Here is a 72,089-nt window from a genome sequence, read left to right as displayed (position 1 = left end):
GCGTCAACTTAGTGAGTGGCACAGCGATCTTGGAGAAATCCATGATGAATCTCCGATAATAGCCTGCCAGACCTAGAAAACTCCTGATCTCCGTGGGTGACCTCGGCACCTCCTAAATCATCACTGCCTCAATTTTGGCCGGGTCGACCAATATCCCTTTCTGGTTAATGAGATGTCCCAGGAACTGGACCTCTCGTAACCAGAAATCACACTTGGAGAACTTGGCATAAAGCCTCTTCGATCTCAAAAACCCTAGGATCTCCCTCAGATGCTCCTCATGCTGCTCTCTAGATCTCGAATACACCAAAATCTCGTCGATGAATACGATCACCGAGCGATCCAACATCGGTCTGCACACCCTATTTATGAGGTCCATGAACACCGCTGGTGCGTTGGTGAGCCCGAAAGGCATCACCGCGAACTCGTAATGCCCGTAACGAGTCCTAAATGTTGTCTTATGAATATCCTCATCTCGCACCCTCACTTGATGATATCCAGACCTCAAGTCGATCTTGGAAAACCAAGATGCTCCCTGCAACTGATCGAATAAATCGTCAATCGTTAGCAACGGGTAACGGTTCTTGACCGTCAATTTATTCAACTCCCGATAGTCAATGCACATCCGGTGTCAACCATCCTTTTTCTTGACAAAAAGGATAGAAGCTCCCCATGGTGAACTACTCGGCCGAATAAATCCCTTTCCCAACAGCTCCTGCAGCTGCGAGGATAACTCCTGCATCTCTGGAGGCGCAAGACGATAGGGCGCCTTGGCGATAGGTGCGGCCCTCGGAACCAAATCAATACTGAACTCCACCAGCCTCATAGGAGGTACGCCCGATAACTCCTCCGGAAATACATCCGGGAACTCACGCACTATCGGAACCTCTCCCACAGACCTCGGTCTCTGCGACTCAACCCTCGCGCCCATAACATATGCTATGAATCCCATACATCCCTGCTGAAGGCTCTGCCTCGCCCTGGCGGCTGAGCAAAATGCTGAACCGGAATGTGTACCCTCGCCGTACATCGTAAGAACTCCCCCACTAGGGTCTCGCATGGTCACCAGCTGTTGCTTGAAGTCGATGATCGCTCCAAATCTGCTCAACCAGTCCATGCCCACGATGACACATACATCCCCCATCGCAATAGGGACCAAATCTATCGGAAACTCAACCCCGAAAATCTCGAGTACACAACCACAAATCACCTCGGTGGCATACACCACTCTCTCATCCGCTATGGAAACTCTCAGAGGTCGACTCATCACCTCTCTACTAATACTGATGTGTCGGCTAAAGGCCAACGATACAAAAGATCGACTCGCACCCGAGTCAAATAACACTAGAGCAGGTACAAAACTCACAAGGAAGGTACCTACGCATAACATAATATAAGCACAATCATCACATAATATAAAAGAATACATGAAAGAGTACATACCGGCCACGACATCGGACGCTGTGCGGACCTCCTCCGCAGTCAACTGGAAGGCTCTCCCACGTGCCTTCGGTGCCTCAACCTTCGCAGGCTGAACATTCGCAGCTCTCACCGCAGCAGGGGCTGATCCCGGAAATACTCCCTGTGCTGACCCTCGCAACTGTGGACACTCTGCCTTCCGGTGTCCAGTCTGGTTGCAATGAAAATAGAATGAAAAACCCTTGGGGCAATCCTTGGCCATGTGCTCTTCCTTGCCACACTTGTTGCAAGACCCTGCTCTGCATATCCCATCGTGACTCTTGCCACAAGTGCGGGTCTTCTGGTTCCCAAATCTCGAATCAGCGGGTTTGGCCCGCTTGGCTGATCGTACACACGGCTCTGCTCTGTTTGTCTCAAGACTCTTTTTACTCTTTTCAAAAAATATTGTTTTTATTATTAAAAATTTCCTCAAATCCCCAGTTTGAGTTTAGATACGCCCGAAGATATATCCGAATCCCTCAAACCAAGGCTCTGATACCAACTTGTAATGCCGTAAAAATTTGAACAATTTTTCACTTTTGTAACCCATAAATATCATTTGAACTCATAAATAAAACATTGTATCAATATTGTATTAGTACAAAACCCAGGATCAAAGTATATATAGAAACTCCGATGTGCGTGCGTACGAATCATGCCGGCACCTTCCCACGATCATTACTGGTACCTAAAACACAAAACACATAACTCTGTAAGCATAAATGCTTAGTGAGTTCCCCAAAATACCACTCTAACACATAATAGCCACTCGAGGTTGTAACTCTGTTGACCCCCAGGTCTATGTGTCTCAGTGGGGCCCTCCAGCCCCAACTCTCTATGGGCCCTCTGGCCCTAACTCTGTGGACCCGAAAGTCCTAACTATGTGGACCCGAAGGTCCTAACTCTGTAACTCTGAATCATACAAAGCACATATCATAATAAATCATAGCACATAAATAACATGCAGTTACACTAGCATATAACTCTAAAATACTCTATCACATAACTCTGTTACCACACTAGGTAAAATATAGTGAGAAGACTCACCTCGGGTATCTCGGTAATCTCTGACTCGGTAACTCTGGTCTAACCTCCGCCTAATCAAAATAAATACCCTAATTATTATAACTCTCAAAGGCTAGACTATGTCCTCTTAAAACACTCTCAGAAGGGTAAAAGACCATTTCACCCCTCTCATATCTCAAAGGCCCCACAATGGACCATACCCTAAAAGTCAACTCAAAAGTCAACCTTCCGGGTTACGCTGCACGTACCAGATGTGTACGCTGGGCGTACCCGGCTGCCTCTCAGGATCGGGGGATACTACCCAGTACGCGGTGCGTACTGGGATTACGCCCGACGTACTCCCAACTTCAGCACCTTACTCTTTTAGGTCTTAAACGGTTAAGACCCACGTCCAACTTTTAGATCTGACCATTTCTAAGTCTCTTAAACCATAAAGTCGATGACTTTAAGCCTTTGCATGGCTGAATAAGTCACTAGCACCCAAAACATTTCATTCTCTAACCCTAGAAAGCATAGAACTCAAGCATGACCTCCTATCAACGACCAAGATGGGAACTTTATGGATCTAGACCTCAAATACCACTGAAAAGGGACAGATCTCGGACCATGGAGCACCTTACACTCATAAAGTCTCCACCTTTAGGGTTTTTAACCCTATAAATGGCACATGCAACATCAAACCAAAATAAAGAGGACAGTTTTGAACTTTATACCTCTAAATGCAGCTCCTTTCTCTATAGATCTCAGATCCAAACTTGCACTTCAAGCTTTTAGTCTCCACAAGCTCCTTTCTTCCTTCTTCACTAACACACCAAGGCACTATTAGCTCCAAGAACACACACACTCACTAAGGACGATGTAAGGCTCTCTCTTAGGGTTTTACTCACTGATATGGAGGCTGAGAAATGAGCCTTAGCATCCTTTAAATAGTGCACAACACAAAATTAGGGTTTTGTACCTGGCCCGGGTACGCCCGGTGTAATTCTTGGTACGCGCATCGTACCTTGGCGATAACGCGTTATTATTAAGCGCTTGAGTATGTGCAACGTACCCCTATGGTACGCCTAGCGTACTCACTTGCTAAACAAAAGTTAATCCAAGGGCTAAAAATGGCCAACCACAAAGAGCAAGGATGAAAGAAGAATACCTGAATCTCAGGGGTGTTACAAGAACCCAGATCTATGGATGGAATGCACTGGGTTCAAGCAGAATCGAGTATATAGTGATTGCATGCATGAGACTTGGCGAGTCAATCTTCGGACTCGACGAGTCGGGTCACGATTCCGCGAGTTTTCCCCTTTTATGTATTATGCCGAGTGCAACCAGTGAGTTTTGGGTGGACTCAGTGAGTCGGAGATCGGAATCATCCATGGAGGGACTCGGCGAGTCAATGCCCTGACTCGGTGAGTCCAAGGCAATCTTCATATCTCAATAACAAACTCGACGAGTTGTTCATACAACTCGGCGAGTCCTAGTAGGAGTGTTCACATGATGAAGGAGAACTCGACGAGTTGTTCATACAACTCGGCAAGTCGGATGTAGATTGACTAAGTGTTTGAATCAAAGAGGAACACGTCGAGTCTATGCCAAACTCGACAAGTAGTAGCGAACATAATTGAGAAATGAGAGTAGGGACTCGACGAGTTGGTGGCCCAACTGTAACACCGTAAAAGTTCAAAACAATTTTTCGCATTTTATAAAAACATAATTCATTTAATATTCATAAAAACAACCATGTTTGAAATTCAATCCATGTTATACAAAAATCCCAAGATCTCATAACATAAATATCCCGTGTGTGTGTGTACTGATCAAGTCGGCGCCTTCCCTCGGTCGTGACTAGTACCTGAAACAAATAACACCAAACACTGTAAGCACAAAGCTTAGTGAGTTCCCCAAAATACCACATATAACACATATTAGCCACTCGAGGCTCTAACTCTGTGGGTCCGTGCACCCAAACTCTGTGAACCCTCAGGTTCTAACTCTGTAAACATGCACAACATAAATCACATAGAATAATGCAGTGCAACACATAACACATATATAGCATACAAGCACTGTATCACATAAATCTAGTTACCTACTCAAGGTAAAGTATAGTGAGAAGACTCACCTCGCGTATCTCGATAACTTGTAAATCCCTGAAATCACTCGTGCTCGATCCCCCGAGCTATAATTCTCCTATAATACAATATTTCTCTAATTAACACTTTTACTACTAAGGTTGACTAACCCTATCAAATCAACAATGGTCAACTCTGGTCAACGGTCAGCTTTGACCGGACTCGGCGAGTGCACCAAAGCGACTTGGCGAGTCTATACGCGTTCACTGACACCCTCGGATCCTCTCTTGACACGTCGAGTGTTTTCCTAACTCGACAGGTTCCACCTGGCATGAGTCGTGGGGCCACCACGACTCAACTCGCCGAGTCTTAAGAACAACTCGGCGAATTCCGGCTTGACTCAGTCCACCCGTCAACCCTCTCTGACTCTCCCTGACTCATTGAGTCAACCCCTTAACTCAGCAAGACCACTCGCTGAGTGGTTATGGACAATCTTCATGCTACTCGCGGAGTCTGTTCTTCAGACTCGACGAGTCTATGCCATGCATCAACTCAAACTTACTCCTGAGGTCAGATCCGTTCCAATAACTCATAGATCCAGTCCTCCCAAGCTCATTCATCATGTAAAGTTACTATCTTGGTGCCCATGCAAAGGTTCAAAGGCCTTATTTGAAGATATGGTCTCTAGAATGCTATTCTAAGATCATGGCCTCCATTAACACTCATAAAGCTTGAGGAAAAAGGGTCTCTGGACCTCTTTGGGTCCAGATCTAAAGCATCTATACGAGAAGAGGCCATTTACTCCATGGATCATTCCAAAAAGGCCACAAAGAAACCCTATCTCTAAGATTTACACCAAGGACTGAGAAAGGAACGAATGATTACCTCAAATGAAGTCTCTGAGCTCAGAAATCACTGGATTAGCACCTTCTTTGGTCTCCTCTTGCCTTAGTCCTTTTCTATAAGCAAAACATCAACAAATAATCAAGGATCTTCCTCTTCTCTCTCACAAAACGCTCAAAGACTCTTTAGGGTTCTCTTTAGGGTTGGTGGCTGCAAATGACGGCCATAAGCCCCTTTAAATAAGTCTCATACCCTGGAAATTAGGGTTTCATTAAACAGCGTGGACTCGCCGAGTCCGAACGCAAACCCGCGCCCATAACCGCGATCATACTCGGCGAGTTTGGGCTCCAACTCGCCGAGTCTCCTCACAAATCACCAACAAATACAAAATAACTAATACCTGGTAATCCGGGCTGTTACAATTCTCCCCCACTAGAACTAAACTTCGCCCTCGAAGTCTCGCTCTGCAAATAACTCCGGATGCTGCTCACGCATCTCACACTCCGGTTCCCAAGTCATCTCGGACCCCTTCTGATATTGCCACTGAACCAAAACCAAGGGTACCTCCTTGCTCCTCGAAACCTTGACCTTCTGGTCCACAATTTATGACTGGTCTCTCTGCGTAGTTCAGGCTCGCATCCACCTGAATGTCCTCTAATGGCACTACCGCCGACTCGTCAGCTATACACTTCCGTAATTGCGACACGTGGAAAATGTCGTGAATCTGCCCCAACTCTGATGGCAATTCCAAACGATAGGCTACCCTACCTACCCTCGCGACCACCCGAAATGGACCAATATATCGGGGCCCCAACTTGCCCCTCTTCCTGAATCGAATCACTCCTTTCCAAGGAGACACCTTCAGGAGCACAAAGTCGTCGACCTGAAACTCAAGCTCGGACCAGCGTCTGTCTGCATAACTCTTCTGACGACTCTGAGTGATCAACAACCTCTGTCTGACCTGTTGGATCTACTCTGTCGTCTGAAGTACGATCTCAGTACTGCCCATAACACGCTGTCCGACTTCTCCCCAGCAAATGGGGGTCCAACACCTCCTCCCATACAACAACTCAAAGGGTGGCATACCAATGCTCGAATGATGGCTGTTGTTGTAAGAAAACTCTGCCAAGGGAAAATACGTATCCCAACTCCCCCCAAAATCCAACACACATGTCCGGAGCATGTCCTCGAGCGTCTGAATCGTTCGCTCACTCTGTCCGTCTGTCTGGGGGTGATATGTGGTACTAAAATGCAGCCTAGTACCCAGCTCCTCATGAAACTTCTTCCAGAATCTAGAAGTGAAACGCACATCACGGTCTGAAAAAATCGAAATCGGCACTCCATACCGTGATACCACTTCCCTCACGTACACCTCTGCTAATTTCTCTATGGAAGAACTTTCACTAATAGCAAGGAAGTGGGCGCTCTTCGTCAATTTGTCCACAATCACCCAAATTGCATCGAATCCCCTAGAAGTCCTTGGCAATTTGGTGATAAAATCCATGGTGATCTGTTCCCACTTCCATTTGGAAATCTCCAACGGCTGCAACTTACCATGCAGTCTCTGGTGCTCGGCCTTAACCCTACGGCAGGTCAAGCACCTCTCAACATACCACGCAACATCCCTCTTCATACAGGGCCACCAATAATCTTTCCTCAGGTCCAAATACATCTTAGTGGCCCCAGGATCGATCGAGAATTTCGACCGATGAGCCTCTTCCATCAAAATGGTACGCGTCCCTCCCACAAACGGTACCCAAATCCACCCCTGAAATGTCATAAGCCCCCGACCATCGGTAACGAACTCCGATACTAACCCTACAACTCACTCTTTCTTCTGGTTCTCCGATCTCGCTGCCTCAGCCTGTGCTCCATGAATGGTGTCCAACACCAGAGCTATTATGGTCAAATGCAAACATACACCTCGCAACGGGGCGCTCTCCACCCTGCGACTCAGGGCGTCGGCTACTACATTAGCCTTGCCCGGATGGTACAGGATCTCACAATCATAATCCTTAACCACATCCAACCACCTCCTCTGCCGCATATTTAGGTTGGGCTGATCCATCAAATATTTCAGGCTCTTATGGTCCGTGTATATCGTACACCGAACCCCATACAAATAGTGACGCCAAATCTTGAGGGCGAACACCACTGCCCCCAACTCTAGGTCATGGGTGGGATACCTCGTCTCATGTGGCTTCAGCTGCCTCGATGCGTATGCTATCACATGCCCTCTCTGCATCAACACTGCTCCCAACCCCAAGATCGACACATCACAATATACCACAAAATCCTCCATCCCGTCTGGGAGGGCTAACACCAGGGCTTCACATAACCTTTTGTTGGATTAGTGTCTAAGTCCATAACTATTTTGGTATGTACTTGACCCGATGGTGCATGGTCCTTTTGGGTTGCCTTCACCAAAGCAACTTGATAGGATGAATTATGGAGAGTAAGGATTAAATATGATTTATTAATATATTATGGGAATAATATATTAAAGGAGAAATCATATTGTTTAATTAATATTAGTCAATAATTAATTGGTAATTAGTTTTGTGACTAAAAGAGATTAATTAAACTTGAGGGACTGGAATTGTAATTATAAGATAATTATAATTTGGGCCATGGATTGCCTTATATTAAGGGATGGATGAATTCTAATGGGAAACCCATAAGGAAATCGTCCATGGGCTTGATAAAAGGAGTCTATGGGTTGCTGAGGGCTTAAGCATCCAAATTAGGGTTTCCTTGTTAGATAACCCTAATAGCCCAACTATATAAAGACCCCTTAAGGCTCAAAAATGTGGCTAATGATCTTGCTAGGGTTTCTACACGTTTTTGGTAGCCTCCAACCTCTCTCCTCTTCATCCTCTTGCTTATGGTGTTTGTAAGCCATTAGAGGAGTGACACTTGTGACTCTAAGCCTTTCAAAGTCAATACAAGGAGATTTGGGATTGTTATTGCTACATAACAATCAAGGTATGATCTTAAACCTAATTACATATTAATATGATTACTTGTATGCTAGAATTAGGGTTTATAGTCTTGGATTCAAAGCATGTACAATAGAGAAACCTAGATCCAAGCATTAGGGTTTGTATGAGCACATAGGATGTCTTATGACCAAAACCCATTAGTGGTATCAGAGCCTAGACTGGTTTCTATTGTATTGATGCATTATATGTTTGAAAAATTCTATTTTTTGGCTTATGGAGGCTGGACTCGCCGAGTCCATGGCTGAACTCGCCGAGTCCATGCAGACTCGACGAGTCCATGCCTGACTCGACGAGTCAACTCGTCAGATAATGCTTATCTCGGTATTTCTTGCTGTTTTTGCATATGGATAGTTACCTTATCATGTTAGATCAATATAAATCCGATTTTATGATATATATGACTATATTCTTGATCTAATTAAAGATAATTATCAATTAACAAGATAACTGTTTCCTTATAAGATAATTGATTAATTATTTTGAGTAAATTGATAAATTGTTTTGCAAGAAATCATTAAATAAATCAAATATGGATAAGTATGTGATTAAATGTTAATTTAAAATTATTTGTTATTTGATCCTTGTTGTTATGAAAGGTTTCATATTTTCCCCTTTAGGTTTTATAGTTTAAATTTGAACCCAAAAGTTTTGGAGTTTTGAAATTTAAATAGTTAAAACCCTAATGTTTTGAAAAAGGTTTCAAAACTTGCCCTCAAGTTTTGGAATTTAAAAGTTGATTAAAAGTTTAATTAAGAATGTTAAATTCTAAAACCCTAATAATGTTTTGAAAAGTTCAAATCACACCCTTATGGTTTTATTAATTAATTAAGGAGTATAATTAAAAGAGATTTAATAAATCCATAAAAATTTAGGTTAACTTTTTAATTGAATTAAAAGTGTAATTGTTAAAGTTAACCATATAGTATTTTAAAAGTATAAAATACACCCTATACTATATATAATATTAAAAGTCTAACGTTATATATATGTATGAGTAAAAGTCAGTCTTACCGTTAGTAGGCCTCATTCACGAAGCTGGTCTATAAGGGGTGTTTAAGGAAATTGTCTATAAAATGGCGATTGAATGGGTATCCACTCTTACCCACCGCACTCTTGACTAGTGGAGGGTCGTTAGCCGAACGGGTAGGATAGGACGAAACCTTCCATTATAAGTATAATGAAATACCAAGTAACTAAATGTTTTTTCAAATTCCCAATCTTAGTTACTTAGGCAAAGTGAATTGATGCAATTCCATGAAATTACACTTTGTGCCCTTGCGAAGACGTTAGTGGAGCGTGTGTGGTTTACCGGCACACTAAATGGTTCTAAGCAAAGGTAGCAAAGGGTGACTCAATGTTTGTCATAGTTCGGTGGAGCGTGTGTGGTTTACCGGCACATCAAATAGGTGATTGTAACATGTGAGGGCACCATGTAGTTTGCATGGTTATTCACACCCGCTTTGTGATCCTCGGCATCCCAGTCACAAACAAGAGGGGCATATCGAGATTTAAACATTCCATTGAAATGTTCAATGAATCTCAAAGGATCTAGGAGTTTTCATAGATTTAAAACTTAAATTTCTTTTTCGTTTTTCATGGTGGAAATTAGTGAATCGTCATTCACTTACCTTCAAATATTCTGCAATTAGGGTTACGGCATCCCTCTCCCGAGTTGTAGAATATTGTGTTGGGTCCTAGCCTTGGAATTTCATTTGGGTGATTTACCAAGGACTCAATCAATCAACTAACTTGAATTCGTTTTTCTCCCGATGTCAAAGTTCGACAACTATGGTCTTCTCAAATCCCGTGGAACAAGCATTCCACATGAAGATGATATTCCACGATTCGATCGAGGAACAAGAAATCATGCTTCACTTCCTCCTCCTCCTCCAATTATTCTCCCTAACCTACAAGATTGTAAAATTGAAAGGTTCAATATCACTCAAGCCCTTTTTGGCAAGTAAACAAAAAGAGGGCAAGTCGGTGTGTGCACACGTCTTAGGGATGAAGTCACACATTGATAGGTTAAGAATGATGGGATCCGTTGTCGGTGAAGCGATGGCTGTTGATTGGGTTCTTCAGTCACTTCCTAACTCATATAGTGAGTTCGTAAGAGAGTACTATATGATGAACTACGACGTGACCCTTATAGATCTCACCTATATGCTTATTGCTGCTGAATCAGCAATGGTTTGGCGCAATAGAAAAGCAAAGTTGATTGGTGAATCTTCCTTCAAGACCTCTATGGATATAGACAATGGCAATGAAAGACATGCAATGATCGAAAAGTTTGATCATAAGAGAAAGGCGATGTCTGAGGTAGTTCCATGTGTTGTTCCAAAGGAGTCAATTTGCTTTTATTGCCAAGAGAAGGGGCATTGGAGACAAAGTTGCCCTATTTACCTAAGAGATCTAAGAGATGGGAGAGTCAAAAGTATGACTACGCTTTAGGTAAGAATCCACTATCTAACTCCATTAAGTTCCTATTCATTGATTCTTAATACATGATGTGATAAGATTGCATTTGAATGTTTTGAAGGATCGGTGAAAAGAAAGGAAGCTTGATGAGAGAGCAAGATGAATCTAATCACAAGAGATGGATCTTGATCGCATGGACTTGAAGATTGGATTTTGAGCTTAGATAGTTATGATAGAGTTGTTAGAAATTTTCTTTTACATAGTTTTCAATGGATTTTGCATTGTAAGGACAAATGTTTTTCCGCTGCTTTTATAAATAAAATAAATTTTGACTCACTTATTTATTTGTTTCCTTGCAATGAAATCGTTATGAAAATTGATGTTTGAATATTTCTACAACGAATGGATATGATTCTTAGTTATGTCATTTATGGAAATGTCAAGAATTTACCAAATAGGGAGAGTTTCTCATCGCCCAAGTTTCAATTGGACAGAAACTTGGAATCATGCAACGTGGATGCACGATGAATGAGAAATTTCGTATTTGGAAATTAGACAAATTCGTTGACAAAGTGTCAAGTGAAGAATTAGGAGATCGAGTACACAAAGTTGTGTGTTGATCAAGTTCACCATAAGAGTAACAAATATATTCGTCATGATTTACTAAAGGCTTAGTAAATATGATTACACTTACAAGATTAAGTGTAATTTTGAGTTGATTAAAGGGTTTAGATCAATAGCAAAACGAATAAGAAGAATCAAGTAGGCAGAAAGATAAGAGTTTATCCATTCTAAGAAGAAGGGAGAGTAGCTTTTATGCTTTATGATAGGTCTTAATGATTAAGAACCATATCTCAATTGATCCTCTAAGTGAATCTTAGTACAATTGTATGTCTAAGAAGAGAGATCAAGGATTGAAGAAATGGTTAAATCAAGAAGTCTATCATACTTCGTTCCAATAACAAGTCTTAAAGTTAAGATTGTGACAATGAGTGAAAAGTATTAAAGGTTTATAACATTCATCAAATGTGGAATGTTGTGATGTCTTGAATAAGACAAAGACCAACTTGGACCAATTTATGAAGTGTTTTGATAAAAGCTACACTAACTCTTGAATATTTGTTTGTCAAGAAATGTTTTGATAAGAGAATCGTATATGTCAAGGAGTCAGTGGGAGTCTTAATAGTCTTGAAAAGTTTCAAGAACAAATCAAATAAACCTTATCGATCATCACTAGCACACGAGTTGAGGTTTACAACCTATCGTGAAGAGATTATTTTGTTTATGTGCCAATCCAATCGAGTTAATTATGCATGTGAGTCCTATGAGTTCTCATTTGAATGCATAAAAGGCAAGGACCTTGATCAATGGAAAGTACATTGATAGGAAAAGGTGAGCTGCTTAACTACTTGGAAAACGTGGTGGGCAGCTGTGCTACCATAAGGCAAGAAATCAAGATTAAGAAAGTTCGATCCATATGAGTTTGAATTTGTCGTAAACTTTGGTTTTAACAAATTCACATGGATAGGAACACATACACCGTTTAAATCTAAGTGTCATAAGATTTCCTCCTTCATGAAAATGATTGTGAGAAAATGCTTTCACTAGGAAAGATTTTAAAAGATAGTGATTGTAAAATTGCATTCTCGAATACGATCATGGTTACGGCATCCCTTTCCATAATTTGAATTGTGAGGTTTGGCAATTAATATTAATTGTTAAGACACACATATGAACTATCTAAGGCAAAGGTGTATAAGCTCAAGAAGCCTTGATAAAAGATTATCAAAGCACTAAGTATTAGAAACATGAACTTAAGAAATTCAATAAGTATTGTTTTTCTGAAAGTTAAGATGTTTATGAATACATGTCGAAGCTAGTGGGAGCATAAGTGTTATGTTTTATAATAATCATCATGATAGTGGGAGCATAAATGTTATGATTGTATGATTATTAAGGCACGTATTGCATAGTTGGCAATATTAATTATAGAAAACAAGAGTCATACTTTGCAAAGTTGTAAGAGTTGAATGGTTGTTTTGCTATAATTAAGGGAGAGAATATTATGCTTCATTTCAAATCTAAAGGATTAGGTTGAGAAATGTTAATAAACTTAGTCAAGGGTACATAGTGTGTTCTTAAAGTTTCGATTATGATTACGGCATTCCTCTTCACAATTCGAATTTTGAGAACATAGCAAATAAAACATTATGTGTCGTGTCCCATACGCTTCGGGTATAGGATGGATTGCAAATGCTTTAATGTTTGACCATTCTAAAATTTTCCAAATGTCTAGTGCATTTAGAGGGAAAAGGGACTAGAATCGGTTTTGACTAAAATAATTAAACAACTATCAAAGGACAATCCAAAGTTCGACGAGGATTGATCGCTTGTGAGTAGTTGGAAGTATAGTATTGGAAATTATGGAAATGTTTCCATATTGGATGGACAATATCGACATCATTACGAATAGATAAGATTCTATTAAGAAATTAGTTGTCATATGGAAAATATGGAAGCGTGTCCATATTGGGAAGTAAATATTGAAAATCTATGACTAGATTAGAAACCTTTATGTAAAAGGATGTTCAAAGGAATGTACTTTGAGTGAGAGACATCATATCTAAGGAATTGTCTTGTAACAATCTACGTTAGAGGACTTTGTAATATCATTGGCAATAGTCTTTGAGACTTTGGTGCAGTGACATTACGAAAGGATCGTTGCATAAAGTGTTAGAATCTAGCATATTCTATAAGTAGCGAGAATTTGATATTCTTACACTGAAGAAAATGGATTTGGAGTTGTAAAATGAGAATGATTGGAAATGTGTTCAATTTGTATATTTCACAAAAGTAAGAACCATAGGTAAACATTGTGTGCATGCTAGGAGCATGGGACAAGTGGTGGAATTCAAGTAAGAAGTTGATTACCCGAAACGACAAATAATGAGTAATCGATATGGTGATAAATAAAACGTGTTTTGTTTATACTCAAAGGTTTGAGGCCATATGGGATTAGTATTATTCTTGTGTTTCACCTTGCATGTTTTGACTTACAGAATAATTGAGTTTATTAAGAATAATCGAATTATTCAAATGGGCCACAGTCGTTCATATGTGGGAAGTAGATATGAATGAATACTGTCATGAATTGGTGTGTGGATTGTCTAGAAAAGTATTAGACATAAGCAAATGTTTGTTGCAACGTTCATGAGTGCTTATGAATATGATTTGAGCATTGGATTAAACCCACGCTCACTTGGATCACTATCTCGAGTGATTAGTGAGACGATAACATCTTATATTCTTGAAACCGAGATGTGTGAGTTGTATCTTGCGAATCGGTTGCACATTGATAATATGTAAACGCATCAGTAACTTGGTGTTATAAAACATATTGTTGTGTGCGATTTGGTTAGTGAGTGCAAGCAAGCATTGTATCAAAGTTTATCCGTTCCTTTTATTCAAAGAATAAAAGCGATATCTTTGGTCCCCTCGATGGTTTAGTGATGACATACGTAAATGCTCGGCCGGGCTAGGGCTAATTTGATTTGTTCAGTTAGTCTGTCGTCATAAATCGGAAATCGAGATATAGTACAAAGAGAATGATTTGAAATCATATCTCATACGATGTCTAGAATGGAGGAATATATGATCCCCTATCTAAGGACACGTGTATCTGATAGGATCAGAGTTGACAGCGGCTTTGGAAAGCTACGATTGCAGATCGGGATCTGAAGTCATACGCAGAATAGTTGTTAGACTTATCCAAGTGGGAGACTGTTGGATTAGTGTCTAAGTCCATAACTATTTTGGTATGTACTTGACCCGATGGTGCATGGTCCTTTTGGGTTGCCTTCACCAAAGCAACTTGATAGGATGAATTATGGAGAGTAAGGATTAAATATGATTTATTAATATATTATGGGAATAATATATTAAAGGAGAAATCATATTGTTTAATTAATATTAGTCAATAATTAATTGGTAATTAGTTTTGTGACTAAAAGAGATTAATTAAACTTGAGGGACTGGAATTGTAATTATAAGATAATTATAATTTGGGCCATGGATTGCCTTATATTAAGGGATGGACGAATTCTAATGGGAAACCCATAAGGAAATCGTCCATGGGCTTGATAAAAGGAGTCTATGGGTTGCTGAGGGCTTAAGCATCCAAATTAGGGTTTCCTTGTTAGATAACCCTAATAGCCCAACTATATAAAGACCCCTTAAGGCTCAAAAACGTGGCTAATGATCTTGCTAGGGTTTCTACACGTTTTTGGTAGCCTCCAACCTCTCTCCTCTTCATCCTCTTGCTTATGGTGTTTGTAAGCCACTAGAGGAGTGACACTTGTGACTCTAAGCCTTTCAAAGTCAATACAAGGAGATTTGGGATTGTTATTGCTACATAACAATCAAGGTATGATCTTAAACCTAATTACATATTAATATGATTACTTGTATGCTAGAATTAGGGTTTATAGTCTTGGATTCAAAGCATGTACAATAGAGAAACCTAGATACAAGCATTAGGGTTTGTATGAGCACATAGGATGTCTTATGACCAAAACCCATCACCTTTGGTGAAGCGTCTCAAAGGAGGCCTGCTGCTCGGGGCCCCATGAAAAAGCGACACCCTTCCGGGTCAATCTGGTGAGTGGCACTGCGATCTTAGAGAAATCCTTGATAAATCTCCGATAATAACCGACCAACCCTAGAAAACTCCTGATCTCGGAGGGTGACCTCGGCACTTCCCAACTCATCACCGCCTCAACTTTGGCCGGGTCGACCAATATCCCTTTCTGGTTAACGAGATGACCCAGGAACTGGACCTCTCGCAACCAGAAATCGCACTTGGATAATTTGGCATAAAGCCTCTCCGATCTCAACACTCCGAGGATCTCCCTCAGATGCTCATCATGTTGCTCTCTAGATCTCGAATATACCAAGATGTCATCGATGAATACAATCACTGCCCGATCCAGCATCGGCCTGCACACTCGGTTCATGAGGTCCATGAACACCGCTGGGACATTGGTGAGCCCGAAAGGCATCACCACAAACTCGTAATGCCCATAACGCGTCCTGGATGCTGTCTTCTGGATGTCCTCATCTCGCACCCTCACCTGATGATATCCGGACCTCAAATCGATCTTGGAAAACCAAGATGCTCCCTGTAACTGATCGAACAAATCATCGATCCTCGACAACGGTTAACGGTTCTTGACTGTCAGCTTCTTCAACTCCCAGTAATCAATGCACATCTTGTGTGAACCATCCTTCTTCTTGACGAAAAGGATAGGCGCTCCCCACGGTGAGCTGCTTGGCCGAATAAACCCCTTTCCCAACAGCTCCTGAAGTTGTGAGGATAACTCTTGCATCTCTGGAGGTGCAAGACGATAAGGCACCTTGGCGGTAGGCGCGGCCCCCGTAACCAAATCGATACTGAACTTCACTTGCCTCACGGGAGGCACACTCGACAACTCCTCTGGAAATACATCCGGAAAATCACGCACTATCGGAACCTCCTCAACTGACCTCGGCCTCTCTGAATCAACCCTCGTATCCATCACATACGCCACAAAGCCCTTACAACCCTGTTGTAGACACTGCCTCGCCCTAGCGGCCGAACAAAATGCTGATCCAGAACGTGTACCCTCGCCATACACTATAAGAACTCCCCCACTAGGGTCTCGTATGGTCATCATTTTTCGCTCGCAGTCGATAACCGCGCCGAATCTGCTCAACCAGTCCATGCCCACAATGATACAGACATCACCCATCGCAATAGGAACCAAATCAATCGGGAACTCAACACCGAAAATCTCGAATACGCACCCGCGGATCACCTCCGTGGCATATATCACCCTCTCCTCAGCTATGGAAACTCTCAGAGGCCGACTCAGCGCCTCGCGACTAACACTGATATGCTGACTAAAAGCCAAAGATACAAAAGACCGACTCACACCCGAGTCAAATAACACCAAGGCAGGTACAAAATTCACAAGAAAAGTAGCTGCGCATAACATAATATAAGCATAATATCTCAACATCAAAATAAATACACGAAAGAAGACATACCAGCCACGACATCGGGCGCTGCGCGGACCTCCTCCGCGATCAACTGAAAGGCTCTCCCTTGTGCCCTCGGCGCCTCGCCCTTCACTGGCCGACTCTCGGTAGCTCTGATGGCGGCAGGGGAAGATCCCTGAGGTGCTCCCTGAGCTGATCCCCGCAACTGCGGACACTCCACCTTCCGGTGTCTGGTCTGGTTGCAGTGAAAACACACTGCAAACCCCTTGGGGCAGTCCTTGGCTATATGCCCATCCTTGCCACATTTGTAGCAAGATCCAGCTCTACATACTCCATCATGACCCTTGTCGCACTTTCCACAAGTGCGATCCTTATGGCTCCTAGATTTGGGATCAGCGGGCTTGGCCCGCTTGGCTGCCGGTTGGGACTGTGTCGGTCGCCGATCCCTCCCCTAAGACTTCGCCTCCTCCCTGGCCTGAGTCTCTAGCTCAATCTCCCTCTTCCGGGCATTTGCCTAAAGCTCGGCAAATGTTCGGTACGAGGAGTTTGCCACAAACTCCCGAATGTCTCACCTCAAGATACTCAAATATCGGATCATGCGTGCCTGCTCAGTGGACACGTGCTCAGGGCAGAACATCGCCCTCTCGTGGAACATCCTGGTAATCACCGTAACAGACTCAGTACCCTGCTTGAGGGTCAGAAACTCCTGGGCCAAATGTTCCCTCTCCACCTGGGGAACGTCCTCATATCGGAACATGGCAGTGAACCACTCCCAGGTCACTGCCGCAAGCTCAACAAGCGAAAAGTGCGCTGTCACAAACTTCCACCAGTCCTTCGCTCCCAAGCGAAGCTGGTTCAGCGCGAACCGAACTCTCAGATGCTTAGGAGATGAGCAAGTGAAGAAACACCCCTTCATGTCTGAAATCCACCTCATAGCCTCCATTGGGTCCTGGGTCCCGTCAAACTCTGGCGGTTTTGTGTTGCTGAACTCTCGGAACAGCAACGAATCACCACCCTGCGGCCTCACAGCAGCAACAGCTGCAGTGGCCGCCACAACAGCAGCCTCAGAAAGAGCAGCATAACGCTCGTCGAAATTCTCAATCAGCGTGGTCTTAATAGACCCGAACATCTCTGGTATCTCTACCCTCATGGACGCAGCCACCTCCTCGTGGATGATCCGGCGGATCTCCTCATCACTAGCCCCACTGCTCTCTGGCATAAGACATGTCCTTACCATGATCTACCTCTGAAATACAACATACGATAAATTAGAATCCATTCGAGCATACTCACACTCGACAACTCTTACCTCCTTGATCCTTGGCATTCCGAAGGTTCTTACTTGAACTGTACACTGCCCCGGTGCTTTCAGTAATACGGGCCCAATACTACTGTCTGCACCGTTTCAGTATACACCCCAAATCCTCCTCTTCGGATCCCAAGTTCCAAGTACTTTATCACTCTCTAACAGATCTCTCATAAGCTCCTCGCTGCTACCTATTCACTCTCAAGCATCTCATAGCAGCTCACCTCTCCCTAGGCTAATACATCACAAATCAGGGCACTCTAGTCCTAATAGGAATACCTAACCTGCTCTAGCAAGAGAATACATCATATCAATCTCATAAACATATAATATAAGGGTATTTTGGGAAATCACCGTTCGGGCGCTGACTGATCGTACACACGTTTCTACTCCGAGTTTCTCTAAAAATCTTCTACTTCTTTTAGAAAATTTGGTTCTCTTTTGAAAATATTTTCCAAATCCTCAGTTTGAGTTCAAATACTCTCGAAGGTGTACCCGAATCCCTCCAACCAAGGCACTGATACCAACTTGTAACACCGTAAAAATTCAAAACAATTTTTCGCATTTTATAAAAACATAATTCATTTAATATTCGTAAAAACACCCATGTTTGAAATTCAATCCATGTTGTACAAAAATCCCAAGATCTCATAACATAAAAATCTCGTGTGTGTACTGATCAAGCCGGCGCCTTCCCTCGGTCGTCACTAGTACCTGAAATAAATAACACCAAACACTGTAAGCACAAAGCTTAGTGAGTTCCCCAAAATACCACATATAACACATATTAGCCACTCGAGGCTATAACTTTGTGGGTTCGTGCACCCAAACTCTGTGAACCCTCAGGTTCTAACTCTATAAACATGAACAACATAAATCACATAGAATAATGCAGTGCAACACATAACACATATATAGCATACAAGCACTGTATCACATAACTCTAGTTACCTACTCAAGGTAAAGTATAGTAAAAAGACTCACCTCGCGTATCTCGATAACTTGTAAATCCCTTAAATCACTCGTGCTCGATCCCCCGAGCTATAATCCTCCTATAATACAATATTTCTCTAATTAACACTTTTACTACTAAGGTTGACTAACCCTATCAAATCAACACTGGTCAACTCTGGTCAACGGTCAGCTTTAACCGGACTCGGCGAGTGCACCGAAGCAACTCGACGAGTCTATTGTAACGACGTAAATTTTAAAACTAATTTTTCATTTTTGTAAACATCAAAAACATCAATTAATATTTCCAATTCAAACGTAAACAATATTGTCATAACAGAATAACATCCCAAAGATCATAAAATAGTTTTCCCCCGATAATGTGTACGATCACGCCGGCGCCTTCCCACGGTCCTCGCTCGTACCTGAAACACATAATACAACAACTGTAAGCATAAATGCTTAGTGAGTTCCATAAAATACAACTTACGCACATACGCCTTTCCAGGCCCTGACCCTCCGGTCCATGTGTCTCAGGGGACTTCCGTCCCGACTAGGTAAACCTTCCGGTCCTACCCACGTCAACCTTACGGTCCACATCACAACTCCTTCCGGCCCATAACATATTCGCCTTCCGGCCCATAACATATTCGCCTTCCGGCCCATAACATAATGCCTTCCGGCCCATATCAAGCATATCATACATGGCACATATAACAATTAACTTATCACACATAATGCATATATCTCATATCATATTCGACCTTCCGGTCACACAGTCAAACCCTTCCGGGTACAGTATAGTGAGAAAACTCACCTCGTGGAAAGTCTAAGATCTCGCGTCCTCGATATCACCGAATCCCAACGACGACTCTACCTCACCCAAACATAAAGATATCGTTTAATACACAAAGACTTCCACCACTAAAACTTTACCCCTTATCATCATTCCTCAGAGGGTAAAAGACCATTTTACCCTTCCTTGACCTAAAGTCCTCATGTTGACCAAAACCCTAAAAGTCAACAAAAGTCAACCCTGAGAGTACGCGGGGAGTACTGCTAGATGTACGCGGGGCGTACATCGACAATCCCCTGGATCGGGGTCTCCACCCAGTACGCTGCGCGTACTGGAAGTTACGCCCAACGTAACCATCAGAATCAACCACTCTTCATTTCTGGTCTTAATCAGTTAAGCCATTACTCCAACTTCTAGATCCGACTCTTTTAGTGTGTCTAAACCCATAAAGTCGAGACCTTTAAGCGTTGGCATGGCTGTAAAGGCTCCAACATCACATAACAACATTCTATTCCAACTCAAGGACCTAGATCTCATGCATGGTGCAATACCCACGTCCAAGATGCCATTTTTATGAGTTTACAACTCCAATAGATCAGAAATATGAAGTATCTAAGCTTATGGAGGCCATTTGCACAAAAAGTCTCCACCTTTGGGACTTAAACCCTAGAAAATGATACATTAAGCATGCAACATGAACCAAGTGACAAGATCCAAACTTTTTACCTGATAATGAAGCTTTAACCCTTGCAAAGCTTAGATCTACACTTGAGCACCACTTCTAGCCTCTCCAATAAGCTCTTCTTCTCCTTTGCAACCTTGGAATGGCACCACCAAGCTTAGAATACACACACAAAGGCTTAAGAACGAAGGTACACACTATTTAGGGTTTCACTCTGAGGGATGGTGGCTGAGAAGTCCAACCACACATTCCTTTTATAGCCCTCCAAAGAGATTAGGGTTTTTAGATCTAGGCAAGTTACGCCATGCGTAACCTTGGGTACGCCCAGCGTACCTGAGGGGGAACGCATCCAAATGAGACGCGCGAGTACGCGCAGCGTACACCTTGTACGCCCAGCGTACTCGCCTACCATGAAAGCCCTAAATTAACAACTTAACCAAGATGCAAGGCCAAAAGAAGAATACCTGGATTTCGGGTTGTTACAATTCTCCCCCACTAGAATCAGACTTCGCCCCCGAAGTCTCATACTGAAAACAACTCTGGATACTGATCCCGCATCTCAGACTCGGACTCCCATGTCAGCTCGGACCCCTTCCGATGTTGCCGTTGCACTTGTACCAGGGGTACTTCCTTGTTCCTCAGAACCTTAACTTTCCGATCCCTGATCGCTAATGGTCTCTCCACATAGTTCAGGCCTGCATCCACCTGAATATCATCTAATGGCACCACTGCCGACTCGTCGGCAATACATTTCCTCAACTGCGAGACATGAAAGGTATCATGGATCTGCCCCAACTCAGTAGGTAGATCCAACCGGTAGGCTACCCGGCCTACCCTAGCAATTACCCTGAAGGGTCCAATATACCGGGGTCCCAACTTGCCCCTCTTCCTGAATCGTATCACTCCATTCCAAGGAAAGACCTTTAGGAGCACAAGGTCACCAACCTGAAACTCGAGCTTGGACCGCCGCCTGTCCGCATAACTCTTCTGGCGACTCGGCGCGGTCAACAACCTCTGTCTGACCTGCTGAATCTTCTCGGTCGTCTGGAGTACAATCTCCGTGCTACCCATCACCCGCTGCCCCACCTCTCCCCAGCAGATGGGGGTACGACACCTCCGCCCATACAACAGCTCAAAGGGTGGCATACCAATGCTCGAATGATGGTTGTTGTTGTACGAAAACTCTGCTAAAGGTAGATATGTGTCCCAGCTCCCTCCAAAATCCAAAACACATTCTCGGAGCATATCCTCAAGCGTCTGAATCGTCCGCTCGCTCTGTCCGTCTGTATGCGGTACTGAAATGCAGTCTCGTACCCAACTCCTCATGAAACTTCTTCCAAAACCTGGAAGTAAAACGCACATCCCGATCTGAAACAATCGACATCGGAACCCCATGCCGCGATACCACCTCCCTCACGTATAATTCCGCCAACTTCTCCGCAGAAGAGCTCTCGCTGATGGCTAGAAAATGAGCGCTCTTCGTGAATCTATCCACGATCACCCAAATCGCATCGACTCCCCTCGCAGTCCACGACAATTTGGTGATAAAATCCATGGTAATCTGTACCCACTTCCATTCGGGAATCTCTAGAGGCTGCAATTTACCATGCGGATGCTGGTGCTTGGCCTTAACCTGTCGACAAGTCAGGCATCTCTCAACAAACCATGCAACATCCCTTTTCATACAGGGCCACCAATACTCCTTCCTTAAGTCCAAATACATTTTCGTAGCCCCGGGATGAATCGAGAATCTCGATCGATGCGCTTCCTCCATCAAAATAGTACGCGTACCGCCCACAAACGGTACCCAAATCCGACCCTGAAAAGTCATAAGCCCTCGACCATCCATAACGAATCCTGAGACCTGACCTACAACCCGCTCCCTCTTCTGGTTTTCTGGCTTCGCAGCCTCAGCCTGAACTCCTCGAATGGTATCCAAAATCGGGGTCATCACCGTCAATCTCATACAAACATCTCGGATCGGGGCACTTTCCGCCCTACGACTCAACGCATCGGCCACCACATTAGCCTTGCCCGGGTGGTACAAGATCTCACAATCGTAATCCTTCACCATGTCCAACCATCTCCTCTGCCGCATATTCAGACTTGGCTGATCCATCAAGTACTTCAGACTCTTGTGGTCTGTGTAGATGGTACGCCGAACCCCATAAAGATAATGTCGCCAGATCTTGAGGGCAAACACCACAACCCCTAATTCCAGGTCGTGGGTGGGATATCTCGACTCATGAGGCTTCAACTGCCTCGAAGCATACGCTATCACATGCCCCCTCTGCATAAGCACCGCCCCTAAACCCGATATAGATGCATCACAGTACACCACAAAATCCTCCATCCCTTCCGGGAGTGCAAGCACCGGGGCCTCGCACAATTTCTGACGAAGGGTCTCGAATGAGGACTGCTGCTCCGGTCCCCACGAAAATGCAACACCCTTCCGGGTCATCCTAGTAAGTGGCACGGCAATCTTGGAGAAATCCTTGATAAACCTTCGATAATAGCCTGCCAATCCTAGAAAACTCCTGATCTCAGTGGGCGATCTCGACACCTCCCATCACAGCACCGCCTCAATCTTGGCCGGTTCGACCAATATCCCTTTCTGGTTAACAAGGTGCCCAAGGAACTGGACCTCTCGTAACCAGAAATCACACTTGGAGAATTTGGCATACAACCTCTCCGATCTCAATACCCCAAGAATTTCCCTCAAATGCTCCTCATGTTGCTCCCTAGACCTCGAATATACCAAAATATCATCAATGAATACGATCACCGACCGATCCAGCATCGGCCTGCACACCCGGTTCATAAGATCCATGAATGCGGCCAGGGCATTGGTGAGCCCAAAAGGCATCACCACAAACTCATAATGTCCATAACGAGTTCTGAATGCAGTCTTCTGAATATCTTCATCCCGAACTCTCATCTGATGATAACCCGACCTCAAGTCTATCTTGGAGAACCAAGATGCCCCCTGCAACTGATCGAACATATCGTCGATCCTAGGTAACGGATACTGGTTCTTAACCGTCAACTTGTTCAACTCCCGGTAATCGATACACATCCGATGTGAACCATCCTTTTTCTTGACGAACAAAATCGGCGCTCCCAAGGTGAGCTACTCGGTCGAATAAACCCCTTCCCCAACAGCTCCTGAAGCTGCGAGGATAACTCCTGCATTTCCGGTGGAGCGAGACGATAAGGCGCCTTGGCAATGGGCGCCGCTCCCGGAACCAAATCGATACGGAACTCCACTTGCCTTTCCGGAGGCACACCTGGTAACTCTTCGAGGAACACATCCGAAAACTCGCATACTACAGGAACGTCGTCAACCGAATTGGGCCTCCCCGCGGCCACTCGAGTATCCATCACGTAGGCTATGAATCCATTGCAGCCCCGCTGCAAACTCTGCCTCGCCCTGGCAGCCGAACAAAACGCTGACCCACACCGGGTCCCTTCGCCATACACCGTAAGCACTCCCCCACTAGGGTCTCGAATAGTCACCAGCTGTCTCTCGCAGTCAATGACTGCCCCAAACTTACTCAACCAATCCATGCCCACGATAACGCAGACATCCCCCATCGCAATAGGAACCAAGTCTATAGGGAATTTGACCCCAAAAATCTCGAGCACACATCCTCGAATCACGTCAGTGGCGTATACCGCTTTCTCATCCGCTATAGAAACTCGCAGGGGTCGACTCATCACCTCCCGATCAATACCGACGTGCTGGCTAAAAGCCAACGATACAAAAGACCGACTCGCACCCGAGTCAAATAATACCAATGCAGGTACAGAATTCACAAGAAAAGTACCTACGCATATAATAATATAAGCACAATATCTTAGCATAAAAGTAAATACACGAAAGAATACATACCAACTACGACATCAGGCATCGCGCGGACCTCCTCCGCAGTCAACTGAAAAGCTCTCCCACGAGCCTTCGGAGCCTCGGCTTTTACCGGCCGAGTCTCGGTAACCTTGGCAGCAGGCGTAGATCCCTGGCGAAGCTAAGGGCGCTCGGCCTTCCGATGGCCGGTCTGGTTGCAATGAAAGCAAACCATAAATCCCTTGGGGCAATCCCTAGCAATGTGCCCCTCCTTGCCACACTTGTAGCAAGCACCCGATCAACATGCCCCCTCGTGAACCTTGCCGCACTTTCTGCAAGTGCGACCCTTCTGACCTCCCGACCTCGAATCGGAGGACTTGGTCCGCTTGGCTGCCGGCTGAGACCGAGCCGGCCGCTGATCCACCCGTTGAGACTCGGCCTCCTCCCTGGCCTGGGTCTCCAACTCGATCTCACGCTTCCTGGCATTCGCCTGAAGCTCAGTAAAAGCCTGGTATGACGAGTTCGATACGAACTCCCGGATATCCCTCCTCAGCACACCTAAATACCAGCTCATCCGAGCCTGCTCTGTGGACACCTGCTCAGGGCAAAACATCGCCCTCTCATGAAACTTCCGCCTGATCACCGTGACAGAATCATTACCCTGCTTGAGGGTTAAGAACTCCTGAACCAACCGTTCCCTTTCCACCGGGGGAACGTACTCGTCTCTGAACATAGCAGTAAACCTCTCCCAAGTCACGGCTGAAACCTCCGCCAGAGTGAAGTTTGTTGTCACGAACTTCCACCAATCCTTTGCTCCCAGGCGGAGCTGGTTCAAAGCAAACCGTACCCTCAGATGCTCCGGACATGAACAAGTGTAGAAGCATCCCTCGATATCAGCAATCCATCTCATCGCAACGATCGGATCCTGCGTCCCGCCAAACTCGGGTGGCTTCGTATTGCTGAACTCTCGGAACAGCAACGAGTCACCTCCCTGCGGTCTGGCAGCGGCCACAGCTGCGGTAGCTGCAGTGCCTGCGGCCTCAGTCACCGCGGTGTACCGCTCATCAAAAGTCTCCATCAGTGTGGTCTTAATAGACCCAAACATCTCCGGAATATCAGCTCGGATCGCTGCAGCCACCTCCTCATGAATCATCTGACGAAGCTCCTCGTCACTCACACTGATCGTACTAGGTTTGTGCCGTGGTCCAACCATGAATACAACATAGAAATATCAGAGACTCTATCGAGCATAATCGCACTCGATAACGCAACCCTACTCAGTCTCCGATACCCAGGGATTCTTACTTGGGTTGCCCACTGACCCGGTGTCTTCAGTAGTACGGGCCCAATACTACCAACTACACCGCATCTGTTGGGTTTTGAGCAATCTAACACTTCCTAAGTGTGCATGCAACCCTAATAAACCTTGGATCTATGTTTGTCTAAATACATGCAAAATAATAATTTTCCAAGGTTTATAACCTATCTAACATGCCATGGGGAACATTTCAACATAAAAGAGTTAGAAGAGATTACATACCTTTTGGTGAGTTTGGTTCTAAGGAGTTTGAGGGCCAAGCACCAATAGTGTGAATGCCTCAAATGGAATCACAAACACCACAAACTCTTGGAAAACTTTGAGAGAGTATACACCTTGTATAAAATCGGCCACACACATGCACACACACACACTAGTTCACTAGTTTTCTCTTAGGCTCCATTTCATGCTCCATAAGCATGCTTATATAGTGTGCATGGTTAGGGTGAAACCCTAATAACCCATGTCTTTTCCTTTTCCAAGGATCCATGGGTTAAAAGCTCCATGGATCATCCATGGACTTCCACATAAGCCTAGCCCATTAACAAATGAGTATTAGCCCACACTATATAAAACAAATAGCCCATAATTTAATTAGTATTCCTTTTAATCTCTAAATTAATTCATAATTAATTTAAGACTAAAACTAATTAAATAACGTAACTTCATATTAATATATTATAACTCATAATATATTAATAAACATATGTGTATAACTCTCATAAAATTATCCATAATAGTTTGGATGAGATGCAACCCAAATGGACCATGCCGGTCGGGTCAAGTATATACCAAATAAGTTATGGACTTAGACACCTTATCCAACAGACTCCCACTTGGATAAGTCTAATAACTATATTTGCCTATAACTTCAGGAACCAACCAACAATCGTAGCTCTCGAAAACTCCCTCGAACAATGAAGACTCTGTCGAACTATGAAGCGCCATTTTAGATAAGTGATCACATAATCCTCTGTTCTCATGATATCAGCCGGACAAACACATGGAACTATGTCTTGCTTATTGTCTAGCAGTTGTTTCTCGATTTTCCGATTTGTTTGACGAAGAACTTCACTGAACACATCGGTTTAGTTCTGACCAGGCCTGGTACATGGGTCAACACAAAATCATCGAGGGGCCTAGATATCGCTTCTATTTCTAGAAGGAACAGATAAACTTCGACTGATATGCTTGTTCTACTGCTTATTGAATTGTACACAAAGGCACGTTTTATAACATCAAGTTACTGATGCGTTTACGTGCAATCAATGCACAACCAACTCATAGGTAACAACTCATATCTCTAGGTTTAAAGATTTATATGATGTTATCGTCTCACGATCACTCGAGATAAATTCCATGAAGTGATACAAGTGAGCGTGGGTTTATACCAATACTCATAACTTGTGAGTACTCATGAATGTTGCAGCAACCATTGCCATGTCTAAACACCTTTAAGGCATCTACAAACCCAATTCATGACAATCTTGATTCATACCTACTTCCGACGTATGATCGATTGTGGAGGTTTGAATAAATTAATTATTCTGGAAGTCAAAACATGCAAAACTGAAACAATAGTAAATAATTGACAATGATAGTAACACTTTACTCATAAATAAATCACAAATTTTATTCATCATCAAACGTCGATTACATTTTACAAGTTTCAGGAAAACTATCTAATCTGTAAAACTAATCTCGTCCCTCAGCCCGATGCGTCTCGCATGCTGAAAATGCTTAACCCTCGTCAGTCCCTTCGTAAGGGGATCTGCAGGATTCTCATCCGACGATATCCTCCTTGTCACAAGGAGTCCTTCTTCAATCTTGTATCTTATGAAGTGATATTTTCTGTCAATGTGTCGGGATCTGCCATGATCTCTTGGTTCCTTGGCTAAGATAACCGCACCATTGTTGTCACAGAAAATCTCTATAGGTTCCTTAATAGCTGGTACAACTCCAAGGTCTCCGATGAAGTTCTTTAGCCATATCGCCTCCTTCGCTGCTTCACTCGCTGCTATATACTCTGATTCATAAGTCGAATCAGCCACCGTCTCCTGCTTGGAACTCTTCCAAGAAATTGCCCCTCCATTTAAGGTAAAGATCCAGCCCGACTGAGAGCGAAAATTATCCCTATCAGTCTGAAAACCAACATCACTATACCCTAATATTCTCAAGTCATCACTGCCACCAAGGGTAAGGATCCAATCCTTAGTCCTCCGCAGGTACTTGAGAATGTTCTTTACCGCGGTCCAATGAGCCTTGCCAGGGTTCCCCTGATACCTGCTGACCATGCTCAAAGCAAATGCCACATCAGGACGGGTACAAGTCATAGCATACATGATCGAGCCAACTGCGGAAGCATATGGTAATTGGCTCATCTCAGCTATCTCTGCCTCTGTACTCGGACTCTGAGTCTTACTCAGTTTGGTATTGCTTTGGATCGGTAAATCTCCTTTCTTGGAATTCTCCATGTTGAACCTTTTCAACACCTTATCCAAGTAGATACTCTGACTAAGTCCAATTAGTCTTTTACTCCTTTCTCTTAATATCCTTATCCCTAGGATATAGGTAGCCTCCCCCAGGTCCTTCATAGCAAAGCACTTCCCAAGCCAGGACTTAACCTCCTGCAAGGTTGGGATGTCATTTCCTATGAGTAGTATGTCATCCACATATAGTACCAAGAAGCTAACTATACTCCCACTAGCTCTGACATACACGCAAGACTCATCTTCGCTTCTCAAGAAGCCAAACTCTTTTACCTTCTCATCAAAACAAAGATTCCAGCTACGAGATGCTTGTTTTAATCCATAAATGGATTTCTCAAGCTTGCATACTCTATTAGGGTACTCTGCATTGACAAAACCCTCTGGCTGATTCATGTACACATCCTCAGCCAACTTTCCATTAAGGAAAGCGGTTTTGACATCCATTTGCCATATTTCATAATCATGAAATGTTGCAATGGCTAACATAACCCTAATAGACTTAATCTTTGCTACCGGCGAAAAGGTTTCATCATAATCAACACCTTGAGTTTGAGTAAAACCCTTCGCAACCAGTCGAGCCTTATAAGTATGCACTTTTCCTTCCATGTCTGTCTTCTTCTTGAAGATCCATTTGCACCCGACTGTTTTACGGCTTGGTACATTGTCAACCAAGTTCCAAACTTGATTGTCATACATGGACTGTATCTCGCTGTCCATAGCCTCCTTCCATTTAGCAGACTCCGGGCCTGCCATGGCTTCCTTAACACTGCTAGGTTCATCCAAATTTACTAGTGTACTATCACTAATAAACGTATCACCTTCCGTAGTAATATGAAAACCATAATAAAACGAAGGTGTGTTCCTAACCCGTGTGGAACGCCTCGGAGGTACAGACTCGTCAGCTGGATCAACAGGAGTTTCCTCCTCAGGTTGATTGCTAGTGTCTGAGGTTCCTTCACCAATTGATTCTTGAATTTCTTCAAGATCAATCTGCCTCCCACTGTCTCCTTGGCTTATAAATTCTTTCTCGCAAAAGATCCCTCTTCGTGCTACAAAGACCACATTCTCACTGGGTCTGTAGAATAGGTAACCGAAGGATTTCTGTGGGTAGCCGATGAAAATACACCTTTCACTTCGGGGTTCAAGCTTATCATGAGTTTCGCGCCTCACGAAGACTTCGCAACCCCAAATTTTGATGTGGTCCAAATTGGGAACCTTCCCAGTCCACATCTCATGAGGTGTTTTGGTAACCTTCTTTGTAGGGACTAGATTAAGGATATGGGCGGCAGTCTCTAAGGCATACCCCCAAAAAGAGATTGGTAACGAAACTCGACTCATCATAGAGCGAACCATGTCCAACAAGGTTCGATTACGCCTCTCAGCTACACCATTCAGCTGTGGTGTCCTGGGAGGAGTCAATTGTGAGACAATCCCACACTCCTTAAGGTAGTCAAGGAACTCGGTACTAAGATACTCACCACCTCGATCGGATCGAAGCATCTTAATGTTCCTGCCCAATTGATTTTCTACTTCCTGCTTGAATTCCTTAAACCTTTCAAAGGTTTCGGACTTATTTTTGATTAAGTAGATATACCCATATCTACTAAAATCATCAATAAAAGTCACATAATACCGATTAGCATCCCTTGTGGCGGTTTTGAATGGCCCACATACATCAGTATGTATTAGGTCCAACAAACCTTCACCCCTCTCACAAGTTCCATTGAAGGGTGATTTTGTCATTTTTCCAAGTAGACAAGATTCACAACTATCATCTGATTTGAGGTCAAATGATTCCAAGACTCCACTCTTTTGGAGTTGGCCTATGCGTTTCTTGTTTACATGTCCAAGACGACAATGCCACAATGATGCTTTATCTAGGCTAGTAGAAGAATCAATATACAACACATTATTTCCTAAGTTGTCTACAATCGACACAGTTTCATACACACCATCACAAGGTAATGCTTTAAAATAAAACACATTATTAAAGAAAGCATTAATACCACCACATTCATTATCAAACGAAAAGGTAAAACCTTGTTTGTACAAAGCATGAAAAGAAATAATATTCCTCGCCATTTCAGACGAGTACACACATTTATTCAAATATAATTTTAACCCATTATTAAGGAACAAAGTATAAACTCCAATCTTGGAAACAGGTGAAGCCTTCCTATTCCCCATGATTAAGTTTATCTTCCCGTGCTCCACATCCTCACTTCTTCGTAGGCCCTGCAAATCAGAACATATGTGAATACCACATCCTGTATCAAGCACCCAAGAGTTAGAATATGTTGAGTAATTAGACAATATAGTGTAAATACCTGCATAGGTGGGTTTCACTTTCCCATCCTTTAGATCCTGCAAGTACTTAGGGCAGTTTCGCTTCCAGTGTGCCTTTTCATGGCAATAAAAGCATTCAGCATCCTTGGGAATGGCAGAAGGAGTGACAGAACCGTTCTTAGTCTTTGATGAGGAGCCTTCAAGATACTTTCCCTTGGTACCCTTCGAAGGGTGCTTCCTCTTTTTCCATTGCCCAATAGCTAAAACAGGGGTAGAAGTTGGAGTAGGAGTAGTAGAGGTAACAATCGCTTTACCCTTAAGACCGGTTTCAGCGGTCTTCAAGAGTCCTTGAAGCTTGCTGAGGGTAACTTCCTCCTTGTTCATATGATATGTCATTCGAAAATGATCATAACAAGAAGGCAAGGAGTGCAAAATGATGTCAATTGCCAACTCCTCGGGGATGTTAACATTCAGCTTCAGCAAACGGTCCACATACCTTTGCATCTTTTGCATGTGGCCCGTGACGGATTCACCATCCTTCATGTGGGTAGTTATTACGGAGGAGATTATTTCATACCGCTCCTGACGAGCACTCTGATGGTACCTTTCCATCAGGTCTTGGTGCATCTCAAAAGGGTAGAAATCTTCATACGACTTTTGGAGCTCGGCTGTCATCGTGGCCATCATGATACATGCCACCTTAGTAGCATCTCTCTCATGAGTCCTGAATTCAGCGATCTCCTTAGGAGTAGCAGTAGACTCATCAAGTTCTTTTAACTCCTTATTGAGGACATATTCCTTGTCCTCGTAACGAGTAACCATCCTGATGTTCCTAATCCAATCCATGAAGTTGGAACCATCAAAGATGACCCTCCTACAAAGATTCATGAGAGAGAAAGAACCAGTTGGGTTAGAGCCTGAAGCATTAGTGTTGGAAGACATCTGAAAGAAGAAAGTAAGTTTAGATTAGATATTTAGGATCCTTAATAAGACACCCAAATGTAATATTAAGGCTAGGATCCAATCACAATATATTACACTTAGAAGAGGGATGTCGTAATCTAAGTAATAATATATTTGAAAGGTAGGTGAATGACGATTCACCAATTTCCACCATGAAAACGAAATGATTTATTAGGTTTAATTGGATTTGAAATTCCTAGATTCTTTTGAGATTCATTGAACTTTTCAATGGCATGTTTCAATCTCGATTGTGCCCTTCAAGTTTTGTAACTGGGATGTCGAGGATCACAAAACAAGGTGTGAATAACCATGCTAATTCACTTGGTACTCTTAATATTATCACCTAATCAATGTGCCGGTTAACCACACACGCTCCATTGATCTATGACAAACATTAAGTCACCCTTCGTGATCCTTACTAGTCCTAGTTAGTGTGCCGGTTAACCACACACGCTCCACCAACGACTTGGTAAGGTACAAAGTGTGAATTCCATGGACTAGCACCATGTTCACATTTTTCCTAAAATAACTAAGATTGGGAATTAAAAAAGTTTAGTTATTTTATAATATTCATTATACTTTTAATGAGGATTTAAAGTCATTGTTCTACCCGTTCGGCTAACGACCCTCCACCGATCAAGCAAGCGGTGGGTGAGAGTATACACCCATTAAGTCGCCATTTTATAGGCAACAACCTTATACCCACCTTATAGACCGGCTTCGTGAATGAGCCTACTAACGGTAAAACGACTTATTCTTATACATATATATAATAATTAACCATTAATGTTATAAATAGTATAAGGGTTGAATTTTAACTATTAAAACTCTAAGGTTTGGAATTAAAGTTTATTAAAGTGTGTGAAACTTTACAAATTCCAAAACTTGAGGGCAAGTTTTGTAACTTTGCAAAACTCTTCATTTCATAACTTATGAATTAAAGGTTCATAAAAATGAAGACTCTTCATTTTCATGTAACTTATGTGTTTTAAGTGCGTGTTAAATGAAAGTGACCTTTGGTAATCCATAACTTGAGGACAAATTATGGACTCCATTAAAACACATAAATGATAAAGAATTAATCCTAAACAATTCAGCAAATAATTCCTATCATTTTCTAAATTCATAAGAACATGAACATGATCATCAAAAATTCAAGAATTATATGAACACATAAAATCATGGAATTTTGATATATGCTATTGCAAATGGATTAGAACAACCATTACACCAACTAAAATAAGTTTTATAACACCAAAACAGTTTAGGGTAATGTTTCTAGTCCATTTCCAACAGCAAAAGTCGAGAATCTACACTCTTTCGATCCTACTCGTCGAGTGCATGAGCTTACTCGCCGAGTAGGTTGAAGTTTGCCTTGGACTCGTCGAGTCCCCCCAATGGACTCGGCGAGTCCACCATGCTGACAGCAACGATTTCGACTTTTTTCACTATTTTGCATCAAGTATCAAACAAGCAAGCCTAGGCTCTGATACCACTGTTGGGTTTTGAGCAATCTAACACTTCCTAAGTGTGCATGCAACCCTAATAAACCTTGGATCTATGTTTGTCTAAATACATGCAAAATAATAATTTTCCAAGGTTTATAACCTATCTAACATGGCATGGGGAACATTTCAACATAAAAGAGTTAGAAGAGATTACATACCTTTTGGTGAGTTTGGTTCTAAGGAGTTTGAGGGCCAAGCACCAATAGTGTGAATGCCTCAAATGGAATCACAAACACCACAAACTCTTGGAAAACTTTGAGAGAGTATACACCTTGTATAAAATCGGCCACACACATGCACACACACACACACACTAGTTCACTAGTTTTCTCTTAGGCTCCATTTCATGCTCCATAAGCATGCTTATATAGTGTGCATGGTTAGGGTGAAACCCTAATAACCCATGTCTTTTCCTTTTCCAAGGATCCATGGGTTAAAAGCTCCATGGATCATCCATGGACTTCCACATAAGCCTAGCCCATTAACAAATGAGTATTAGCCCACACTATATAAAACAAATAGCCCATAATTTAATTAGTATTCCTTTTAATCTCTAAATTAATTCATAATTAATTTAAGACTAAAACTAATTAAATAACGTAACTTCATATTAATATATTATAACTCATAATATATTAATAAACATATGTGTATAACTCTCATAAAATTATCCATAATAGTTTGGATGAGATGCAACCCAAATGGACCATGCCGGTCGGGTCAAGTATATACCAAATAAGTTATGGACTTAGACACCTTATCCAACAGCATCAGCATTCACCCCAAGTCCTCCTCCCCAAAACCCGGATCATGAGTACTCTATTCTTGCCATGCACTAGCTACCCACTCGCTCTCAAAGCACCTCATAGCAGTAGATTTCCCTAGACTAAGGCATCACAAATCAGGCCACTCTAGTCCTAATATGAATACCCAGTCTACTAGCATGTGTATCATATCATATCATATCTCATAACACATATTATAAGGGTATTTTGGGGATTTTACCGTTCGGGCGCTGGCTGACCGTACACACTTCTTCTTCTTTGGTTGTTTCAAAATCTCTTATCAAATTTTTATTGATTTTATTAATTAAAATTTTCTCAAATCCCCGGTTTGAGTTCAGTTACGCCCGAAGGTGTATCCGAATCCCTCAAACCAAGGCTCTGATACCAACTTGTAACGACGTAAATTTTAAAACTAATTTTTCATTTTTGTAAACATCAAAACCATCAATTAATATTTCCAATTCAAACGTAAACAATATTGTCATAAACAGAATACATCCCAAAGATCATCAAATAGTTTTCCCCAATAATGTGTACGATCACGCCGGCGCCTTCCCACGGTCCTCACTAGTACCTGAAACACATAATACAACAACTGTAAGCATAAATGCTTAGTGAGTTCCCCAAAATACAACTTACGCACATACGCCTTTCCAGGCCCTGACCTTCCGGTCCATGTGTTTCAGGGGGCTTCCGTCCCGACTAGGTAAACCTTCCGGTCCTACCCACGTTAACCTTACGGTCCACATCACAACGCCTTCCGGCCCATAACATATTCGCCTTCCGGCCCATAACATAATGCCTTCCAGCCCATATCAAACATATCATACATGGCACATATAACGATTAACTTATCACACATAATGCATATATCTCATATCATATTCGACCTTCCGGGTACAGTATAGTGAGAAAACTCACCTCGTGGAAAGTCTAAGATCTCGCATCCTCGCTATCACCGAATCCCAACGACGACTCTACCTCGCCCAAACATAAAAATATCGTTTAATACACAAAGACTTCCACCACTAAAACTTTACCCCTTATCATCATTCCTCAGAGGGTAAAAGACCATTTTACCCTTCCTTGACCTAAAGTCCTCATGTTGACCAAAACCCTAAAAGTCAACAAAAGTCAACCCTGAGAGTACGCGGGGCGTACATCGCCAATCCCCTGGATTGGGGTCTCCACCCATTACGCTGCGCGTACTGGAAGTTATGCCCAACGTAACCATCAGAATCAACCACTCTTCATTTCTGGTCTTAATCGGTTAAGCCATTACTCCAACTTCTAGATCCGACTCTTTTAGTGTGTCTAAACCCATAAAGTCGAGACCTTTAATCCTTGGCATGGTTGTAAAGGCTCCAACATCACATAACAACATTTTATTCCAACTTAAGGACCTAGATCTCATGCATGGTGCAATACCCACGTCCAAGATGCCATTTTTATGAGTCTACAACTCCAATAGATCATAAATATGAAGTATCTAAGCTTATGGAGGCCATTTGCACAAAAAGTCTCCACCTTTGGGACTTAAACCCTAGAAAATGATACATTAAGCATGCAACATGAACCAAGTGACAAGATCCGAACTTTTTACCTGATAATGAAGCTTTAACCCTTGCAAAGCTCAGATCTACACTTGAGCACCACTTGTAACGACCCAAAATTTAAGACCAAAAATTTCTTTTAATAAATCATTACTTAAAGTAAAGTCATCATTCCAAAACATAATATGAGTATAAGTTTTCAAAACACATGTTCATTATCAGAGTAAACATTCCCAGGCTGTCTAATCTATGGTGTGTGCCATGCGATCACCCCGAGCTCTTCCCTCCGCTACCGGAAGTACCTGAAACCAAAACTGAAAACCGTAAGCACGAAGCTTAGTGATTTCCCCACCCTACCACATACCATGCATAACCACATACTGCACATACTCGGCCACGCCCACTATCTTGGGCCTCGCTCCCTACCTCGGGCCTCGCCCGCTACAACGGCCCCGCCGCTCCAGGTCCCGCCTGGCTTCGAGCCTCGCTCGGATATTGATCTGTTTTACTTAGGCCTCGCCTGTCACAGGGCCTCGCCCGTCAACAAATAATAACACAAACATTTCACAACACATAACTAACACATACAACTGGTTCTGTCCTAAGGCCTCGCCCATGTCCTGCTACTGATGAGTCATGGGACCCCGTCCACGCTCCTAATGGTAGTGAGGTACGGGCCTAGCCCACTCTCACTCCTGTTCTAGTTTGGGCCTCGCCCATATTCTACTACTAATGAGATATGGAACCCCATCCACACTCTGCTGTTGGTGAGATACGGGACCTCGCCCACACTCACCTCCCTACCAGGCACATACATGTATCACATAGACAACAAGTATAACTATCATATAAACAATTCCTTGGGCACCCGCCCGCTATTACTGGACCTCGTCCTGAAAATAATACTAGCATACTGTGCCTAGGGCTAACCCTCGGGTCTTCTACTCATAACTACATGGGCCGGCATTGTGGCCTTAGACCCATTCACACAAAGGGAAACTCACCTGCACTGGCTGAACTTGCTGATGATCTCACTAGTTGCTGCCCGACAACTCACGGAACTCCTGCTCCCCTTGCTCCTCGAACTACCAATATCAATGCAACACTGAGTCTAACTGACCCCCGAAAGACAACCAAGTCCACCCTGGTCCAAGGTCAAAGTCCTAGTCAAAGTCAACATTCCAGGTCAACCCTACTCACCGAGTCACCCTACTGACTCGCCGAGTTCATAATGTTCAGATTCCTTCCATTCGCGACTCGGCTCGCCGAGTCAGTCCATGACTCACCGAGTCTACCGATTTCTGAGTCCAGACCTATCCAACTCACTGAGTCTTCACCCGAATCATTGATTCGAGTCTCAACTCGAAGGGTTAGGGGTTTCACGACCTGACTCACCGAGTCCAAGAACAGACTCGCCGAGTACAAGGCAATCTTCATACGAATCGACGAGTTGTTCATCCCACTCATCGAGTTTCTCCACAACTTCATGCTACTCGCCGAGTCCCTTCAGATCTCCTTACATGCAGAGGACATTTGAGTCATGCATGAACTCCAAATTGTAGATCCACCCTTCCCAAGCCTTTTCCCCACGTAAAGTTGCAAACTTTACGTGTAGAGAAGGATATCTAGGCAAAATATGCTATAAACTAGGGCTTAAGGCAAAAAGGCTCCATGATCCACTCAAGGGCTGATACTTTACGAAATTCTAGACCAAAATAAGCATGGATCTGAGGTAGCAACCTCAGATCTGAACCTCTAGCTCAAAGGTTACTCTTAAGCCAAGAATGCCCAAAACACACACAAAGATCTAGGTGCAAATGAGGGGAGATAACAGCTTGTTACCTCCAAGATGAACACCACTGAAGTAGATCTCGAATCTACACCTCCTCCTTGAAGCAACCTACTTGCCCTTCAAGTTCCTTTCCCCAAAGTCCCTTCCTCCAAGCTTTAACTCTCAAAATGATGGAAGCTCTCACGAATTCAAGGGTGCACTGGCTCTCTAGGGTGATATGGGGGCTGAGGGAGGGACATAACACCCTTTAAATAGGATACAACTCCCGGGATTAGGGTTTTCCTCATTCAGACCAGACTCGCCGAGTCACCTTGGCCGACTCACCGAGTCGGTCGCTTACTCCTCGACTCGGATCCCGCTCGGACTCGCCGAGTCTACCCTTAAATTAGGGCTTTTCTTTCCTTTCTTGGACTTCGAAACTTTGGGTGTTACACCACTTCTAGCCTCTCCAATAAGCTCTTCTTCTCATTTGCAACCTTGGAATGGCACCACCAAGCTTAGAATGAACACACAAAGGCTTAAGAACGAAGGCACACACTATTTAGGGTTTCACTCTGAGGGATGGTGGCTGAGAAGTCCAGCCACACATTCCTTTTATAGCCCTCCAAAGAGATTAGGGTTTTTAGATCTGGGCAAGTTACACCATGCGTAACCTTGGGTACGCCCAGCGTACCTGAGGGGGAACGCGTCCAAATGAGGCGCGCGAGTACGCGCAGCGTACACCTTGTACGCCCAGCGTACTCGCCTACCATGAAAGCCCTAAATTAACAACTTAACCAAGATGCAAGGCTAAAAGAAGAATACCTGGATTTCGGGGTGTTACATCTATACGCATTCACTAACTCCCTCAGATCCTCTCTTGACACGTCGAGTGTTTTCCTAACTCGACAGGTTCTACCTGGCATGAGTCGCGGGGCCACCACGACTTAACTCGCCGAGTCTTAAGAACAACTTGGGGAGTTCCGTCTTGACTCAGTCCACCCGTCAACCCTCTCTGACTCTCCCTGACTCACTGAGTCAACACCTTAACTCAGCAAGACCACTCGCTGAGTGGTTATGGACAATCTTCATGCTACTCGCAGAGTCTGTTCTTCAGACTCGACGAGTCTATGCCATGCATCAACTCAAACTCACTCCTGAGGTCAGATCCGTTCCAATAACTCATAGATCCAGTCCTCCCAAGCTCATTCATCACGTAAAGTTACTATCTTGGTGCCCATGCAAAGGTTCAAAGGCCTTATTTGAAGATATGGTCTCTAGAATGCTATTCTAAGCTCATGGCCTCCATTAACACTCATAAAGCTTGAGGAAAAAGGGTCTCTGGACCTCTTTGGGTCCAGATCTAAAGCATCTATACGAGAAGAGGCCATTTACTCCATGGATCATTCCAAAAAGGCCACAAAGAAACCCTATCTCTAAGATTTACACCAAGGACTGAGAAAGGAACGAATGATTACCTCAAATGAAGTCTCTGAGCTCAGAAATCACTGGATTAACACCTTCTTTGGTCTCCTCTTGCCTTAGTCCTCTTCTATAAGCAAAACACCCACAAATAATCAAGGATCTTCCTCTTCTCTCTCACAAAACGCTCAAAGACTCTTTAGGGTTGGTGGCTGCAAATGACGGCCATAAGCCCCTTTAAATAAGGCTCATACCCTGGAAATTAGGGTTTCATTAAACAGCGTGGATTCGCCGAGTCCACTTTTGGACTCGCCGAGTCCGAAGGCGAACCCGCGCCCATAACCGCGATCATACTCGGCGAGTTTGGGCTCCAACTCGCCGAGTCTCCTCACAAATCACCAACAAATACAAAATAACTAATACTTGGGAATCCGGGCTGTTACACCAACTCGACGAGTAAGGTCAACTGTATGTTGACATTGACCAAGAGGTTGACTTTGATCAGGGGTAAAATAGTCATTTTACCCTCAGTATAGTTATCAGTATTTGATTGAGTGTACTTATGAAAATTGTAGCTGGGGTGAAACTGGAGCAGCAGCAGACAGATTCCAGAGTAGTTCATTCAGCAGCTAGACTACGAGGTGAGTCTTCCTTCCAGTAGGAACGGGTCTACGACCATAATGCCAACCCGTTTAGTTAGCAGTAGTTCCGGACCTCGGTCCGATGCAGTAGTTAGATTGCTTGATGTCTTTGTGATTCAAGTATGTTTTGTATTATGTGTTCCAGACTTCGGTCCGATGCAGTATGCAGTATATGTGTTTATGTTAGTTGATATGTTTATGCTATGCCATGTTATGCTCAGTTAGTTTCCGGACTTCGTTCCGATGCAGGGGACAAGGTCCCAAATCAGTTATGGATTTCGATCCGATGCAACTAGTTCCGGACTTCGGTCCGATGCACGGGACAAGGTCCCAGTTAGTTCCGGGCTTCGATCCGATGCAATTTCCGGGCTTCGGTCCGATGCAGTGGGCAAGGCCCTAGTTAGTTCCAGACTGCGGTCCGATGCAGTTTTCGGACTTCGGTCCGATTTAGTGGGCAAGGCCCAATATGCGTTTATATGTTATTGTATGGTATGTGGTAGTTTGGGGGAGCTCACTAAGCTTCGTGCTTACAGTTTCAGTTTTGGTTTCAGGTACTTCCGTAAGTAAAGGGAAGAGCTCGGGATGATGACATCGCACACACCATGACTTTAGTTCTTGTCCTGGGAGTTGATTAGCTTTTCATTGGCATGATTTGATACAGTCTTGATATAGTTTTCTTGTGATACTTTGTTATGGTTTTGATACATTGATGTATGGGTTTTATTCTATGATATTGATCTAATGATTTTAGTAATGATTAAACAAAAATTTTTGGGTCGTATTTTGGGATGTTACAATAAATACCCTAAGGTTATTACAGTCATTTCAATATCTTGAGGGAAAAAACGCAATCAGATTAGCTCAAAAGGATCATCAATAAAAAAAATCAGAATTTAGACAAAAACTTGAAAAAAATACACACCACATAGATCATTTTTGCAATTTTGTCAAGATAAAAACCTTGAATTGAAGATTCAAATCGTTTAAGAGACAATAAAATGTAACAAACATGACCTAAAACAACTTCCATACTACATAATATCCACATCATCACATTTCTTTATTTAATTTATGCTGAAAAAAAGACTAAACATTACATTTATGTTTTTCTTTAAGAAAACTTTAATGGTATTATATAAAGAAAAAAAAAAAAAAACTAATAATGTTTTTTTTGAACAAAATCGAAATTTTGTAAGGGCTAAAGGGCGTATCTAAAATTTGTAAGCGATTTTCCTGGTTTATACATATACGTATATACCCATCCGCGAGGCTGGAATAAGAGTCGTCATCTTTACCTGTCTTCCCGCCAACGTTCACCCTCGTACTTCTCTCTGAGATATTCTTCCCACTTCAATTCCCGCCTTCTACACACACATACATACCACTATCTCGTAGTCTACTCCCACCACACTCTCCACAGTGCGTACTCAATAATGGCATTTCGTCGCCCAACCAACGGCCGATCGCCGCTCGTTAATCCACAACGTCAAATCACCTCTTTCTTCTCCAAATCACCATCATCAACCTCATCCCTTTCTCCTTCTCAGTCACCATCCCCTATTCCTTCTAACTCTAATTCGAACTCGAACTCTAAACTTAAACCTAAAACTAAACCTAGCCCTACAACCCCATCCCCTTTGCAAACCACAAGCAGTAAGAAACCGGTCTTAGTTATTGGTCAATCCTCGTCTACTCCCGCTTCCGATGCCCAAAACCCTAGATACGGCGACGAAGTAGTTAATCGAAGGATTAAGGTTTACTGGCCACTGGACAAGGCTTGGTATGAAGGCTGTGTCAAAGCTTTTGATAAGAGTTCGGGTAAGCATTTGGTTCAGTATGATGATGGTGAAGAGGAGCATTTGGATTTATCTAAAGAGAAGATTGAGTTGTTAAAGGAGCAGGCTAAAAGGTTCCGTAGGTTGAGGAAATTTTCCATTGAAGACGAAGATGATGATGAGGCTGGAGGCGGTGCCAAGGGGAACGTGGATAAGAATGTAGAAAGTGGAGGAGATGATTCTGATGATGAGGATTGGGGAATGCATGTCGAAAAGGAAGCTATTGACGATGAAATGGAGGATTTAGAGTTGGTAGACGAGAACGAGGAAGAGGAGGAAGTGGAAGAAACGAAGGCAATAAAGCCGGACTCCAAAAAGCGGAAGGTTTTTGGAATGAAATCAGCCTCTGTTAAGAAAATCAAGAACGAGGCTCCGTTGGATTTAAGCCCTTGCAATTTGGAGCATAAAACCAATAATAACAGTAAGTATGAGTATTTGTAGATAATTGTATATTCTAGGTGTACTGAAATCACACTGTGTTTTTACAAATAACAAGAGGGTTGCTTTTAAGTTGCAGGTGCGAAGACATCTGCTTTTGTTGACAATGATCTTGTTGGCGATAAAGCTGAAAGATTTACCACAAGAGAAGAAGAGAAGTTCAAATTTCTTGGGAAGTAAGTACCTGTACTTGTGCACCTTTAATATCTCTTTCTTCTACAGAAATGCAGTTTAATTGCTTTTTTATGCTGGTCTTTTGGTATTCTATTGTATTAATGAAAGCTTTTTGTCGAGTAGAGCCCGGAAGGATGCCAAGAAGAGATCCCCTGATGATGAAAATTATGATCCAAGAACTCTATACTTGCCTCCTGACTTTTTGGAGAGTTTATCAGGTGGCCAGGTAATTGATCCTTTTTGGTCACAAATGATTAAATTGTATTGCAATCTGCAAGTAATTGAAATGGTCTGCTTTTTTGTTGAATATAGAGACAATGGTGGGAGTTCAAGTCACAACATATGGATAAGGTTCTGTTTTTCAAGGTAAGTGATCTATCTAATATGGAATTAAGATCTGCAAGTATCAAATATTTTTCTATAGGATGCAACTTTTCTTAGTTCCTAACTCTATGTTACTAAACAGATGGGAAAGTTTTACGAGCTCTTTGAAATGGATGCACATGTTGGAGCAAAAGAACTTGATTTGCAATACATGAAGGTAAAAAAGCTGTTTGATTTTTGGTGTAGCATACTATTCCCAATTTACATTTATTCACAGAGGTTAATGTTTCTCAGGGAGACCAGCCTCATTGTGGATTCCCAGAAAAGAACTTTGCACTAAATGTAGAGAAGTTGGCTCGCAAGGTTATTTCTTTCTTCAAGTTGTTGATATTCTTACATACATGTGGATCAACCTAATTTTCATGTAGTCATGATATGATATGATATGATTGTAACAATTATTTGCTTGAACAGGGTTACCGAGTTCTGGTTATTGAGCAGACAGAGACACCTGATCAGCTTGAGAGGCGTCGCAAAGAGCAGGGTACTAGAGATAAGGTAACCAACACTTGTCTTTTACACAATACATGACAATGACATACCATAATTCTAGATTAGATTTTGTGTTCTGACATTTTACGCCTATTCTGCAGGTTGTGAAAAGGGAAATATGTGGAGTAGTCACTAAAGGAACATTGGTTGATGGAGAAATGGTGGCAGCAAATCCGGATGCTTCTTATCTGTTTGCAGTTTCTGAATGCTATGAAGCATCAGGAAACCAACATGATGATAGAGTGTATGGTGTTTGTGTGGTTGATGTTGCTACAAGCAAGATCATGATAGGACAGGTGTGAACTAAATGTTGGTTTTGTTTAAGTTTTTTACTTTCTAGAGTTGGTGCTTTGTTGTCATGGAAACTGATGCTTCATTTTACAGTTTGGAGATGACACAGAGTGCAGTGTGTTGAGCTGCTTATTGTCCCAACTAAGACCAGTGGAAATCATAAAACCTATCAAATCACTCAGCCCTGAAACTGAAAGAGTACTACTAAGACAAACAAGAAGCCCTGTCATAAATGAGTTGATACCACTTGAAGAGTTTTGGGATGCAGAGAAAACTATGTGTGAAGTGAAGGAGATTTATAAGCGCATCAGCAATCAATCATCTTTGAATGAATCCATGTCATGCTCATCTGATACTAAGGATTGCCTACCAGAAATACTCTCTGACCTAATGAATACAGGAAATGTTGGTAGTTATGCTCTGTCAGCTCTTGGTGGCACTCTGTTCTACCTGAAAAAAGCCTTCCTGGATGAGTCATTGCTCCGATTTGCAAAGTTTGAGCTACTTCCATGTTCTGGATTCAATGATTCCACCATAAAACCATACATGGTTCTTGATGCAGCTGCTCTAGAGAATCTTGAAGTTTTTGAGAACAGTGTAAATGGAGACTCTAAAGGGTATGTTTTAAGCTTTTGAGAACATCATTGATTATTCACATTTACTTCCTAATCTGATATCATATCATATATATCCATGATGCAGGACATTGTATGAGCAACTAAATCGTTGTGTGACAGCATTTGGGAAGAGGTTGCTTAAAACATGGCTTTCTAGACCTTTATATCAGATAGACTCAATCAGGGAACGCCAGAATGCTGTAGCTGGTGTAAAGGTTCTCTACATGTATTAATTTATCCATCTTTGTATATTGCTTCTAATATAATATAATTCCAAAATTCAGGGAGTTAGCCTGCCTTATGCTCTTGAATTCCGTAAAGAGCTGTCCAAGCTTCCAGACATGGAGCGGTTGTTGGCACGCATATTTTCTTGCAGGTAAAACAACAGAAACACTAGTTGGTAGTAATCTATATAATATATAATATATTTTGATGTTGGGTATTCATGTTGATATGAAGCAGTGAAGCTAATGGTAGGAATTCGAGTAAAGTGGTTCTGTATGAGGATGCATCAAAGAAACAACTTGAACAGTTCATAATGGTTCTAAGTGGGTGTGAAGTAATTATAAATGCATGCTCATCGCTAGCTGTCATTCTTGAAAACACTGATTCCAGGCTGCTGCATCACCTGCTAGCACCTGGTAAAGGTCTTCCGGATGTTGATGGTGTTGTTAGACATTTCAAGGATGCTTTTGATTGGATGGAGGCAAAAAGTTCAGGGCGTATAATACCTCGTGATGGGGTTGATAAAGAATACGACACTGCTTGTGGAATGGTTACAGATATTGAGATTAGTCTGAGAAAGCATTTGAAGGAACAGAGAAAACTACTTGGAGATTCATCGGTGAGATTAGTTTCTCAAAATACTGTTACGAATGAATCATGATATTTACTAATGTTTTGATTATGATGGTGGTGTTCAGATCAATTATGTTACTGTTGGAAAGGATACATATCTTCTTGAAGTAGCTGAAAGTTTGTCTGGTAGCGTTCCTTGTGAGTATGAGCGTCGATCATCTAAGAAGGTAGATTTGGTTGGTTTAGAGTGTAGTTATTTTTAGTGTTGTGTGTGTAAAATGTAAATCATGAATATGGATGGATGTGCAGGGTTTTGTCCGATACTGGACTCCTGAAATTAGGAATTTAATGAGGGAGCTGTCAGAAGCTGAATCTGAGAAGGAGTCAAAGTTGAAAAGCATCATGCAGAGGTTGATTGGGCGGTTTTGTGAGCATCATGTGAGCTGGAGACGGTTGGTTTCTACAGCTGCAGGTGTTTATATTTTGCTACTTTTTTTTTTTTTTTTCTTCATGTTTTTGCTGATAAACAGCTTATATCAAGTCACCTATATGTATAATTTTTTTTTTCCAGAACTTGATGTCCTGATCAGCATAGCAATTGCGAGCGACATGTATGAAGGACCAACATGTCGTCCGCTTATAGTGGATCTGGATGGGGATGAAGCACCAGTTGTTGATGCTAAAAGTCTAGGGCATCCTGTGCTTGGAAATGATACTCTAGGGGATGGCAGTGGCAACTTTGTCCCAAATGATGTTTGTATTGGTGGGGCGGATCATGCTAGATTTATCGTGCTTACTGGTCCTAACATGGGTGGAAAGTCTACTCTTCTGCGTCAAATTTGCTTAGCACTGATTTTGGCACAGGTAAAGATATATGGAATTTGTGTTTCTCTTTTCTTTTTTTTTTTTTTTTTTTTAGTAGTTAATTAGTTATGGATGGATGTTCCAGGTGGGGGCAGATGTGCCTGCAGAAAGCTTTAAGATGTCTCCTGTTGATCGCATCTTTGTGAGGATGGGTGCAAAAGACCATATTATGGCAGGCCACAGTACATTTCTAACCGAGCTGCTGGAAACCGCATCTATGCTGGTCTCTCTCTCTCTCTCTCTCTCTCTCTCTCTCTGTGTTGTTGGGTTTGTGATACTGAGTGATATGAAAATTGGATATGTTATGCAGTCATCAGCAACGCGTAGTTCAGTTGTGGCATTAGATGAACTTGGACGAGGGACAGCAACATCAGATGGACAAGCCATAGCGTATGTATTCACTTTGACTTTCATATGTTTATGTTGTCGTCTTTCACAAAAACTCATTATTTGGTTTGGTTGCAGTGCATCGGTTCTTGAACACCTAGTGAACAAGGTCCAGTGTCGGGGTCTGTTTTCTACTCACTATCATCACCTAGCTTTGGAGTATCAGCAGATTGACAAGGTACCCGTATTATTCCTTTCCCAGCTTTTTGGAGCTATAAAACAACATTTAGATAACTATACTGTTCCTATCTAGACCTTTGACCTTAGTGTGGGTTGTATGTAGGTTTCCTTGTGTCACATGGCATGTCAAGTTGGAGATGGAGATGGAGGTGTAGAGGAGGTAACATTTCTCTACAAATTGACACTTGGTGCATGCCCCAAAAGCTATGGTGTCAACGTTGCACGCCTAGCAGGCAAGTTCCTTCCCTCCTTCCTACATTTATTGTAATTCTAATAATATTAATGATTGACATGTGTCAAGCGTGGTTGTTTTTAGGACTTCCTGATGATGTGCTTAAAAAGGCTGCAATCAAGTCACAAGAATTTGAGACAATGTATGGTAAAAGGACAAGGACAAACCAAAACCAGATAGCTCTCATGTTGCAGAGCTTAAACAATTGTCATGGGAATGGTATTCTTGAATTACAGAACAGGGCAAAGATATTTTTGGAGCACAAGTGATCAGATTTTGCACTCTAGATTGGATGTGTAGTTAGTTGGTAGTTTGTTTTGTTACAGGAAAACTAGTTTTGATGATTGAGAATTGAGATAACCCAACTCAACCCAACCAAGGCTTGGATGTGTGATGTTTGATGTGTGATGTGTGGTGGGTCCGTCCATTTTGTAATTGAAATTGCAAGCCAAGTGATGAAGGCTTGTTGACCACCAACCTAATCTCAGTTTTTTGTAAAGCATCCACAAGAAACAACACGACATGTTGAATGCAAAAATATAAATGCAAATGAAAATGTGTATGGCGTATGTTTATTTCTCAACAACCATTTCTACTTCCTAGGTCTACATTCATTCTCTTTTCCTTCACAGACATTATCCCATGGATACATTCGTTAATATACATGTACATACATACAGCGATCAACTAACTGGTAGTAGAAATGGAAGTTAAGCTTTTTCTTTTTTTGCTTCTTTTGTAAAAAAATAAAAGAAAATATAAATGAATGAATGAATGGATGTAATTTGCTGGCTTTTGTGTATGTATACTATACATTGTCCTGTCCTCCTTCCTCCTGGGGCTGGGAAGTCGATGATGATGTTTGATTGTTAGAAGTTGAACCAGCCTGTGTACAAGTAGAAAAAACAGTTAAGTACACAAAAAATCAGTTAAGTACAAGTTGCAATATCTCAATCAGATACACAGGAGTTATCCTTTAAAAATCAGCAATCAACCTGATCCTGATTTTGACGTTTGATGCTGTTATGGACCACATCAATCACCCGCATTATTATGTACATTGGAAGTAATATCCCACTAGCCTTTATAACTAGCAACTGCAAAAGCAAAAGCAAAACAAATCAAATCAGTAAAAACCTTAATAGGATCATATCACAATAATGCCAATGGTGGTTAGTACTTACTGTTAGGATCGTAAATGGGTAATCACCTGTTTCACCCATTAGCACTGCAAGAAAATGCCTCACCAGTAGAAGTATCGTAAACTGCAACATATCATCATGCAAATTGCAAAAACTTAGAAAGAAGAAAGCACAAAAAACCTTTCTTTGTGAATTGTGATCATCATACATACGTACATACAAACGAGTACATATCATGTCTGTTCTGTCCAATAATTTAAAGTCACATGGTAATAAATTGGTTTCCATTCCAATCCATAATAACTTTTGCCTTATTTGAGTAATTCGTTTCCTTTTCCATTTCATGTGTAGCTAACTACTGACATCTGGCATTTAGATTTAACAACACAACTAATGTCGTTTCCATTCATCTTCTTGCAATAGACTTTGAAGTTTGAACATGAAACCAAGTGTGTGGGAATTTTAATGGCAAACAGTTGTCTATTAATCGCGTTTTTTTAATTTTTTTTTTTTCTTATTAAGTTGGCCATCCATGTAATCTTGATAACGCGTGAATAGTAGTATGGTCCCCTTGTAGACTTTTCAAACCTTATTAAGGAACTAGCAATAAATATAATATTTTTTTAAGATGAAACGGAAACCCCCACCCCCATACTTTTGACTTTCAATGTCATCATTTCAATATACCTATTTTCATTTTTTTTACAAGCCATGTTAGCAAACATCGTATAATATAATATATATATTAATAGTTGTCTACCAATTATGTAAAGGATATTTTAATTACGACGTGTGTGTGTGTTTTAGAGTCTAGAGAAGAGAAATATATGGATAACCATTAACCCTTGTGCAATCATTCATAATTTCAAATTCTTTTAAATAATTGTCATTAATTATTTGTATACAAACCGAAACTTTTGACAATTAAGTTGAAAATTTAGGCAAAAACTTACGATGACAGCAACTGTTCTGCACATAGAAGCTGTTGTATCGGCAGCTGATGAGCACTCTGCATATTCTCTTTCAACCAATCGTCTTTCTTCTTCATCATCACCATCTTCTGTGCTTGGACTTGGAACTTCCAAGCTTCCTCTATTATTGTAAAATAAACTAATTTATCAAAACACGAATTACCAAAATCCTTTTTTTTTTTTTTTTATAAAAGGCATGAATCATTCTTTTCTACTTTGTGGGTCTAAATTCTAGAATCCCTTTCCTTTAAAAAATATATATAAAAAGGGAAGCATTACTGGTTGATTGCAATTTAGGTCTTAGGAATATTTAAAATTTGCGGTGAATATAAAAATCAGTTTATTGGATAATTATTATTCTTATATTTGGAGATCCAATGGATCATGAAAAGATAACGGAAAATTTCTATTTCCACATTAAGGCATCCAACCCATCTTTACCTAAATATTTAAACAAAATTAATATCCAAAACAAATTATGAGCTGTTGATTGATTTTATTTTTTATGCGCGCATACATGAAACAGCTAATGTGTGTATGTGGACGTCTTCTCCCCAAAAATAACATTTCCTAGCTACTTTCGATTCACACTTCAAACTTCAAGCTCTACTAAATTATATATATATATGTTTGGTCATCTATCTAATAATTTTATGATGTGAGACCCATTTTTAATAATAATATCGACAAAAAAAATGGATATGTTTGTGGATGTTACCTACTTCAACTGAAAAATAGGTACGAAAACAGAAGTAAGAAAATGACAAACAAATGAAATGTAAACATTATAGCATTTTTTATTCGATTTCCTTTCACATATATCATATATATGCTTATTGGCGTGGTAAATTAGACGACATATATACACCATGGTTTGGTATCGGATCGATTATATAATTAAAGTTGTCTAATGAAATATATCGGCAGAAACATAAACATATACATTAACAGAAGAACAAAGTTGTCTGATAAAGAAATTTGAGACTTGTGGTCCAAATAATAATAATTATAATAATAATAATAATAATGTGGTTTGGATAGAATATATAAGAGAGAGAGAGAGAGAGAGAGAGAGAGAGAGAGAGAGAGAGAGAGAGAGAGAGAGAGAGAGAGAGAGAGAGAGAGAGAGAGAGAGAGAGAGAGAGAGAGAGAGAGAGAGAGAGAGAGAGAGATGATTGAGCAAAGAGTAATTACCGAATTGTGACACGAGTGTCGTCGACCTTTTTTGGGGGTGGGGTTAGGGCTGAGTACCCAGGTTCAAATTTCTGCAGCGTTAAACAAGTACACGTCTTTTTCAGTCGCTGCTAACATACATATACATACATAATACAATACATGCCTTTTCTTTTCTTTTTTCTTTTTTTGTTTTTTGTTTTTCTTTTCCACAACAAAATTCTTAACCAATTGCAATAATTTATATCATTGTCTTGTGCATTTAATTTTAAACTTAAAGACCGAAATACTTTTATGCTTTGAATAACGTTAAGATTTTGGTTCAATACAAGCTACTTATAAACAATCTCACAACTCACATGGCAATATTTTCATCTTCACAAACAAACTTCCTTACTTTTGAAATCATCTCTTAAAAGGATTTCATGGAGACATTTGAAAAGATATATATACTAAAAATGGATGGATGTATTACATCATTTTTGTTGTTCAAGAAGGTAACATGCTCTTTTTCAAATTTTATTCTTTGAAAAAGTAATGTATATTAGTATATATGCAGGAAATGGGTTGCTAAAGCAATGTTTGTTGCTACTTTTTTTTTGTTATCAAAATAAAAAGGAGACAAAGGTGTGCCAGTTTAAAATTCGAAAACAGATTATCGGTTGAATTATCGATAGCTAAATTTTAAGATGAAGAAAGTATGCATGAAGCATATGATTAATAACATAGAGAAGAAGATGAGAGGAAAATTACTTATCTTTAATAGATGACAAGGAATATGCATGAATATACAGATTTAATTTCTTGACATAAAAGTCGGGTATATGCCATTTGACCTTCCTTCCGTCATTGATTACACGTTCAAATAAAGTAGAAGCCTTTTATTAATATAATATAAAATTTATAAAATTAATTTTTCAAAAAAAAAAAAAAAAAAAAAAAAAACTTATAATATGTTATAATCAACGAAAAAATAGCGAAAAATGAAATTTTAATTAACGCGATATTTACAGCAGTGAGTCAGCAGAGGAAATGAATTTGAAGATGAAAACCGATTCAAATGGAAGAACGAATGAATTAAATAATCTGAATTTGAATATGCTTCTGCCTTATCTTGTTAAAACAAGACACATGTTAATATGTTATATGTATGAAGATTGAAGAGACGAAATTCAATGCCTGTCCATATTTGTAGACTTTTTCTTGAATAATTCAACACGAAAAGAAAAGGATCTATTCTTCGCATTGGTGGTTCAAAATTTAGCACAAACGCCAATAACCCAATAGCCAATACGATTCAGTATTGGGGACGGACGATTCAAAATATATGTCAGATGAGACTCCGGCAGAGAATTGAAATTTAACCAAAACGACAACGAACAAACCACCGTGGTATTCAACTTCAGAATTAAAAAAAAAAAAAAACAAAAAATGAATGAAGAAACCTAACCTGGAGACAAAGTTCGCAATTAGTGTTTCCCTTCTCATCACACCATCTCTGTACGCAATCTCTGTGAGCAAACTGATGTGATATGATGATCAATCAAAATTCAAAACACAGATTAAATTCGAAACTATACAATATAATATAATATAATACCTAGTAATGAAAGAGAAAAATGATAATCAAGACAGAGGAGTAAGAATACCTTGATAGTTCCAGAACAAGAACATGGAGTTTCCAAGGTTTTACAACTTTCGAACTCTCCTTCGTGACAAATTCTGCAGTATATGATCTCATATACTGAATATAATAATTCTTCTTCAACATTAACCCTCAATTCTGCCATCCTCTCTCACAAAATTCAAAATTCCTTTTCTCTTCTCTCTCTCTAGTCGTTGGCTCTGTTTCGTGGAGAATTTTTGGGCTTTAAAGGGATGAAACCAGATACGAAATTCCAACAATACCCTTCCTTGTTTATACGCTACTACTACTCGCCCCCCCGCCTCTCCCCGCCCCACCTAGCCTAAATTAAAACTTTTTGTAAACATAAACATATGATATTTTTCTATAAAATACTGATATTTTATTTTAAATTGGAATTATTTAACAAAAATGATATAATAACCTACAAAACAATATTCTATCTTGAAATAAAATAATGACATTTGTTTGAACGATGTTAGACTGAACGTTTTTATATATTTGTTTTGTTTGAGTTAATTATCAAAAGTTTACGGATGATTAATCATCATATTAATATTGTTTTACTTTAAATATTTTGTTTCACCCTAACATTAGGGAAATTGAGTAAACCAACCCTTATAAACGAGTTTGTTAATAATAATAACCATTTTTTTTAAGAAAAATGTCCACTTTTTCCGGAATAGTGTATTCTGGAGCACGTAAGAACATTTTGGACTTGGGTCGGTCAACGTATTTCAGAATACGATATTCTGGAGCTTATTTTCATTCCGTAGTTGTAGGTGGTTGGTAGGAATTAGGTCTGGAATCTGATATCCTATACATTTTGTATTGAAAAAGTGTATACCGGACTATACTCCGGAATGACCGTACATTCCAGAGTTCTGTTCTGGAGAACTAAAAGTAGGGTATTTGTGTGTTTTTGTTCCATATATTTCCATATATGCAATATATTTGTGTTTTTGATACCTTCATTACACGTTCTGGAATGAGTACCTATACGAGTTTTTTCGAGTGTCAGTTTCTAGTGGAGGGAAATGACAGTGTATTAAAGAATCTATGCAATATATTCGTCCAGACTACACATGCTTTGATGTAGATATAAGCAATGATATCAACTTTGTTGGGTTAATTATGTTGGTTGCTTCCAAGTCCATGTTACACACTAACCAAATACGTCTATCTTTTCAATGTCCTGGATCAAATATAGTTATGTAGATTCTAGACGATAGTGATGTCATATATTTTCTTAGTTTTGTTAGCAGTATGCCTCCCAACACAGTATAACTTTTTTGTGGTTAGTAACGTTATGAGAAGTGGTATTCATCGATTTGCCGGGGAAAATCGTTATGGTGGAAATGGGTCTTCTGGTGATGGAAGTAACCAAATGTGTAATTTATTACCTATGACAACCAACCTTGTTCCTTCTTATAATGACTCTATAGATGGGGATGATTATATGAATAAAGGTAAGGTTGTCGCTGATGCTTCTCCTATAGTTGATGTTGATGAATCTGCAAATGATGATGCAGAAATAATGATGTTGGTTGATGATGGTAATATAATTCCATATGGAGTTCCAGTTGAACATTTTTAAAGTTGCACTAAATTTGATGGGGAAGATACTGAAGGTGAAGAGGAAGATACTGATCCCTTACAACCCCAAAAATCACAACAGGAAAAGTTTCCTTTTTAATTTTACGATTCTAAAGAAACACAAACCACCCATTGGGGTAGCCTGAACCTTTACCATTGCCCGAACTAGCTCAACAAAAACGTAAAGGTGCCACACCTCACAATTATACTTCCCATGTGAAGTTATTCAAACTCTTTAAGAGTAAAGAACAACTTAAGCTTAACTTAAGATTAAAAAGTGTTACTGAAGGCTTCCAATATAAAGTGAAAAACTCCATAAAAGACAGCTTTGAAGCTGTTTGCTTTATGGATAATTGTGACTGGCGGATATGGGCAACAAAACATAATACTATTGATACATTTCAAGTGGTTAAACTATCGGAGAAAAACACTTTCTCAAACACACAACTACATCCCCATCACCAACAAGCCAACAAAAAGGTGTTGGGTCAATTGTTGAATGACATATTAGCTGATAATATAGGTAATATGTTATGGGGGAACCAAATACAAACAACTTTAAATGAATGTCTTAGTGTACATATTTCATATTGGCAAGCATGGAGTGCTAAAATATATGCTCTAAATTTGTTGAGAGGGATCCTTGAAGAAAGATTTCAAAGACTACCTTTATATTGTTACAACTTGGAGAAGAAGAATCCAGGAACGATTACACATATAAAGACAAGTTATGACAACAAATTTGAATATTTTTTCATGGCTATCAGCTGCACGATAATATTTCTTATATAATAACTTCTTTATATTTAATGTTGTTACATGTGGGTTCACTTTAATGATATCATACTAAATGATTTTTAGTTTCAAGCATTTCAAACAAGTTTGCATCCTATTATTATCATTAACGGAGCACAACTTAAAGGGAAATACTTGGGCACTATGTTCCTAGCAGTAGGCATGTATGGTAATAACCAAATCCTTCCTACTGCATTTGGTTTTAGGAAAACTGAAAGTGGGGAGTCATGGATATGTTTTTTATCAAGACTCAAAGAATGTATTGGTGACATGTCGTCTTTGGCTATCATACCAGATAGAGCCAATTCAATTTAAATGACTATTCAAGCTGTGTTCCTGAATGCATATCACGGACTCTGCTGTCGCCATTTGTTGATGAATATGAGAGAAAATATCAGTAAGCAAGAGAGAATATGAGAAAAAATATCGACAAAGAAGAGAGAACAAAGATTATGTTTTGGGGGGCTGTAAAAGCTTCAGTCTGATTTCAAATAAAGCTTGGATAGGCTACGCCGCACACCAAATGAAAACTGTCATACATGGTTAGTGTAACACCGCAAATTTCCAAACAATTTTTCGCATTTATAAAAAAACATAATTCATTTGTAAATCATAAAAACATCATTGTTTGAAACTCAATTTATAACATATAAAAATATCCCAAGATCTCGTATCATAAAAATCCTGTGTGTGTACTGATCAAGCCGGCGCCTTCCCGCGATCCTCACTAGTACCTGAAACACATAACACAAAACACTGTAAGCACAAAGCTTAGTGAGTTCCACAAAATACCACATATAACACAAATTAGCCACTCGAAACTATAACTCTGTGGGTCCGTGCACCCAAACTCTGTGAACCCTCAGGTTCTAACTCTGCAAGCATGCACAACATAAATCACATAGAAGAATGCAGTACAACAAACAATATATATACAACACTATATCACATAACTCTATTTACCTACTCAAGGTAAAGTATAGTGAGAAGACTCACCTCGCGTGTCTCGGTAACTCGTAAATTCCTAAAATCACTAGTGCTCGATCTCCCGAGCTATAGTCCTCCTATAAGACAATACATCTCTAATTAACACTTTCCCAACTAAGGTTGACTAACCCTATCAAGTCAACACCGGTCAACTCTGGTCAATGGTTAACGGTCAACCCCAACTCGCCGAGTCCCTACGAGGACCCAATTCCTCTGAGTCCCTTACGACTCACCGAGTCACTCACCCAACTCGGTTACTCAACCCCTGGTTTGAAATCTATGAACAACCTGTTGGATTAGTGTCTAAGTCCATAACTATTTTGGTATGTACTTGACCCGATGGTGCATGGTCCTTTTGGGTTGCCTTCACCAAAGCAACTTGATTGGAGAAATAAATAGAGAGAGAGATTATTATGATTTATTAATATGTTATAAGAATAATATATTAAAGGAGAAATCATGTTTGTTTAATATTGGTCAATAATTAATTAGGAATTAATTTTGTGATCAAGTGTAATTAATTAAACTAGAGGGGCTGAATTGTAATTATGTGATAGTTACAAAATAAGGTAAGGATTATCTTATTAATGGGTTGGACGGTTCTAAGGTGATAAGGCCTTAGAATTCGACTAGGATAAGGGTTTCTAAGACTTATCTTATGGTTACTTGGTGGGCAAGCAACTAGATAAGGATAAGGACTAAAACCCTAATCTTTAAACCTATATAAACCCCCTAAGGCTCATGAATTCGTCTATGCCATACCAAGAGGTCTTAAAGACGAATTCATATACCTCTCCTCTCTATTTATAACTTCTCCATTTGCTCTTGGTGTTTGTGAACCATTAGAGGAGTGACACTTGTGACTCTAAGCCTTCCAAAGTCAATTCAAGGAGATTTGGGATTGTTATTGCTACATAACAATCAAGGTAACATTATAAACCTATTCTTATGTTAATATGATCACTTGAATGCTAGAATTAGGGTTTATAGTCTTGGATAACTTGCATGTACAATAGAGAAACCTAGATCCAAGCATTAGGGTTTGTATGAGCACATAGGATGTCTTATGAACAAAACCCATCAGTGGTATCAGAGCCTAGCTTGGTTTTAATTGTATTGATGCATTACATGTTCAAAAAATTCGTTTTTTGGTGTTTTGGAGGCTGGACTCGCCAAGTCCATAGCTGAACTCGCCGAGTCCATGCAGACTCGACGAGTCCAAGCTTGACTCGACGAGTCAACTCGTCAGATGGAGGGTATCTCGGGTTTTCTTGCTGTTTTTGCTTATGGATAGTTACCTTATCATGTTAGATCAATATTAATCCGATTATATGATATATTTGACTATAATTTTGATCTAATTGAAGATATTTATCAATTAATAAGATAATTGTTTCCTTATGTGATAATTGATTAATTATTTTGAGTAAATTGATAAATTGTTTTGCAAGAAATCATTAAATAAATCAAATATGGATAATTATGTGATTAAATGTTAATTTAGATTATTTGTTATTTGATCCTTGTTGTTATGAAAAGTTTCATATTTTCCCTTTTAGGTTTTATAGTTTAAATTTGAACCCAAAAGTTTTGTTGTTTTGAAATTTAAATAGTTAAAACTCTAATATTTTGAAAAAGGTTTCAAAACTTGCCCTCAAGTTTTGGAATTTAAATTTTGATTAATAGTTTAATTGTGATGTATATTTAAATTCTAAACCCTAATGTTTTGAAATGTTTCAAAACTTGCCCTCAAGTTTTGGAATTTAAAAGTTGATTAAAAGTTTAATTAGGAATGTTAAATTCTAAAACCCTAGTAATGTTTTGAAAAGTTCAATTCACACCCTTATGGTTTTATTAATTAATTAAGGTGTATAATTAAAAGAGGTTTAATAAATCCATAAAAGTTTTGGTTTGCAATTTAATTGAATTAAAAGTATAATTGTTAAATTTGATCACCTAGTATTTTAAAAGTGTAAAATACACCCTATACTATATATATAACATTAAAAGTCTAACATTATATATATGTATGAGTAAAAGTCAGTCTTACCATTAGTAGGCCTCATTCACGAAGCTGGTCTATAAGGGGTGTTTAAGGAAATTACCTATAAAATGGCGATTGAATGGGTATCCACTCTTACCCACCGCACTCTTGACTAGTGGAGGGTCGTTAGCCGAACGGGTAGGATAGGACGAAACCTTCCATTATAAGTATAATGAAATACAAAGTAACTAAATGTTTTTCAAATTCCCAATCTTAGTTACTTAGGCAAAAGTGAATTGATGCAATTCCATGAAATTACACTTTGTGCCCTTGCGAAGACGTTAGTGGAGCGTGTGTGGTTTACCGACACACTAAATGGTTCTAAGCAAAGGTAGCAAATGGTGACTCAATGTTTGTCATAGTTCGGTGGAGCGTGTGTGGTTTACCGGCACATCGAATAGGTGACTCTAACATGTGAGGGCACCATGTAAGTTTGCATGGTTATTCACACCCGCTTTGTGATCCTCGACATCCTAGTCACAAACAAGAGGGGCATATCGAGATTTAAACATGCCATTGAAATGTTCAATGAATCTCAAAGGATCTAGGAGTTTTCATTGATTTAAAACTTAAATTTCTTTTTCGTTTTTCATGATGGAAATTAGTGAATCGTCTGTAACAACGCAAATTTTCAAACAAATTTTTCATTCAAAATAAAGTGATTTTATTCAACTGAATATAGTTATTCCAAGTTTCATATCAAAATACAATCATAAAATCCCCAAGATCTCAAAATAACAACAGTGTGTACTCATCACGCCGGCGCCTTCCCACGGTCCTCGCCAGTACCTGAAACACAAACATAACAACTGTAAGCATAAATGCTTAGTGAGTTCCCCAGTATACTACTTACACATATACGCCTTTCCAGGCCCTGACCTTCCGGTCTACAACACAACGCCTTCCGGCCCGTAACATAATCACCTTCCGGCCCATAACATATACGCCTTCCGGCCCATAACATATTGCCTTCCAGCCCATAAACATACACAACACATAATACATTTATCCTAACACGTATAGCACATATATCATATATCATATCCGACCCTTCGGTCACATAACATATTGCCTTCCGGCCCACATAAACATACATAGCACGCATAGCAATTACCTTTCCATTTATAGCACTTATAACACATATCATATCCGACCTTCCGGTCACACAGTAAAACCCTTCCGGGTACAGTATAGTGAGAAGACTCACCTCGTGGGTAATGAAAGCTAGCGACTCCTGAAATCACTCGCACTCGATCTGCCGAGCTACAGACTCCCTATAATATCATATATCCCTTATTAATAATTTTATCTTTCAAGACAACTGACCCTAAGAAATCACATGTAGGTCAACTCTGGTCAACGGTCAACGGTCAATTTGACCGGACTCGGCGAGTGCTAAGGCGACTCGGCGAGTCTAGACGTCCTCACCAAATCCTGATGTTCCCTTTCTACTCGTCGAGTATCCCTCTTGACTCGACGAGTTCCTCGTGGAAGAATCGCGGGGCCACCCCGACTCCACTCGCCGAGTCTGAAGAACAGCTCGACGAGTCCCAATTAAACTTCAAGCTACTCGCCGAGTCTGCTCATTGGACTCGGCGAGTCCATGCCATGCGGTCGATCAAACTGCTTCCTGAGATCAGTATTGTCCCTACCATTCATAGGTTTGGTCCTCCTAAGTTGGTACAACACGTAAGGCCTTCATTTAGGTGCTCATGCTACACCCTAAGGTCTATAATTTACATTTTGACCTAAGGCATAAGGATTCCAATCCAAAACCTCTCTTAATTCCCGAAATACACAGGCATGGGACATTCTGGACCTCTAAAGGTCCTAATACAGGGTTATAATCGTTTGGGAAACAAGGATAACAATCAATCTAGTCACAAAAGGGTTCCATAAACCCTAAATCCATGCACACATCAACATAGCAGATTATAATTTGAATTGTTACCTGAATAATGCACTCTCTGTGTCCCCAATCCTCAGAACTTGATTCCCTTGCTGTTCCTTTAGCCAAACCCTTCTCTTCCTTGCACAATAACTTCTTCAAGATCACCAATGGCCTTCAATCCTTGCTCCAGATGCACACAATCGATTAGGGTTCTTCTCAGTAGGCTAAAGACGGACAATGACATCCTATAAGTTCATTATATACGTTCCAAAACCAAACGGCTAGGGTTTCCGCTGAACAGCGCAGACTCGCCGAGTCCAGTCGCGAACCCGCGACCAAGTCTGTGGTCATACTCTGCGAGTCTGGCTCCAACTCGCCGAGTCCCCTACTAAAACACCCCAAAAACAATATTATGACAATACCTGAAATTCCAGGCTGTTACATCGTCATTCACTTACCTTCAAATATTCTGCAACTAGATTACGGCATCCCTTTTCTAGGTTGTAGCGTATTGTGTTGGGTCCTAGCCTTAGTATCTCATTTGGGTGATTTACTAAGGACTCAATTGATCAACTAACTTGAATTTGTTTTCTCCCATTTTGTAGATGTCAAAGTTCAACAACTATGGTCTTCTCAAATCCCGTGGAACAAGCATTCCACATGAAGATGATATTCCACGATTCGATCGAGGAACAAGAAATCATGCTTCACTTCCTCCTCCTCCTCCTCCAATTGTTATCCCTAACCCACAAGATCGAAGAATTGAAAGGTTCAACATCACTAAAGCCCTATTGGAAATGAAACATGAAGATGGTAAATTCGTGTGTGCCCACGTTCTAGGAATGAAATCACACATTGATAGGCTAAAAATGTTGGGTGTGTCATTCCCCGATGAGTTGGCTGTGAATTGGGTTTTGCAGTCACTTCCTGAATCATATAATAAGTTCAAAAGAAAGTATTATATGATGGATCATGACGATAACCTCATTGACCTAACTTACATGCTCATTGCTGCTGAATCAGAAATGATTTGGCGAAACAATGTAGCGTATTTGTTGGGAAAGTCAACCGACCATGCTTCCGAGAATGTTCTAGGAGAACCGACCTGTGTTTGCTGCCAAGAGAAAGGGCGTTGGATAGAAGTCTGCCCCAAGAGCCTGAAAGTTCCAAAGATGGGAGAGTCAAAAAGTATGACTGCGCTTCAGGTAAAATCCACTATCTAACTTCGTTAAGTTCCTATTCATTGATTCAAATACATGATGTGATAAGATTGCATTTGAATGTTTTGCAGGATCGGTGAAAAGAAAGGAAGCTTGGTGAAAGAGCAAGATGAATCTAATCACAAGAAATGGATCTTGATCGCATGGACTTGAAGATTAGATTTTGAGCTTAGGTAGTTATAATAGAGTTGTTAGAAATTTTCATTTTGAAATACATAGTTTTCAATGGATTTTGCATTGTAAGGACAAATGTTTTCCGCTGCTTTTATAAATAAAATAAATTTTGGTTTGACTTATTTATTTGTTTACTTCCTTGCAATGAAATCGTTATGAAAATTAATGTTTGAATATTTTTCAACAAATGGATATGATTCTTATGGAAAAAGTCGAGAATTTACCAAATAGGGAGAGTTTCTCATCACCCAAATTTCAATTGGACAGAAATTTGGAATCACGCAACTTGGTTGCATGATGAATGAGAAATTTCATATTTGGAAATTAGACTAATTCGCTAACAAAGTGTCAAGTGAAAGGACAAGGAGATCGAGTACACAAAGTTGCGTGTTGATCAAGTTCACCATAAGAGTAACAAAGATATTCGTCATAATTTATGAAAGGTTTAGTAAATATGATTATACTTATAAGATTAAGTATAATTCAGAATTGATTAAAAAGGTTTAAATATATAGCAAACCAAATAAGAATCAAGTAGGCAAAAAGATAAAAGTTTCTCCATTCTAAGAAGAAGGGAGAGTACCTTTTATGCTTTATGATATGTCTTTATGATTAAGAACCATATCTCAATTGATCCTCTAAGTAAGTCGTAGTACAATTGTATGTTTAAGAAGAGGAATCAAGAATTGAAGAAATGATTAAATCAAAAGGTCAATCATACTTCGTTCCAATGACAAGTCTTAAAGTTAAGATTGTGACAATGAGTGAAAAGTATTAAGAAGGTTTATAACATTCATCAAATATGGAAAGTTGTGATGTCTTGGATAAGACAAAGACCAACTAGGACCAATTTATGAAGTGTTTTGATAAAAACTACACTAATCTTGAATATTTGTTTGTCAATAATTGTTTATTGACAAGAGAATCTTATATGTCAATGAGTCAGTGGGAGTCTTAATGGTATTGAAAGGTTTCAAGAAAAAAATAAAATAAACCTTATCGATCATCACTTGCACACGAGTTGAGGTTTACAACCTGTCGTGTTGACAAAATTTTGATTCTGTGCTGTTCCAATTGAGTTAATTATGCATGTGAATCCTATGAGTTCTCATTTTGAACGCATAAAAGGCAAAACACCTTAATCAATGGAAGGTACATTGATAGGAAGAGGTGAGCTGCTTAACTACTTGGAAGACGTGGTGGGCAGCTATGCTACCATAAGGCAAGAAATCAAGATTAAGAAAGTTCGGTCCATATGAGTTTGAATTTGTCGTAAACTTTGGTTTTAACAAATTCACATGGATAGGAAAAAAATACACCGCTTTAAATCTAAGTGTCATAAGATTTCCTCCTTCACGAAAATGATTGTGAGGAAATGCTTTCACTAAGAAAGATTTTAAGAAGATAGTGATTGTAAAATTGCATTTTCGAATATGATTATGGTTACGGTATCCCTTTCCATAATTTGAATTGTGAGGTTTGGCAATTAGTCTTAATTGTTTAGACACACATATGAACTATCTAAGGCAAAGGTGTATAAGTTCAAGGAGCTTTGATAAAGGATTATCAAAGTACTAAGTATTAGAAACATTGAATTAAGAAATTCAATAGGTATTGTTTTCTGAAAGTTAAGATGTTTATGAATACATGTCGAAGCTAGTGGGAGCATAAGTGTTATGTTTTATAATAATCATCATGATAGTGGGAGCATAAATGTTATGATTGTATGATTATTAAGGAAAGTATTGCAAGTTGGCAATATTAATTATAGAAAACAAGAGTCATTCTTTGCAAAGTTGTAAGGATGGAATAGTTGTTTTGCTATAATTAAGGGAGAGAATATTATGATTCATTTCAAATCTAAAGGCTCAGGTTGAGAAATGTTAATAAATTTAGTCAAAGGTACATAGTGTGTTCTTAAAATTTCGATTATGATTACGAAATTCCTCTTCACAATTCGAATTTTGAGAACATAGCAAATAAAACATTATGCATCGTGTCCTATACGCTTCGGGTATAGGATCGATTGCAAATGCTTTAATGTTTGACCATTCTAAAATTTTCAAAATGTCTAGCAGATTTAGAGGGAAAAGGGACTAGAATTGGTTTTAACTAAAATAATTAAACAACTATCAAAGGGCAATCCAAAGTTCGACGAGGATTGGTTGCTTGTGAGTAGTTGGAAGCATGGTATTGGATGGACCATATCGACATTATTATGAAAAGAAAAGATTCTATTAAGAATGAGTTGTCAAATGGAAAATATGGAAGCGTGTCCATATTGGGAATTGAATATTGAAAATCTATGTCTAGATTAGAAACTTTTATGCAAAAGGATGTTCAAAGGAATGTACTTTGAGTGAGAGACATCGTATCTATGGAATTGTCTTGTAACAATCTCCGATAGAGGACTTTGTAATATCATTGGCAATAGTCTTTGTGACTTTGGTGCAATGATATTACGAAAGGATGATTGCATAGAATGTTAGAATCTAGCATATTCTATAAGTAGAAAGAATTTGATATTCTTTCACTTATGGAAAAGGATTTGGAGTTGTGAAATGAGAATGATTGGAAATGTGTTCAATTTGATCTATTTCACAAAAGTAAGAACCATAGGTAAACATTGTGTGCATGCTAAGAGCATGGGACAAGTGTTATAATTCAAGTAAGAAGTTGATTACTCGAAACGACAAATAATGAGTAATCGATATGGTGATAAATAAAAGGGGTTTTATTTATACTCAAAGGGTTGAGGCCATATGGGATTAGTATTATTCTTGTGTTTCACTTTGCATGTTTTGACTTCCTGAATAGTTTAATTGGTTAAGAACAATCAAATTATTCGAACGGACCACAGTCGTTCATATGTTGGAAGTAGGTATGAATGAAGACTGTCGTGAATTGGTGTGTGGATTGTCTAAAAGAGTATTAGACATAAGCAAATGTTTGCTGCAACGTTCATGAGTGCTTATGAATATGAATTTGAGCATTGGATTAAACCCACGCTCACTTGGATCACTCCATGAATTGTATCACGAGTGATTGGTGAGACGATAACATCTTATATTCTTGAAACCGAGATCTGTGAGTTGTATCTTGCTAATTAGTTGCACATTGATAATATGTAAACGCACTAGTAACTTGGTGTTATAAAACATATTGTTGTGTGTGATTCGGTGAGTGAGTGCAAGAAAGCATTGTATCAAAGTTTATCCTTTCCTTTTATCCCAAGTAGGATAAAAGCGATATCTTTGGGCCCCTCGATGGTTTAGTGATGACAAAAGTAAATGCTCGGCCGGGCTAGGGCTAATTTGATTTGTTCAATTCGTCAGTCGTCATAAATCGGGAATCGAGATATAGTACAAAGAGAATGATTAGAAATCATATCTCATACGATATCTAGAATGGAGGAATATATGATCCCTTATCTTAAGGACACGTGTATCTGATAGGATCAGAGTTGACAGCGGCTTTGGAAAGCTACGATTGCAGATTAGGATCTGTAGTCATACGCATAATAGTTATTAGACTTATCCAAGTGGGAGACTGTTGGATTAGTGTCTAAGTCTATAACTATTTTGGTATGTACTTGACCCGATGGTGCATGGTCCTTTTAGGTTGCCTTCACCAAAGCAACTTGATTGGAGAAATAAATAGAGAGAAAGGTTATTATGATTTATTAATATGTTATAAGAATAATATATTAAAGGAGAAATCATGTTTGTTTAATATTGGTCAATAATTAATTAGGAATTAATTTTGTGATCAAGTGTAATTAATTAAACTAGAGGGGCTGAATTGTAATTATGTGATAGTTACAAAATAAGGTAAGGATTATCTTATTAATGGGTTGGACGGTTCTAAGGTGATAAGGCCTTAGAATTCGACTAGGATAAGGGTTTCTAAGACTTATCTTATGGTTACTTGGTGGGCAAGCAACTAGATAAGGATAAGGACTAAAACCCTAATCTTTAAACCTATATAAACCCCCTAAGGCTCATGAATTTGTCTATGCCATCCCAAGAGGTCCTAAAGACGAATTAATATACCTCTCCTCTCTCTTTATAACTTCTCCATTTGCTCTTGGTGTTTGTGAACCATTAGAGGAGTGACACTTGTGACTCTAAGCCTTCCAAAGTCAATTCAAGGAGATTTGGGATTGTTATTGCTACATAACAATCAAGGTAACATTATAAACCTATTCTTATGTTAATATGATCACTTGAATGCTAGAATTAGGGTTTATAGTCTTGGATAACTTGCATGTACAATAGAGAAACCTAGATCCAAGCATTAGGGTTTGTATGAGCACATAGGATGTCTTATGACCAAAACCCATCACAACCCGCACCAACTCGTCGCCTCTGCCAATGGACTAGGCGAGTGCATTCCATGCACAACCCCAAATGACCTTCTGAGGTCAGATATGTTCCACTAAATCATAGATCCAGTCCTTGCAAGCTTATTTATCACGTAAAGTTCATGTCTTAGCGTTCATCTCACACCTAATGACTCATAAATGGTGTTTTGACCTCAAACACAAAGATCCCAAACCAAAACCTCCATGGATTCATAAAAATCTTGGACAAAGGGACACTCTGGACCTCCAGGGGTCCAGATCCAGAACCTAACTCACTTAAGGGACCATGGGAGCACTAGATCTAGCCACAAAAGGGCTCAATAAACCCTAAATCAACATGAACATCACCTTAACAGAAAATTGTTCGAAAATAGTACCTCAAATGTGATGTTCTAGACGTTAGATCTTCAGGAAGTTAAACTTCTTGCTTCCTCTTGGATAAAGCTTCCTCTCCCCTTGCTAGACAACACCTCCAAGGTTGATAATGGCTCCTTCTCTCACTCTAAACGCTCAAGTGCACTGGTTTCGCTCTGGGGGTTGGTGAGCATAAATGACAGCCATCAGGCCCTTTAAATAGGCCCCAAACCCGAGAAATCAGGATTTCATTAAACAACGCGGACTCGCCGAGTCCACCAATGCGACTCGTCGAGTCCGGTCATTAATCCGGATGAGAAATCGCGTCTTTACTCGGCGAGTCTACGCACCAACTCGCAGAGTTCTTCCTCAAAATTCAAAATAAAATGAATAAATATAATACCTGAAATTCCGGATGTTACAATTCTCTCCCACTTGAATCTGACTTCACCCTTGAAGTCTCATCCATGAAATAGCTCTGGATGCTGCACACGCATCTCACGCTCCGGTTCCCAAGTAAGCTCCGACCATTTCCAATGCTGCTACTGGACCTGAACCAGAGGCACCTCCCTGTTCCTCAAAACCTTGATCTTCCGATCCACAATCACAACTGGTCTCTCCGTGTAGTTCAGGCTTGCATCCACCTGAATGTCCTCTAACGGCACTACCGCCGACTTGTCGGCTATACACTTCCTCAACTGAGACACATGGAAGGTATTATGAATCCGCTCCAATTCCACAGGTAGCTCCAAGCGATACGCTACCTTGGCCACCCTGGCGATTACTCTGAACGACCCGATATACCGGGGCCCTAGCTTGCCCCTCTTCCTGAATCGAATCACTCCTTTCCAAGGAGATACCTTCAAGAGAACATAATCACCGACCTGGAACTTAATCTTGGATTGTTGTCTATCCGCATAACTCTTCTGGCGGCTCTGAGCGGTCAACAATCTCTATCTGACCTGCTGTATCCGCTCTATCGTCTGTAGCACACTCTCTGTACTTCCCATCACACGCTGCCCTACTTCTCCCTAGCAAATGGGGGTCCGACACCTCCTCCCATACAACAACTCAAAGGGCGGCATACCAATGCTCAAATGATGGCTGTTGTTGTAGGAAAACTCTGCTAAGGGAAAATATGTGTCCCAGCTTCCGCCGAAATCTAGCACGCATGCTCGAATCATGTCCTCGAGCGCCTGAATCGTCCCCTCACTCTGTCCGTCAGTCTGCGGGTGGTATGCGATACTAAAATGCAACCTCGTACCCAACTCCTCATGGAATTTCTTCCAAAATCTGGAAGTGAAACGCACATATCGATCTGAAACAATTGAGATTGGCACCCCATGTCGCGATACCACCTCTCTCATGTATAATTCTGCTAACCTCTCAACAGAAGAGCTCTCACTGATGGTAAGGAAGTGAGCGCTCTTCTTCAATCTGTCCACAATCACCCAAATTGCATCGACACCCCTAGCAGTCGTCGGCAACTTGGTGATAAATCCATGGTGATCTGTTCCCACTTCCACTCAGGAACCTCCAATGGCTGCAACATGCCATGCGGATGCTGGTGCTCAGCCTTAACCTTGCGACAGGTTAAGCACCTCTCAACAAACCATGCTACATCTCTCTTCATACAGGGCCACCAATACTCCTTTTTAAGATCTAGGAACATCTTAGTGGCTCCGGGATGGATCGAGAATCTCGATTTATGTGCCTCCTCCATCAAGATGGTACACGTTCCTCCAATAAACGGTACCCAAATCCGACCCTGGAATGTCATAATCCCTTTGCTATTGGTCACAAACTCCGTCACCTGCCCGATAACTCGTTCTCTCTTGCGGTTCTCCGGCCTCACTGCCTCAGCCTGAGCCCCTCTGATGGTGTCCAATACCGGAGTCATCACTGTCAATCTCATACAAATATCCCGAATCGGGGCGCTTTCTACTCTACGACTCTGGGAGGTAGCCACCACATTAGCCTTGCCCGGGTGGTACAGGATCTCGCAATCATAATCCTTTACCACTTCCAACCATCTCCTCTGATGTATGTTCAGATTCTGTTGATCCATCAAATACTTCAAACTCTTGTGAACCGTGTATATCGTACACCGAACCCCATACAGGTAATGGCGCCAAATCTTGAGGGCGAACACCACAACCCCCCAACTCTAGATCGTGGGTGGGATATCTTGCCTCATGGGGCTTCAGCTGCCTCGATGCGTATGCGATCACATGCCCCCTCTGCATCAATACCGCGCCCAACCCAGATATCGATACGTCACAATACACCACGAATTCCTCCAACCCCTCTGGAAGAGTCAACACTGGGGCTTCACATAATCTCTGGCGAAGAGTCTCAAATGAGGCCTGCTGCTCCGGGCCCCAGCTGAACACCACACCCTTTTGGGTCAATCTGGTGAGAGGAACAACAATCTTGGAGAAATCCCTGATGAACCTCCGATAATAGCCGGCCAAACCTAGATCTGAAGTATAACCCAACCATAAGGTTTCTCTTCAAGGATTTGGGGTTTTAGGGCTTAAAAGCAACATTTTAGGGACAAACAAGATCTAATAGATAAATAACCAAGATGGAAACTTTATTACCCGAATGGATGACCACAAATGAATGTGTTCTGGATCTAATTCCCCTTCCTTAACCTCTTTAACTTCTCCCTTCTTCCACTTGCTCCAAAGTGCACCAAAAGTCCCTTCACAAGGCAACAAATCACTCAAACTCACCAATGGAGGCTAGGGTTTCGATAAGGATTGCTCTGAGGGTGATGGGGGGGGGGGGGGGTTGAGATGGGGCTGAAAGGGCGTTTAAATATGGTGAAAACCCTAAGGATTAGGGTCTCCTCCTGATTGGCCTACTCGCCGAGTCCAGGCGTGGACTCGCCGAGTAGATCACTTAAAACCCGCATCCACTCGACATCTACTCGGCGAGTTAGGGCTACCACTCGCCGAGTAGCTCTTCCTAAAATAACATTTAATTAAAATAAATACGTACCAGGAATGGGGCGTTACAGAATTACAGAGGAAATATCAACCAAAAATGTTCTTTTTACTAAGGTGGTTTGATCTTTCGTTTAATGGTATACACCTTGATTTTGGTTTTATCTTGTTTAAATATTGGTGCATTAGTTGGTGTGTTATTAGTTACTTTAGGATTTTTCTTTTGAGTCCTAGGGTTAGATGTCCTCATCTTATTATCGAATTCATAATCTGATGCTAGCTTTCCCTTCCCTTTGATGTCCTTCAAAGAATTTATTTTGCACTTTGAATTGGAAGAACCGAAACTAGTGTTGGGATCGAAACTAGACTTTTGGTTCTGTGGGCCGATGTGAGGACCGAAACTTGACTTTCGGTTCTGAGAACTGATGCGAGGACCAAAACTTGACTTTCGGTTTGGTATGCTAGTTTGGGAACCAAGAGCTGATGTTCGGTTCGAACATTTGGAGTAGTAGGAATTTGGGCTGAAAGTTTATTTTCCTTCCAGTTTTTCCTTTCCCTTATCAGCTGACACTTTCTTAGGAGGTACGCAGTTGGGTTTTTGAGATTTCCAGTGACATTTTCGCTCATTCAAGTTCTTTTCACATCTTTGATTTCTTAAGTGTTTATGTTCTGCTAACTCCTTCTGTGATTTGTGGATGTTGAAGCTAGTTTTTAGAATCTTCTTTTGATTTTCGGTTGTATTTGTTGGAACATATGGTTTTGTCATTGGTTCTTCAGGGATTTCTTTAGTTCCACTTGTGCTTGGTTTGTCGAAACTTGAGGGTTTGTTTATGGGTTCAACAATATATCTTCCTTTAACCCTCCATGAAGTTTGCTCAGACAAGCCTATGGTTTCATCTGCATTGTCAATAGGGATAGACCAGAAGTAATCATCGCACCCTTCAGCATTGTCTTTTTCACCAGGACTCTTACTTCTCCTATTTATCTTGTAGTGACTCCTTTAACTGCATAGAACTGATTCGGCACAATCTGAACCTTTTGATAAACCATAGCCTTTTCCTTGAGTTTTTGTTGCTTGTCTTTTGACATGCGAGCAAATTCAACCGAATTTTCTGAAATGAGGGGTTTCTCATTCTCGGTTTCATTCTTCATAAACACAGAGCAATCAACAACATCTTCTACCGAGATTTCACTCATCTCACTTTCCTCATCAAATTTAGACGTATTATCTAAGTTCATTTTATTTTCTGAAGATAATTTGGCATTGGAGAGGTCAAATGATTGAATAGTGTCTGACTTTATTTTCAACCTATCATTTTCATCTAAAATATATTTTAGCATACATTTGTGTTCCTTAGAATCAATGAAGGTTTCTATTTTGTCCAGTCCAATTTTGTAAGACACGGATGTCTTTTCTGATGACACTTCTGATTCACATTCTGCTATGATCTCATCCTCCTTAAATTCAAGGAAGGGCAGAATCATCTTATGATTTTTCTTTCCTATCTCACAACTTAAATGTAATTGAGTAATATTTGTGTATAAATGCTTAGAAATTAAACAAAAAACATTTCTTTGTTTTAAAATTTTCAAATTGTCTATTTGCAAATAAATACTTTCATCCCTAGCCCTAATTAACTCTGCCTCCTTCAGCTAAATCCACATCCTTCTCTCCTCACTCTTTGAAGACACCCTTCTGAGTTGGTCAGTTAGGTTAGAATTCGCTAAGCGAGTTTGCATGAGACTACCACTTAAGTTAGAAAATTTAAATTTTAATCCATTTAATTCTTCTTCATAGTCTGTTAATGGAACTTTAAGTGATTCAAGGATGGATTGTACCTTTTTGATCAACCGATCGCAGTCGTTGATCTTCTCACTGATAGGTTTAGCCGCAAAACACTTATTCTCAGTTAGGTTCGGTTCCTCGTCTGCACTTTCGGTTGATAATCCAGCGGTGACCATTAAGCACTTTCCAGCTGAACCTAATTCCTTTGCCACATAAGCCTTTCGATGAGTAGGTTTTCTCACTTCTTCATCTTCCGATTCGATTGACCAAACTTCAATGCCACCGAACTCATCTTCATCTGCATTCTCCTGCACAATCAAGGCATTCATAGAATTGTTAGTTTCCTTCTTTTTCTTGATTTCTTCCAGCTTACGCATATAATACGCCTCGTCATCTTGACCATCTCTTTTCTCAGCATGCAGTCTTTGGCGAAGTGGTTCTTGTCGTGACAGTAACTGCAATCGAACCCAGAGTCTCCTGAAAGCTTGCTCTCCTTCTTGTCTTCATCCTTTTGAGAAGGGATTTTCGCTTCATCCTTCACCTTCTCTGAACTATAACTTCCTTGCCAGTTTTGGTTTTTGTTGATAGGAAATTTTCTTCGCGCAAACTTCTTTGGATTAGTGACCATCATAGTGTACTCTTCACTTGTGAGATCACATTCTGACCTGTTAGACTCTTCTTCTTCTTCTGCAATGCTTTTTCCTTTTGAGATAAGGGTCAGCGATCCCATACCAGAAACTACCTTTTCTTCTTTGGTTACAACACTCTCATGGGACTTAAGTATACCCACAAGTTTCGCTAATGAGTAAGACTTAAACTGTTTGTGGGTTTTCACTAATGAAACAACGGTCATCCATTCCGGTCTCAGTCCATTCATAAAGGTTACCTTCTGCTCGATCAACTTTCTTTCAATTCCATGTTTGATCATCTTACTTAGGAGATGATTGAACCGATCGAAAGTTTGTATGAGTTTCTCCTCCGGTTTCTGTTCAAAAGCTCCAAATTCTGATATCAGCAAGGTTTGAATGGAGTGTAATAGATCTTCATCAGTCGAATAAAGTTCCTTCAACCTATCCCAGATTTCTTTGGCAGTCGTGCACGAACCGACCAACCGAAAAGTATCAGATTGTAAGGCGAATATGATCATTCTCATAGCCTTCACATTACACAACAACTTGTCTTTCTCGTCCTGTGGCATCTTCTTTTCATCTGCCACCAGCTTGTTGTATTCCTTTTGCGTCTTAACAGTTGTGTTTGTTCCTGAGTGAACAAACGGACCAAGTGTGATAGCCTCCCAGATGAGATACCATCATCTTCCAATCCAAATACGTAGTCTTCAAAGTGATGTGCCCAAACTTCATAGTCTTGAGTATAAAGAATGGGTATTCTGGTTGTAGATCCAATGCTGTTTGAGATATTGATAGGGTTTGTTTGCGAATCTTGATGAGACATGGTGAGCTCCTAGAATCAAACCTGTAAACTTGAGATTAGGGTTTTATCTAAAACAGAGTTGCCGTTAATATGAGGAAGATGACTTCTATTTATACGATAAAAGCGGAAACCCTAAAAGAATTCTAAATAGAGAAGGAATGTGTATTGATTACACAGTCTCCTGCTCTGATACCAATTGTTAGAACTTAGTTCAATCAGGATCGTTAGATTCTATGCATGCAAACAACTGAGAACGTAAATATAAACACGAATATGGCTTTGAATATGTCGTATGATTAATGCTTCAAAGCCTCAGAAGAGCTCGACTAAGAACTTCGACTGTAGAGGCATTTAGGGTTACATAGAATAAACGTAATAAAAGTCGTCCTACTATAATACAAACACGCATGCATATTTATAGTATAACCCTACTAGATAATCACGGATGGACAGGCCCAATCCGGATACAAAACAAAAGCCCATGAAGCAACACAATTAAGCTCTACAATATGTATACCGGACTTCGCTTCGATGCCAGGAAGGGACCGATGTCACACTTCGGTCTGATGTTGAGCGGGGCCCGATGTCGGATTCATCTGATGTCGGGCGGGGCTCGATGCAGTGGGCAAGGCCCAATATATGCTCTTATGTGTTATTTGTATGATATGTGGTAGTTTGAGGAGACTCACTAATCTTTGTACTTACAGTTTTCAGTTTTGGTTTCAGGTACTTTCGGTAGAAAAGGCAAGAACTTGGGATGATTGCAATGCACACACCATTTGTCTAATATGGGATGTTTATACTCTGATATATTTTGACAGATGTTATAATATTTCGAGTTACACTATTTATGATTTCTATATGATGTTTAATGACTATGTTTTTCTTAATGAATTAAAACAAAATTTTTGGAATGTTTCATTAAATAGGATCCCGATCTCTTCAAATCTTGCGATAAGAGGGTTTTAAATTACCCACTATCTCCTGCTCATTTTTCTTATCTTGTTACATGACTGTTGAACATCTTTTTATTGACTGTAATTTTTATACACCTATTTGTAGATGGTTACTTTAATGGTTAGGTATTTTACCTTGACCTCTTACGAATTCATCAAACTTACTTTTGAAGATGGATTTTAAGTGGCTTAATAAAAAGTATGAGAATATGAAGCTCTGACCTAATTTATTCAACCATTTGGTTTATATGGAAATCCCGAAATGCTCTTATGTTGAAGAAAGTAAGGAGCTCCCCAAAGAAGATGGCGGATGAGATACAACTTATTTCGTACAATTGGTTCAAAAACCGTGCCAATCTTAGTCATTTAAATTGAAATACATGATGTTGTTCTCTGATTTCAGCTTGTACTAATACATTGTGTTTTTTCTCTAGCGTCTTGCTAGATGTTTCTAATATATTGGTTGTTCAAAAAAAAAAAAATCTTATTAACAAATAAAAAATAAAAAGAAGTTCTAGATTCATACAATAGAACAATAATACAACCTAAATTGTATTTATAAAGATAGTCTAGATTGTAACAAAACCAAAGTTGCTAATTTTGAATGAAGGAAATGTGAACGATTATCACATGTTATTTTCTTGTAGTTAATGCACTTTGACCTTCAATGAAAGGGTTTTGGGTTTACGAATACAGAAGGGCATTGATGACCTTAGGTTGGTTACTTATTACGGTTCTTTGAAAAGTCATTATATCT

The 72,089-nt window shown here is 40.5% G+C and overlaps 2 protein-coding genes across 3 annotated transcripts; one reads left to right on the top strand and one right to left on the bottom strand.

Annotated features, from left to right (window-relative positions):
- Positions 1–40,440: 40,440 nt before the first annotated feature.
- On the top strand, positions 40,441–46,439 carry MSH6 (MUTS homolog 6). 2 transcript variants are annotated; one of them, XM_078969699.1, is made up of 20 exons: positions 40,441–41,417; positions 41,514–41,610; positions 41,732–41,834; positions 41,921–41,974; positions 42,075–42,149; positions 42,227–42,295; positions 42,407–42,490; positions 42,586–42,780; positions 42,869–43,392; positions 43,478–43,607; positions 43,677–43,768; positions 43,855–44,236; positions 44,316–44,417; positions 44,500–44,662; positions 44,762–45,054; positions 45,140–45,277; positions 45,365–45,444; positions 45,520–45,619; positions 45,725–45,854; positions 45,938–46,439. In XM_078969699.1, the coding sequence occupies exons 1-20, from the start codon at positions 40,595–40,597 to the stop codon at positions 46,120–46,122; spliced, it is 3,819 nt and encodes a 1,272-aa protein (XP_078825825.1). In that variant the 5' UTR covers positions 40,441–40,594; the 3' UTR covers positions 46,123–46,439. The 2 variants fall into 2 exon arrangements, with proteins under 2 accessions (XP_078825825.1, XP_078825823.1); XM_078969697.1 differs by having other exon boundaries at positions 41,508–41,610.
- Positions 46,394–51,015, bottom strand: PIT1 (RING/FYVE/PHD zinc finger superfamily protein). Its single transcript, XM_078969700.1, has 7 exons — positions 50,789–51,015; positions 50,590–50,661; positions 49,161–49,231; positions 47,949–48,087; positions 47,038–47,118; positions 46,849–46,950; positions 46,394–46,739 (listed from the first exon to the last, which is right to left on the bottom strand). Exons 1-7 carry the CDS (start codon positions 50,927–50,929, stop codon positions 46,662–46,664), a joined length of 684 nt encoding a protein of 227 aa, XP_078825826.1. The 5' UTR covers positions 50,930–51,015; the 3' UTR covers positions 46,394–46,661.
- Positions 51,016–72,089: the final 21,074 nt, after the last annotated feature.

Source organism: Lactuca saligna, chromosome 8 (genome assembly GCF_052625555.1).
Source record: "Lactuca saligna cultivar CGN05327 chromosome 8, ASM5262555v1, whole genome shotgun sequence".
In the NCBI taxonomy this organism is placed as follows: domain Eukaryota; kingdom Viridiplantae; phylum Streptophyta; class Magnoliopsida; order Asterales; family Asteraceae; genus Lactuca; species Lactuca saligna.
This window is presented reverse-complemented; position numbering and strand designations above follow the sequence as displayed.

What these genes read in the sequence shown, in the direction of transcription:
- MSH6 (XM_078969697.1), top strand. Translation starts at nt 40,595, where the DNA reads ATGGCATTTCGTCGCCCAACCAACGGCCGATCGCCGCTCGTTAATCCA. An exon ending in TAGAGAAGTTGGCTCGCAAG is followed by an intron (nt 42,296 to 42,406) that starts GTTATTTCTTTC and finishes TTGCTTGAACAG; the next exon opens with GGTTACCGAGTTCTGGTTAT. An exon ending in GCAAGATCATGATAGGACAG is followed by an intron (nt 42,781 to 42,868) that starts GTGTGAACTAAA and finishes TTCATTTTACAG; the next exon opens with TTTGGAGATGACACAGAGTG.
- PIT1 (XM_078969700.1), bottom strand. Translation starts at nt 50,929, where the DNA reads ATGGCAGAATTGAGGGTTAATGTTGAAGAAGAATTATTATATTCAGTA. An exon ending in GACACTCGTGTCACAATTCG is followed by an intron (nt 48,088 to 49,160) that starts GTAATTACTCTT and finishes TTACAATAATAG; the next exon opens with AGGAAGCTTGGAAGTTCCAA. An exon ending in ACCCATTTACGATCCTAACA is followed by an intron (nt 46,951 to 47,037) that starts GTAAGTACTAAC and finishes TTGCTTTTGCAG; the next exon opens with TTGCTAGTTATAAAGGCTAG.